We start from the raw sequence: 72,089 nt of genomic DNA on the forward strand, positions 1-72,089 counted from the left end.
TTCATTGATGATATTTTGGTATATTCGAAGAGTCTGACTGAGCATGCAGATCATCTGAGGATTGTATTGCAGACTTTGAGAAAAGAGCAGTTATACGCCAAATTGTCCAAGTGCGAATTCTGGCTGAAGCAGGTTGTCATTTTGGGGCACATTATATTTGGAGATGGTATTGCGGTAGATCCGAGTAAAGTTGAGGCTGTGATCAGTTGGCCGAGACCGACTTCTGTGCCGGAGATACGCAGTTTCATGGGTCTAGCCGGGTACTACCGCCGTTTTATCAAAGATTTCTCCAGTATTGCGAAGCCAATCACCCAGTTGACACAGAAGAACATGCCATTTGTGTGGTCCGAAAATTGTGAAGCCAGTTTTGTAGAGTTGAAGAAGAGGCTGACTAGTGCGCATGTCTTGACAATTCCTTCAGGTATAGGTGAGTTCGTTTTATATTGTGATGCATCTCACAGAGGGCTAGGATGTGTTCTTATGCAGCGAGGGCACGTGATAGCATACGCCTCTAGACAGCTGAAGCCGCACGAGACCCGTTATCCGATTCATGATCTTGAATTGGCGGCGGTTGTCTTTGCACTCAAGATCTGGCGCCATTATCTGTATGGCGAGAAATTTGAGATCTATTCCGATCATAAGAGCCTGAAGTACCTCTTTGCCCAGTCAGAGTTTAACATGAGGCATCGACGATGGCTTGATCTACTGAAAGATTTTGATTGCGAGATCAAGTACTATCCAGGGAAGTCGAATGCAGCGGCAGACGCCTTGAGTCGAAAGGTATGTGCTCTTTCCTTGTCGACAGTAGGTGTATCGAATTTAGTAGAGGATTGTTGCTTGTCTAGGTTGACATTTGATACAGAGAGTAGACCGTTGCGACTTGCTGCCATTCAGATTGAGCCAGATCTGATTTTGAGGGTCAAAGAAGCGCAGAGAACTGATCCGAGCGTTCAGAAATCGATTGATATGGTCAGAGCTGGTCATATATCAGAGTATCAGGTTAGAGATTCTGTTCTGTATGTGAATAACCGTCTAGTAGTACCAGATATTCCCGATTTGAGACGACAGATCATGGCAGAGGCACACGGTAGTCGGTTCAGCATTCATCCTGGTGGCAGGAAGATGTACAATGATTTGAAAACACAATTCTGGTGGAAGCAGATGAAGACAGATATTGCAGAATTTGTGTCTAAATGTTTGAATTGCCAGCAGGTGAAGGCAGAAAGAAAGAAGCCCGGAGGTTTACTTCAGAGTTTGTCTGTTCCTGAATGGAAATGGGATCACATTTCCATGGATTTTGTGACGAAGTTACCTCGATCTTCGCGGGTCTGTGACTCGATTTGGGTCATCATTGACAGACTGACCAAATCTGCCTGTTTCATCCCGTACAGAATGACATATCGACACGATCAGATGGCAGAGTTGTATGTCAGAGAGGTCGTCAGATTGCACGGTGTGCCGAAGTCGATCGTATCAGATCGTGATCCACGATTTACTTCTCACTTTTGGCACAGCTTGCAGCAGGCTTTGGGTACGACTTTACACCTGAGCACTGCTTATCATCCTCAGACAGACGGACAGTCAGAGCGGACTATCCAGACCTTAGAGGACATGTTGAGAGCTGTAGTACTAGACTTTGGTACTAATTGGCAAGATTCATTGCCGTTGTGTGAGTTTTCATACAACAACAGCTATCAGACTAGCATTGAGATGGCACCGTTCGAAGATTTATACGGAAAGAAGTGCAGATCTCCGTTGTACTGGGATGATATCTCTGAGGTACCAGAGTTGGGGCCGGATATGATTCGTGAGATGATCGAGAAAGTGAAGATCATTTAGAAGCGAATGAAGACGGCACAGGATAGGCAAGCAACATACGCCAATGTCAGACGCAGAACGTTGGTATTTGAGCAGGGAGACAGAGTATTTTTGAAGATTTCACCTTTCAGAGGCGTTGTCAGATTGGCAAGAAAGGGAAGTTGTCTCCTAGATACGTCGGTCCGTATGAGATCCTTGAGAAGATGGGCGATCGAGCTTACAGACTTGCTCTTCCTCCTTCATTATCTGGTATTCATGATGTTTTTCATGTATCGATGTTGCGCAGATATATGCCAGATGATTCTCATGTCATTCAGCCTGAAGAAGCCGAGCTAGATCAGACTCTGAGCTATGTTGAAAGACCGATACAGATTCTTGATTGGAAAGAGAAACAGCTTAGAACCAAAACTATTCCGCTTGTGAAGGTTCAATGGAGTCGTCATGGCATCGAGGAAGCGACTTGGGAGACAGAGTCTGATGTGAGACAGAGACACCCCGAGCTATTCATATGATGTGAGTCCCTATTTCAGTTTTAGTTATACTGCTTTTGTATATACTTGCATGATTAATTGTTTACGAGTTCGAGGACGAACTCCTGTCTAAGAGGGGGAGAAATGTAAGGCTCGAGATTATTAATCTTTATTGAAGTACGACTTGGAGAATATGAGAATGCATGTCGTATGATGAAAATATCAAATAGGTCATGAATTATGGAATTTTGATTGAAGCATGGCCGAAGCCACACCGCACCTGCGGTGATAGGAAACACCGCGCCTGCGGTGTATGGACAGTAAGATGGCAGATTTTATTCGTAACATCACCGCACCCGCGGTCTTGTATGGCACCGCACCCGCGGTTGTTAATTTGAGAAAATAATGGAGTTGCCGAAGCATGAGCGCACCCGCAGTGCAAGAGGACCGCACCCGCGGTGCTGCATGCGAGAATGCCACCTTCGATTTTAATGTTGACACATGGCATATATATATATAATTGTTGAGTTGAATCACTTCTTCTTCATTTCTATCAGCAGAACCGAGCGAACCCATTCCAACTCCTAAATTCTTTCAAGCTTATAAGCATGGTTGTATAAGATTTATACCTTCAAACTTAAATCCAAGCATAGATTTGGACTCCTCTCTTTGAAGACTACAAGAAGAGGTAAGTTTTGTTATATTTCAGCATGTTTCAGATATTCATGTTGGGGGAAATTCAGAATGGAGTTAGAATATGTGTTGTTAACATGATGGAGCTTGGTATATTCGTTACCGGATTGATTTTCGGATACCGTATGTGAGTAATTCGAAATTCCAGCATGTATTATGAGAGATTATACAGATTTTCAGAGTTGAAATGATTGTGCTATTGATGTTGAGTTGTTGAGGTTAATCGATTATTGTTATGTTGAGATTGAGTTATCGGTATCGAGAAATCACGCCGTTATGCCGTCAAATTGTATTGAAACCGATTTCAGCCTTGTATATTGAGTTGCTTGAGATGTATATTGATAGAGTGCACATTGATTATGCCATTTCAGATTTGTATTGGCTATTGTGAACTCAAGACTTCGACTACGACACCGACTATTCGACAAGAAAGGTATAATTCATGTGGTCACGGGATTGCACAACTCGATTCAGATTTGATACGAGTTTCCCTAAATCACATACTAGATTGTTATTACATTTGATTATGTAATGTCTTGTTTATTGATTTATATTCAAGTCCTGAGATAGGAGATATTGGCAGATCGGCCAAAACTAGACGTTTCGGTGTATCGACGCATAGTAGTTGATTTTCTCTATGTGTAGACCCTCGATACAGAGTTGACCGAAGTCTAGGAATAAGACGTACCGTCACCCCGAGTGGTTGGGTAGGTGATAGACCGTCTTATTCACACCGGGATCCCTAGATTAGAAATGAATAGAGTCAAGAACTAAATGTTGAATACAGATTTGTATTCCTTTACATGTTTAGATTCTAATTCATGTTACTTGATATATGCTATGCTTTTGTATATGATTATTACATTGCATGCATACATGTTTTATACTGGGATTATTCTCACCGGAGTGATCCGGCTGTTGTCGTGTCTGTATGTGTGCATGGCAACAGGTGGGGCAGGATCTGGGTCTCTAGCTAGATGAGAGATTGATGATAGCGTGGAGATCTCGGGCGTTGAAGATTTTTAGTGTTTTCCTACTATACTTGTACTACATATGTGTGTAGTTGGTATTTGAATACTAGTGAATATTTGTACTAAACAGATTTGTATGTACATTATGTTGGTTAATTATTATAGAGACATATTATGTTTTAATTATACATTTGAATTAATGTTAAAAGCAAAATTTTGACCCACATTTTCGAGCAAAGATCCAATAAATCCAAAAAAAAAATGAGTTAGAGCCCGGGTCCCCACACTTCTGGTCTTTTTATCATTGCGTTTGACACCCTTCTTTCTCTGGTCATCCTTCTTTGGTTTTGGACAATCAGCAATGAAGTGTCCAACTTTTCCACGGTTAAAGCATGCCATATCACTAGGTGATGATTCCTTTTTTAAATTGCGGTTGGGACTTTGAAATGTTCTATGATTCTTTCTCATGAATCTGGAAATCTTTTTAACAAATAATGGCATTACGTCATTGCTTATCTGTTCAGCACTTCTCTCAGAAGTGTTCTCTAAAGCAGTAGCAGAAGATGAGCTTGGAGCAACTGTAGCAGTAGAGTTAGCAATAGCTGCGAGAGCTTTGGTTGGTGGATTTGCTAAGGGCTCTTCTCCACTTCGAACTTCAAGTTCAAACTCATATGCCTTTAAATCCGAGAACTAGTCGTGTAGTTCTAACTTGTTGAGATCCTTGGAAGCTCTCATTGCCATTGTTTTGACGTACCATTCTCTGGGTAGGCCTCTCATTACCTTTAATGCAATTTCTCTATTGCCAAAGTCTTTCCCAAGAGCTGGGAGTTCATTGACGAGGCTGCTGAATCGTTCATCAAATTCATTCATAGTTTCTCCAGCCCTCATCTTCATATTCACAAACTTCTGCATGGCTACAGACAGTTTGTTTTCCTTTGTTTCTTCGTTTCCTTCACAAATCTGAATTAATTTTTCCCAGATTTCCTTGGCAGTATGGCACATCTTGATTTTGCTGAAGGTATTTTTGTCGAGTGTCTTGTATAAAATGCCCTTCGCAACGTTGTCAAGATTGGCTTTCTTCTTGTCCCCACTTGTCCATTCATATCTTGGTTTTTCAAGCATCTGAGGTGCACCTTCGGTGATAGCAATAGCTGGATTTGGCTTTAAGATCTTTAATGGACCATCAGTCATGACATACCACATGTCATCATCTTGATCCGCAAGATGAGCGTGCATTCTGATTTCCAATCATCGAAATCTTCTTTTGAGAACATTGGAACTTTGCTGAAATGAGCCATGTCTGTTAAATATTTTTCAGAACAAGAATAACTCTGCTCTGATACCACTTGTTGAGGATCGTGTTGAGTTTAGAAGGGGGGTTGAATAAACTCAATGGCCAACTTATTAAATTCTTTCGAATGATGTGCTAAAATCATGTTAGAGATTTTAACGATTCTTGTTCAAGTATAAAGACCAGCAGATCACAAGATAATGTGCGGAAAACGATATGTTGGTTAGTGGGTGAAAAATGATAAAGCCGAAAAGCAGTAGATAGCACAAGGTTTGTTTCTGGAAGTTCGAAGATGAATCTTCTACGTCTCCCCTTCTTCTGTTTCCAGAAGGTATCACTAAAATACTTTGGTGAATACAACACAACAATTGTACACACCCACTTCAATTGGACTTGCCCTTCGCCTATTGAAACTCTTAGCTTTACAACTCAACTTTTTGAATGATCTTAAATTCTAGAAAAGACTCTTTTCCAGTTACAAATTCTTCTATCAATGAATTGATGAAATAAATAGCTTAAGAAGATATAACTGAAGTAGCTAGCACAATATGATCTCAATGATCAACAGTATGCAATGAAGCGTGTGCTGCCTTTTTCAGTGTTGAGCTCTTTAGATAACTGAAAGTTCTAACAATGCTCGAATGATGTTTTTCAATTAAGATTTTTGTTCAATGCTGCGTTTCTCTCCACAAAATTCTTCATCTCCATATATAGGATCTATTCAACGTTCAAAAACTGAACGACTCTTTCCTTTTTGGTGTTTCAGCTTTATTGCTTAAAATGAACCCTGCAGAATACATTAAAAGTAATCAGTCGCAGTTCATACCAAAAATGGTATACCGTCTTAAATGTTCTTGTATAGCATTTAATTGCATTTAATGAAGCAATAAATGCTGGTATCACGTTAATAGATCAACGGTAATATTTAGAGACTTTGAGATACGCAAGATTCTGTTAGTGTATATTTCGAATTTTGTATCCTTCTAGTTCTGATTTTAGCTAAGAAATTATTTGAGCAAGTTTTAGCGCGATACCAGTACTTCTGTTTTACAACATCTACTGGTTTTGTATTAATCCAACATCTACTGGTTTTTCCTTCGCATCTCCTCAATAAATTTAATTCTAACAATTTTGCGCGATACAAGTACTTCTGTTTTACAACATCTATTGGTTCTACTGGTTTTGTACTAATCCAACATCTACTGGTTTTTCCTTAGCATCTCCACAATAAATTTAATTCTAACAAAGGATTTATTAAAGATATACCAAATAAATTAAATAACAGAGGATTTACCGAGATCTCATATAATCATAAATTCATAAAATCACCCATAAACGCCTTAAACGCCATTTCTCGGCTAAGAGGCAGAAGGGCTACAAGATGAATTTATTTTCCCTAGTTAAATTTAAACCTTGTGTTTACCATTTCCTGGTTCATCTTTTTACTTTATGTTCTAACCAAAGACTCTTATATTACATTAATTCTAAAAATTTAAATAAATCTTTTATTATCTCAATTTAATTCCAAGTTACAAATAAATATAGATCATGTCATAGTAAGCTAATAATTTACCACGAATTCTTTAGCATGTCATTCAGGCTAATCTATGAAATATAATAATTAAACAGTAAATAAAAACAGAAAATAAAAACAATAATAAACTTACAAAGTTGTAATCAGAAGATTGGAAGCTTTTATTGATTCAGATGAGTTGTTTACATGAAGGGAATAGAGGGGAGCAAACTCGACTGTGCCCTCTAAGAACACAGAAAGAACCTATAAATAGATGGAAGAGCCGGACATAAAATCCTGGATTCCAAACTAAAAATATAACCGAACAGTGCAATGCTTTATTAAAGCAACTAGTAATAAAATTCAAAAAGTCTATAGTGTGATATGCCACCACTTGTTGATGTGATATACCACCAGCTATGAAGAGATTCCACTACAACGATCATAATTAAATATGAATAATTTAATCTTCTTTAATATTGTCCTTTATGGAGTTTTCCAAATTTTCCAAAATATCATTAATTTGAGAAAATTGAGGAATATCCTCCTCTGAATCTTGTACATCTTGCATCTGCATTAGATGGATGAATTTATTTTCACTAGATTCAGATGCCATAGATTTGTCAGATTTTTAATCGGAACGTCCAATATTCTTATAAATATCCTTCTTCATTTCTTCGATATAAACTTCAATCATTTTTTTCTTTTGAATATATCTCAGAATATTTCTGAGCAGAATCTTGAAAGGACTCACAGAGGCTTTCTTCTTCTCTTGTTGATTTTTAAATTCTGTTTGGTATAATGAAATTTTTTCCTCCATTTGATGAATAGTCTCAGAGCCATAAGGCTTTCCAGTTGCTGGATCTTCTCTTAATAATTTATCCTAAATTTTAGTAGAGCTGACTCTTCATAGACAAGGGATACCTTCATCAGTATAACCGAATTCTGGTTGTCATCTCCAGATCCATGGGATTCCAAATTCCATGAAAAATAAACATAGAGTCTTTCCATCTATCCAATGTTTAGAAAATGATTTTTTAATACTTGGGAAAACATTTAACCAAGTATTCATGGGTTTTATGAAAACTTAGGGCAAAATTTTTGCTGATGGACCAAAATTCTTCCACTATATAAAGAACCAATTTGGGACAAGATAATAGAAAACATTTTCACAGATTTTCAGAAAAAAATGTATGTTTCTTTTTCTCATTTTCATAAAATAGAGTTTTATTAAAACTCTCAATATAATCCAAAAAATTAAATTTAAAACTCATTTTAGAGTATCAGAATAGAATTCTTTTTCAACCAATGAAGATATACACCATTCTTCAATAGATATTATCTTTTTGATAATAAATTTGGTGAAGTTATAAATTCCTTTTTGCTTGGTATTACTGAAAAAGTGAGTTATATCAACACTTTTTGTAGATAAAAGAAGATTTTCATAAAATCCTCTTTATTTGTAGGAACCATATACATATGATGTATTGGTTAAGTATCTTTCCATGATAGTCCATGGAGTTTTCTCCCATTGAATGTCTTTTTCTTCTATTGATGCTGCTGGCGATGGACATGTCTTCCCTGTGTATAGGTAATCTTTGCCAAGGCGATGGACATGTCTTCCCCTTCCACAACTTCGGCTTTGGCATAGAAATCCAGAAGAGCAGACTTGTAGATAACGGCAGGCGATTCCAAGAATATTCGAAGCCCAGACTTTTCCAATGATTTGAACATCTTGACAAGATTCTCATCCTTAATAGTGAGAACAGAATCAAAATTCACCTGATAAGCATTCAAAGTATATGCTGCGGCCATTTCTAAATTTGAGAGAGTATAGAAGTATGTTAGCAGTAGATGCGAAAAAGCACTAGAGGCAAGGAAATAATCTGAGTTCGTAAAGCGTAGTGAAAAAAAAAATGAACGGTTAAAGAAAAATATACAGCTGTTAGTGAACATAGGGACACGTGTCGATATGTTAGGAGAGAGAGCGAGAGACAAAAGTGTCAGTTACTCTACTCATTTCAAAATATTTTAAAAATTTGGCGGGCTGTCCGAGGCGGTTGCTAAATAAACAGAAGCTGATTTGTCATTTTATGATAATATTTACTGGAAGTGGATAAGGTGCTGAAACAAATGCATCACTTCAACAACTTCTGGTAGGTATAATGTTTTATCGAAAAGACAAATCAATTTCTAATATAAATGCCATAAAGATGTTCCCCCTCAATTAATGCAGAAGTAATGGATATTAAATGCTAAACGACTCTTGGCAATCTTTCAATTTAAACCGTTGAATTTGAACAGTCGCAAGGATCCTTATCTCCTTTGAATATCACTATAAATACCTGCAAGGGTTAAACAAGGTTAAGTAAACATAAAAATCAAATGAAAGAAGAGGTAACAACTGATCCAGATGCAGAAGCAAGAATGTTCAGAAGACAGCTTGCTGCGATTTCTAAGAAGATGTTGGAAAAAGTCGTTCTGCACATAATGATCCATGAATCATACTCCTGGAGTTGTAATATCAACAATCAAAAAGATTGTTTGCTTTCATTGATATTGATATGTAGCATCGATCCCTTACAGAAGCATGCTAATGCAATAAGAGAGTGTTGGTGGATCGATAATGCTGAAATCATCTATGATGCCCCGTAAAATATCTGATTATACATTAGTGCTGACAAGACCCAAGCTTGCTAGATTCTTTGCAAGATCTAAGCTTGCTGGATTATTTTCGAAAAAGACTCTCCTTCTTCTGCTGAAGTACTTTGCAAAAATACTACAAGCTGCTGATATTACTGAAGACATAAGCTTGATTAGTCTAGAATTTCAGAAGACGTTTCGATTGTCTTGAGATATCTGTAACTTTTGCTTTGTTTAATGTACTGGAAAATTTCTAATAAAATTTCAGTTGAAGTACTTGATGTTCCTTTATTTCTTTCTGCAAACAACTCAATGTTAGAAGAATAAAATGAATAAATGATTAAGTTCAGAAGGAAGTAAGTCGTCTTATGATAGCTTCTACTGGAAACTGAAGAAAGCCTTGTTTTGTTAATGAGACAAAATATCTTTTGCATCTGACACAGAATCACATAAGATCAGAATAAAGTTCTACCTAAATTAGTGCAATTATTAAATGAAAATACTTGGTAACTTAACCGATGATAGCTTGAGATGGGATGTTTCATATATCTACTGTAGTCAAGACTTTCTCGAGCTTTGGTCCCTGGTTTTCATCTATAAATATGAACTTGGGGTAAACCAGATAATCATTCTTAAGAGAAATGGCAAGAGATAATAGTCATGATTTGGCTGATGAGTTCATGAGGGAGGTGACCGCTGCAAGAAAGAAGGCAATAGAAGACAAAGTGCTGAAGAAGACACTTGCTACTTGGACTAAAATCCAGGAGCTTAAGTCCTCCTTCGAGAGTGGGCGAACATCTTCCACCAAGGAGTTGTTAATGATGACGAAATATTATCGACGTCTCCATAGTGCTGATAGTGCAGACGTTGTCTCTGATGATGGCATCTACCTTCTCATGCTCTTAAAGGAGCTAAAGACTCTGAAAAAGATTGCTTTTTCAGAGGAGTTTCTACGTACCTCTACTGGAGAGCTGACCACTTGGTTGGCATCCTGGAGAGTTTACGTTAAAACAGAAGTGAGAAATGTACGCCCCCGCTTCTATTATCTTTAATGAAATTTTAAGTCTACTGATTGTCTCTATCGTTCAGCTTTTACCTTCTGCAAAATAAAAAACTGAATAATCACAGAGGAAAAGTTAAGCCAAAATATCAGATGATGATAAGTAATCAAGTTAAATCTATCAATCCAAGTGTATTTCGAAAGTAAGAAAACTTATTCTCAGGCAGAGGTTTTGTAAAAATGTCTGCTGCTTGCTGATCAGTAGGAATGTATTCCAGACGAATGCTCTTCTTTTGCACATGATCTCTGATAAAATGATGTCTGATATCAATGTGTTTAGTTCTGGAATGGAGTACTGGATTATGTGATATAGCAATTGCACTGGTATTATCACAAAATATAGGTGATTCAGAGGCTTGAACTCCATAGTCTTTGAGTTGTTGCTGTATCCAAAGTATTTGAGAACAACAGCTTCCAGCAGCAAGATATTCAGCTTCTCCAGTAGACGTCGCTATGTAAGTCTGCTTTTTGCTAAACCAGGAGATCAACCTATCACCAAGAAATTGACAAAAACCACTTGTGCTTTTCCTAACCAGTTTACATCCTGCATAATCAGCATCTGTGTATCCAATAAGATTAAACGACGAGTCCTTGGGATACCAGAGGCCTACATTTTGAGTACCCTTAAGATATTTTAAAATTATTTTACCAGCAATGTAATGTGATTGTTTAGGGTTTGATTGAAATCTAGTACAAATGCAAACAGCAAACATGATATCTGGTCTACTGGCAGTAAGGTATAACAATGAACCAATCAAACCACGATACTGAGTTACCTCTACTGAAATTCCCCCTTCATCTTTATCAAGTTTAGTAGATGAGCTCATAGGAGTGGAAGCAGGAGAACATGTTTCCATCCCAAACTTTTTCAGTAGTTCATTTGTATACTTAGTTTGGTTTATAAAGATTCCAGTATCAAGTTGCTTGATTTGAAGTCCTAAGAAAAATGTTAATTCTCCCATCATGCTCATCTCGAACTGGTCCTGCATTAACTTAGCAAATTTTGCACATAATTTGGGGTTAGTTAACCCAAATATGATATCATCAACATAAATCTGAACTAACAATATGTGTTTGTTTTTGGCTAAGGTAAACAAAGTTTTATCTACAGTACCAACGATGAAACCATGATTAATGAGAAATTGTGAAAGTGTGTCGTACCAAGCCCTAGGTGCTTGTTTCAGACCATACAATGCTTTGTATAATTTAAAAACATGATTTGGTAACAAATGATTAGAAAAACCTGGAGGCTGTTCAACATAGACTTCCTCTTGTAGTAGACCATTAAGAAACACACTCTTTACATCCATTTGATATACTTTGAAGTTTTCGAAAGCAGCAAAGGCTAAGAATATTCTGATAGCTTCGAGCCTAGCTACTGGTGCAAAGGTTTCATCATAGTCTATTCCTTCTTCTTGTCTGAATCCTTGTGCAACCAGTCTTGCTTTGTTTCTTACAACTGTTCCTTCCTCATTTAGTTTGTTTCTGAATACCCACCGAGTTCCAATGACAGCTTGGTGAGAAGGTCTAGGTACTAGAAACCAAACTTTATTCCTCTCAAATTGATTCAGCTCTTCTTGCATAGCTTCTATCCAACTGGGATCCAGAAGAGCTTCTTCAATCTTCTTTGGTTCATCTTGAGAAATAAAAGCATCATGCATGTATTCATTTATCATCAGTCTTCTAGTACTTAGTGGAGCTGCTGGATTTCCAATTATCAAAGATGGAGGATGAGATTTTCTCCAAATAAAAGGATTTAGATTGTCTTCATATGAGGCAGTAGATTGTTTTGGAGTATTGACTGCTGGTTCTGGAATGTCAGCTGCTGGTTCTGGAATGTGAATGTCTGGTTCTGGATTTTGAATATCCTTGACACTTGCTTCTGCATCATCTTCACTGTCTAATTCCAGATGAACCATGTCTAATCTTTTACTTAAATTAGATATGTTAGTAATCTCGGGAACACTGCTGTCTTCATCAAAGACAACATGAATAGATTCTTCAACATTAAGAGTTTTATTATTGAAAATTCTAAAAGCCTTACTAACTGCTGAATATCCAAGAAATAAACCAGTGTCAGATTTTGAATCAAAAGCAGCTAAATGAGTTTTGCCATTATTGTGCACAAAGCATCTACAACCGAAAACATGAAAGTAAGATACGTTCGGTTTACTTCCTTTCCATATTTCATAAGGAGTCTTATTGTTTCTCTTGTTGATCATCGTTCTGTTTTGTGTGTAGCAAGCTGTATTAATAGCTTCTGCCAAGATTTCTGCATCTGCTAGCATTGTTCTAGAAGCTTCTTTAAGTGTTTTATTTCTCCTCTCAGCTACTCCATTTTGTTGAGGCGTCCTGGCAGCTGAATATTCATGATTAATGCCTTGTTCATCTAGATATATCTCAAGAATCTTGTTAGTAAATTCAGTACCTCGATCACTTCTGATTCGAATGACAGAAACTAATTTTTCATTTTGAATCTTTTTCAGAAGTTTGATCAGGAGGCTACTGGTTTGATCTTTTCCGGCAAGAAAGATTACTCAAGTAAATCTAGAGAAATCATCAACAACAACAAGGGTGTATCTCATTCCTCCTAAGCTTATGATAGGGATTGGACCAAATAAGTTCATATGTAATAGTTCTAAACATCTTGAGGATGATTTGCTGCCTTTATTTTTGAAGCTATATCTTACTTGCTTACCAAGTTGACATGCAGAACATACATGATTCTTAATAAATTTTATGTCTGGAAATCCATCGACTAAGTTCTGCTTTTTGAGATTGTTGATAGACTTAAAATTTAAATGATTCAATCTGTTTTGCCACAACCAGTGTTTATTACTTAGAGATGCAACTAAACATGTAGGAGCAATGATATGATCTATGTTCCATGAGATTTTATAGGTGTTGCCTTTTCTTACTCCGGTTATAACAATAGAATCATCAGCATTTTTAACTGTGCAAGTGTGCTTCTGGAATGCTACTGAAAATCCATTATCACATAATTGACTAATACTGATCAAGTTATAACAAAGATTTTCAACTAAGAGCACATCCTTAATAGTGATGTTACCATGGATAATCTTACCTTTACCCACGGTTTTACCTTTTGAGTTATCCCCAAAGGTTATCTCTGGTCCAGCACAACTTACTATTCTGATAGTAGACTTTTCTGTCCAGTCATATGTCTTGAACATCCACTGTCCAAATACCATGTTGAGCTACTGATCTTGGTTTTCTTCACCTGTTCCTGCAAGCACAAATTTTAGTATCTGGTACTCAATCTATTTTGGTCCAAGCTTTATTAGTCCCTTTGGAACCCACATTTGTACAATTTTTGTACTTCGGGTATCCATGGAAGTGTGTGCAACAAAGAGTCTGTTGTTTCTAACATTGTGCATCCTAGTATGTTGTTCTTCCCTTCTGTTTCTGTTGTCCAGCCTGTATCTCTTCTGAACAGGTCTAGAATTGTAGTAATGGTAGTTTTTAACCTTCATAGGAGGTTGTCTTCCTGAGTTGAATCCTCTTCTGATTCTAGAACTCTGGTCAAGTTTTTCCTTAGGTTCAACATAACCCAGACCATAATGCATCCTTTTGTTCATCTGATTTACATTCCTTTCTACTGAAGCAGTAGGTACTTCTGGTTTCTGTACCACACTGGATTTCACAAAGTGAATATACTTCCCTGTGCACATATCCAGTTTTGGCTTAGTATTCGTTTCAGAAGTGCCTTCATTATTACAAAATCCGAGACCACTCCTGTCTCCAGATTGTTTTTGTAACTCTTGCATCTTTTCCAATGAAATAGAAGACTTGTTCCAAGCATTTACCAGTAGTGATAACTTCTGGTTTTCAGAAAGCATCTTCTGGTAATCTGCTTTTGCTCTTTCATTCTCCGTTTTTAATTTACTCATCTCAACTTATAAATCATTACAGTTGCCTACTTGCAAGCAAGTTAACTTACTGTTCTGATCCTTTAAGTCCTGATTTTCGATCTTAACTTCCTCGAATGATTGAGAAAGTCTAGAATACTCTTCTACCATGTCGTGTAATGCTTTGACTAACTCAGTGCGTCTAAATTCATCAGAATAAAAGTCAAATACCTCTCCATATGTCGAGGTTGAATCAGTATTTGCCATCAGACATTTGATCTCATCTTCATCACTTTCACTCGAATGGCTTTCAGAACCAGAAGATTCAGAACTTGAGTCTGCCCATTTGAACTTACTTTCTTCTGCAATTATTGCCTTCCTGTCTCTTCTGGTCTTTTTATCATTGCGTTTGACACCCTTCTTTCTCTGGTCATCCTTCTTTGGTTTTGGACAATCAGCAATGAAGTGTCCAACGTTTCCACAGTTAAAGCATGCCATATCACTAGGTGATGATTCCTTTTTGAAATTGCGGTTGGGACTTTGAAATGTTCTATGATTCTTTCTCATGAATCTGGAAAACTTTTTAACAAATAATGACATTGCGTCATTGCTTATCTGTTCAGCACTTCTCTCAGAAGTGTTCTCTAAAGCAGTAGCAGAAGATGAGCTTGGAGCAACTGTAGCAGTAGAGTTAGCAGTAGCTGCGAGAGCTTTGGTTGGTGGATTTGCTAAGGGCTCTTCTCCACTTCGAACTTCAAGTTCAAACTCATATGCCTTTAAATCCGAGAACTAGTCGTGTAGTTCTAACTTGTTGAGATCCTTGGAAGCTCTCATTGCCATTGTTTTGACGTACCATTCTCTGGGTATGCCTCTCATTACCTTTAATGCAATTTCTCTATTGCCAAAGTCTTTCCCAAGAGCTGAGAGTTCATTGACGAGGCTGCTGAATCGTTCATCAAATTCATTCATAGTTTCTCCAGCCCTCATCTTCATATTCTCAAACTTCTGCATGGCTACAGACAGTTTGTTTTCCTTTGTTTCTTCGTTTCCTTCACAAATCTGAATTAATTTTTCCCAGATTTCCTTGGCAGTATGGCACATCTTGATTTTGCTGAAGGTATTTTTGTCGAGTGTCTTGTATAAAACGTCCTTCGCAACGTTGTCAAGATTGGATTTCTTCTTGTCCTCACTTGTCCATTCATATCTTGGTTTTTCAAGCATCTGAGGTGCACCTTCGGCGATAGCAATAGCTGGATTTGGCTTTAAGATCTTTAATGGACCATCAGTCATGACATACCACATGTCATCATCTTGAGCCGCAAGATGAGCGTGCATTCTGATTTTCCAATCATCGAAATCTTCTTTTGAGAACATTGGAACTTTGCTGAAATGAGCCATGTCTGTTAAATATTTTTCAGAACAAGAATAACTCTGCTCTGATACCACTTGTTGAGGATCAGATTGAGTTTAGAAGGGGGGTTGAATAAACTCAATGGCCAACTTATTAAATTCTTTCGAATGATGTGCTAAAATCATGTTAGAGATTTTAACGATTCTTGTTCAAGTATAAAGACCAGCAGATCACAAGATAATGTGCGGAAAACGATATGTTGGTTAGTGGGTGAAAAATGATAAAGCCGAAAAGCAGTAGATAGCACAAGGATTGTTTCTGGAAGTTCGAAGATGAATCTTCTACGTCTCCCCTTCTTCTGTTTCCAGGAGGTATCACTAAAAGACTTTGGTGAATACAGCACAACAATTTTACACACCCACTTCAATAGGACTTGCCCTTCGCCTATTGAAACTCTTAGCTTTACAACTCAACTTTTTGAATGATCTTAAATTCTAGAAAAGACTCTTTTCCAGTTACAAATTCTTCTATCAATGAATTGATGAAATAAATAGCTTAAGAAGATATAACTGAAGTAGCTAGCACAATATGATCTCAATGATCAACAGTATGCAATGAAGCGTGTGCTGCCTTTTTCAGTGTTGAGCTCTTTAGATAACTGAAAGTTCTAACAATGCTCGAATGATGTTTTTCAATTAAGATTTTTGTTCAATGCTGCGTTTCTCTCCACAAAATTCTTCATCTCCATATATAGGATCTATTCAACGTTCAAAAACTGAACGACTCTTTCCTTTTTGGTGTTTCAGCTTTATTGCTTAAAATGAACCCTGCAGAATACATTAAAAGTAATCAGTCGCAGTTCATACCAAAAATGGTATACCGTCTTAAATGTTCTTGTATAGCATTTAATTGCATTTAATGATGCAATAAATGCTGGTATCACGTTAATAGATCAACGATAATATTTAGAGACTTTGAGATACGCAAGATTCTGTTAGTGTATATTTCGAATTTTGTATCCTTCTAGTTCTGATTTTAGCTAAGAAATTATTTGAGCAAGTTTTAGCGCGATACCAGTACTTCTGTTTTACAACATCTACTGGTTTTGTATTAATCCAACATCTACTGGTTTTTCCTTCGCATCTCCTCAATAAATTTAATTCTAACAATTTTGCGCGATACAAGTACTTCTGTTTTACAACATCTATTGGTTCTACTGGTTTTGTACTAATCCAACATCTACTGGTTTTTCCTTAGCATCTCCACAATAAATTTAATTCTAACAAAGGATTTATTAAAGATATACCAAATAAATTAAATAACAGAGGATTTACCGAGATCTCATATAATCATAAATTCATAAAATCACCCATAAACGCCTTAAATGCCATTTCTCGGCTAAGAGGCAGAAGGGCTACAAGATGAATTTATTTTCCCTAGTTAAATTTAAACCTTGTGTTTACCATTTCCTGGTTCTTCTTTTTACTTTATGTTCTAACCAAAGACTCTTATATTACATTAATTCTAAAAATTTAAATAAATCTTTTATTATCTCAATTTAATTCCAAGTTACAAATAAATATAGATCATGTCATAGTAAGCTAATAATTTACCACGAATTCTTTAGCATGTCATTCAGGCTAATCTATGAAATATAATAATTAAACAGTAAATAAAAACAGAAAATAAAAACAATAATAAACTTACAAAGTTGTAATCAGAAGATTGGAAGCTTTTATTGATTCAGATGAGTTGTTTACATGAAGGGAATAGAGGGGAGCAAACTCGACTGTGCCCTCTAAGAACACAGAAAGAACCTATAAATAGATGGAAGAGCCGGACATAAAATCCTGGATTCCAAACTAAAAATATAACCGAACAGTGCAATGCTTTATTAAAGCAACTAGTAATAAAATTCAAAAAGTCTATAGTGTGATATGCCACCACTTGTTGATGTGATATACCACCAGCTATGAAGAGATTCCACTACAACGATCATAATTAAAGATGAATAATTTAATCTTCTTTAATATTGTCCTTTATGGAGTTTTTCAAATTTTCCAAAATATCATTAATTTGAGAAAATTGAGGAATATCCTCCTCTGAATCTTGTGCATCTTGCATCTGCATTAGATGGATGAATTTATTTTCACTAGATTCAAATGCCATAGATTTGTAAGATTTTTAATCAGAACGTCCAATATTCTTATAAATATCCTTCTTCATTTCTTCGATATAAACTTCAATCATTTTTTTCTTTTGAATATATCTCAGAATATTTCTGAGCAGAATCTTGAAAGGACTCACAGAGGCTTTCTTCTTCTTTTGTTGATTATTAAATTCTGTTTGGTATAATGAAATTTTTTCCTCCATTTGATGAATAGTCTCAGAGCCATAAGGCTTTCCAGTTGCTGGATCTTCTCTTAATAATTTATCCTAAATTTTAGTAGAGCTGACTCTCCATAGACAAGGGATACCTTCATCAGTATAACCGAATTCTGGTTGTCATCTCCAGATCCATGGGATTCCAAATTCCATGAAAAATAAACATAGAGTCTTTCCATCTATCCAATGTTTAGAAAATGATTTTTTAATACTTGGGAAAACATTTAACCAAGTATTCATGGGTTTTATGAAAACCTAGGGCAAAATTTTTGCTGATGGACCAAAATTCTTCCACTATATAAAGAATCAATGGACAAGATAATAGAAAACATTTTCACAGATTTTCAGAAAACAATGTATGTTTCTTTTTCTCATTTTCATAAAATAGAGTTTTATTAAAACTCTCAATATAATCCCAAAAATTAAATTTAAAACTCATTTTATGAGTATCAGAATAGAATTCTTTTTCAACCAATGGAGATATACATCATTCTTCAATAGATATTATCTTTTTGATAATAAATTTGGAGAAGTTATAAATTCCTTTTTGCTGGGTATTACTGAAAAAGTGAGTTATATCAACACTTTGTGTAGATAAAAGAAGATTTTCATAAAATCCTCTTTGTTTGTAGGAAACATATACATATGATGTATTGGTTAAGTATCTTTCCATGATAGTCCATGGAGTTTTCTCCCATTGAATGTCTTTTTCTTCTATAAGAAGAATTAATTCACGGTGTTTTGTCTCTGTATATAGAGCAGAATCATTATCATCTTCTTTCATGTTATTAGCATATGATGCTGAAGCTTGATAATCTGTATTATTTCTCTGCTTTTGTTTCAAGAATTCTAGAAATTCATTGTATAACTCATTATTCTGCTCTCTATTACTGGATGAATTGGATAAGTTTTGGGCTATTAGCCCCTGTTTGCCATGATGTGCTATAATATTAGGGGGTTTTCCCCGACCACCTCGTCCTCTATAAGAGGACTTTCCTCTGTCTCGAGAATTCATATATGTGAATAAAAACATTAAGATAAATATTCTCGAGTTTAAAAATCAGGTAAGTGATTATCTTCACTTTTTTTATAAATGATTTCAAAATCAAAAGGAGCTAAATGAACCTGCCATCTTGCAAACATTTGTTTAGAAACATCATGTTTAAAATCTTTCATAAACATAAATTTTGCAGATTTGCAATCAGTTTTTATTATAAACTTTTGATTATATAAATCATCTTGAAATTTTAAAATACATCTCACAATAGCCAAAATTTTTTTTGTTATTGTAAAGTATTTTTTCTAGACATTATTCCATTTTTCAGAATAAAATCGAATAAGATATTCTTGTTTTGTTTTGGGGTCTATTTGTTTTAATATTCCTCCAAAACCTATATCAGAAGCATCTGTTTCTACAATTTTATCCTATTGGGGATTTGCAAACATAAGACAAAGACGATTTTTAACCTTTTGTTTAATATTTTGAACAACTTGTATATGTTTTTCAGACCAAGGTAAATGATTTTTCTTTAATCTACATATCATGGGTTAAGTTTTTTATATAAGGAGAAATATAATTTAAACTTCCTAAAAATCTTTGTAACTGAGTTTTATCAGTTATAATATCAGGAAATTTTAAACCAAATTCTATACTTCTTTGAATAGGAATTATTTTCCCTTTTTCAATCATATGACCAAGAAATCTGATATTAGTTTGAAATAAAATCATTTTAGATTTTGATATAACAAGATCATTTTGAATAACAATGTTTTTGAACATATCTAAATGTTTAAAATGTGTTTCAATATCATTTGAAAAGACTAAAATATCATCAATATAAACAATTATAAAATTGCTATAATTATAAAAAATATCATTCGTTATTTGTTGAAATTCTGAAAGAGCATTTTTTAATCCAAATGGCATTACTGTCCATTCAAAATGTCCTAATGGAACATTAAAAACAGTTTTATATCTATCAGATTCTTTTATTTGAATATGCCAAAATCCTGATTTTAAATCAAAATTTGAGAATATAATTCCATGAACTAGTCTATCTAATAAATCTTTTTTATTAGGAATATGATGTCTAATCCATTTTAAAACCTTATTAAGGGGTTTGTAATTTATTACCAATCTAGGAACTCCTCTTTCCTGCTCATAATGTTTATTAACATAAAAAGCAGTACATGACCAAGAAGATTGAGAAGGTTTTATTAAACCTTTTTCTAATAAAGAATGAATTACATTTTTACATAATTCTAAATATTCAGAATTCATTTGACAACGAGGAGCCTTGGTAGGAATATTATTTTCATCAAAATTTTCTTCATACGGAAGAGAGATAATATGCTTCTTAAGATTCCAAAAAGCATTTGGGAGATCATTACATATTTCTAATGAAAATTTATTATAAATAATTTTTATATTTTCCTTTAATTTAGGATTTAGTAATTTATCATCTATATTTAGAATTTTTACTTCTTCTTTTAAAGAGTTTATTTTAAAAGTTTTTCTTTCAGTCTTTTCTTGTAATTCATTTAAAATTTTATGAACACGTTTAGTTATAAACTGAAAGGAAAAATGATTAACTTAAAAAGTTCCTATAATACTTGTTTCATCAATATAAGTTAAAGGATAAATTTGATAAATAAAAGGGAGACTAAGTATAAGTTGGCTAGAAATATCTTTTGCTAATAAAAAACTGGTTTGGATACAGTTTTTATCTTTGCAAATATATGCTTTTGGTAATTTATAATTTATTTCTAAAGGTTCTCCTCCTGCATGAGAAAGAGAATGAGTAGTTTTATGAAAATACTTCGTATGAATTAATCCTTCCTGTATAACATTTAAATCTGCATCATTATCAATCATATCAATGAAATTTTTCTTATAAGAATTATCAATTAATAAAGTAAAATTAGTATACCATTTTTGAGATATTGTGTGGGGGCCCGTGCTCCTGATTAATATTTAATGACCAAACAACCAGGATTTATTAGTGTAAACAGCGAAAGCGATTAAAATTTTTCATTTTGGGCCTACAGAAATTTCGGCATGACCTATTCATAAATAGGACATCCCAAAAAAAATCAAAACATCACAAATAATATTTATATACTCGAAATAAAGTCATAACATCAACTCACAACCTATAGCCGTACTGGTCAGGACTAAACGCATGTAGAGCCGGCAAGGCTCGTTCACACAACTATCAACTCAAAACATCGTAAAAATAACAGTACAACTACATGGTGCATCTCCCCGATAAATGTATGACTCCATAATATAGTATATATATATATGGGAACTCTCAACCATGACTCAACGACTGGGCACCACTACCTGACGCTCCACCAGACGCGTCAAATCCTCCTGGATAACCTGCTATGGCATCAAAAACAACCATAACATAAAAATAAACGAGGGGTCGGGCCCCAATATGACGAACCAGTAATATTACGATAAATATAACTGACATGAAATAAAATCAAGTAAAATGTGATGCAATGCAATGCGTGAAAGGTAACAACCGATAACGGATATCAAACGGAGTCCAAATGAATCGCATCAACAACAGTAACAGTGGCCACCCGTGCCAGGAACGTAGCAACGCAACATCAAGTCGCCACTCATCCATGCACGTAGCATCGAGGGTATGGGAGCCACCCGCTCAGCCCTCATGCAAGTTATAAGGAGTTATAATCCTACCCACCCGCTCGATCGATGATGCAACAACTCGATAGATCAATATCAATATCAATAGCAATCAAAGGAGTCAAGGCTCGAAATGCTATACACTAACAGTATTAACTCAAATAAATGCATGAATGCAATCACGTATTCACAGAAGCACATAAAGCACACCAAAACTCATTACAAAATACTTAACGTCATTCCACATTGCTATAGACATCATAATAAAATAGTTCCTGCGTACCTCAACTGAACCCTTAATTTACCACTGAAATTTCTTAAATATTTCTCGAAACTCCAATCCTGTGGCAAAATCAATTATTGCACATCAATTCCTATCTTAGTTAAATAATCAAGGAATTTATCGAAAGTAATTCCAAAATTCACACTAAATTTCCAGAACTTATAATTTCAAATCACATCTTAACAGTGTCCGACTAGTACATGTACAGCTCAACAGTCGAAATATCCCAATTTATATAGCTGAAAATTCGAAATTCAGTAAAATAAATTCTGAAAAGGTTGATAAATACCTCGAATCGACTCAATAATTCACCTACAATCAATAATACAACATATATCAATTATTGGAATTCGAATTATTCAAAATACCCAAAATTTCGAAACCCTAAATATCTCAAGGCTTCGAAGTAAAGCTCTAGGAAACTTAAACAGAGAGTTTCCTCACAAATTCCGGTGAAAATGAGCGGCGGTTTCTGATGGGCTCGAAAAGTATCATGAGATTTCTGTGCAAAATGGGTATCAATGTGTAGTTTACGATGAGAGCTATTCGAAAATGTATTTACTTTAATTTTCGGATGATCGAAACGGCCACAATTGATGAAAAGAATTTCAAAATTGAAAAACAAAGAAAACGCAGCTCTCGGTCGGGAAGATGAAGACGAGGAGAGAGAAAAGAAATTTTACGTTTATCTTTTTTTTAAAACTTACTTATACTAAATGGACTGGGCTTGAAACAAATGGGCTCTCACATATTATCATACTTAAAACAGATAAATGTTTTTGATTAGGATCAAGAAATGAAATATCTTGAATATTTTCAAAACTTTCAGAATTATGAATTGAATTGTTATTATTATTTTCAATAACTGAAATACGATAATTTAAATATTATTTTTATGTTGTTTTTTACTTGTTCTTTAAGATTTTCTATCTTTTTAACTAAATCATGTATAGTAACTGGATTTTGTTGACTATATTTTTTCTGTAAAAGATTTTTAACTTCTTTCATAGAATATGCTTGTTCTTGTTTTTATCATTATTATCATATATATATGATTAATACAAGATTTTCCTTGTATACAGTTATTACATTCGTCTAGATTTGAGATATCTGATTTATTATATAGAATATCTTCGGAATTATATGATTCTAAGGAATTCTCAATTTCACTATCAGAATTATTATTCGAATCCATTATTATTTTAAATAATGTTTTTTTTAAATTTTCATCTATATCTAAATTATTAATTTTGTTTTAGCCCAACATTGATTAGCATAATGTCCTTGCTTTTTTGCATTTTCTACAAATTATTAATTTATTTTTGTATTTGTCTGTTTTCCGTAAATCATGACTTTCTTTTCTTTTATTCTTTTTCTCTTTTTGTCTTTCAGATAAATGTCTTTTCTTTTTATAGAATTTCTCGTCTTTATATATTATTTTCTTCTTACCTTTATTAGGTAAGTCCATACCAAATTGATCACAAAATTTACCTAATTGTTTTTTCTCAAGTGAATTTTGTCTTTTAATTTGATTATTTAATTTTAATTCATTACAGAGAGCTAAACCCTCTTGTATACAAATATTTATTAATTTTCCATAAATATAATTTTCATAAGGAATATAAATGTCATCTTTTCTTAAAATCTTTCAGCAAATAGAAAAGGTAAATCATCTATAAATTTGTCTTTCCAAAGACTATTATTACAGTCTGGTATATCATATATTCGAGATAAAAATGTATCTTTATACTATCTAAAATCAGTAAGAGTTTTACATTTTAGATTACTTAATAAAATATGAATTTTTTCATCATTACAGTGAATCTACCAGTAAAATGTTCAATCATTGTCATTATTAATGAATAAACTGAATTTTCTAATTGAGTTTGATTTTCAATTTTAATTGAATTAAGAATTTCTTCTTTATTAGATTGATTTAAATAATTATCTCATCAACCTTTAAATTGGCTAGTATATATATATATATATATATATATATATATATATATATATATATATATATATATATATATATATATATATATATATATATATATATAACAAAAGTGTAAAATTACTTTATAATAATATAAACTTTGCAGAGACTTTAATATGATTCACGTGATATGTTAATATCAGATTAAATGCTTCAATATGTGAAAGCGTATATATTTCTATTTCATTATATTGACATCGTCTTCAACCTCTCGTTCAAAATAAAAAAATTTCAGAAACTTTCGTAATGAAAATTAATGTTCTCAAAAATTTTGAAAAATCAGAAAACTGAATATTGTCATCTTCGAGACTTCAAAGAAGAACTTTAAAATGCAACACAGTTCTCCTACCAGTTATATTCAAAAGAAATTTTCGAGTAAATTTCTTAATATTATTGTGTCCGAACTTCAGACTTTAAGTTTCTTAAATAAAACTTTCATAATTTTTTTTCCTCAAAAATTCATGATATCGGATTTTTCAGAAGAATGAAAAACAAATTTTTCAAATTAGAGGTATCACGGCTTTGATACCAAATGCTAGAGTTTTTCTTAAAAATCATTTTTCTATACATTTATAAACATGATAAACAAAATGTGGAAGCGGATCGAGCATTACCTCCGGTCATCGAATAATTTGTAAGTTTTATGTTTTCCTCGGATTGAAGCTTTCTTCTGATTAAAGCCTTTTAAATCCTCCAACACTCTCTGTAAATGATGTATTTTTTTTTCTTATGAAGTGTGTTTAGAGACCTCAATCACTACTATTTATAGGCATTTTTTCATACCATCGATAAGTTTATTGAGAGCTCGAGAGACAAAAGAAGAGGCGCATGCGTATATCAATTTTCTAAAGTTGAGGTGCGGCGGCGTAAACATATTTTGTCAAAAGATGTAGGCAATGACCATTTCTTGTCAAAAGAAGTAGGCATGCACTTATCAATTTTTCTACAAGTTTATTCTTCTCCTTTTGATTTGATATGTGCCATTTTTCTTATAGCTAATTATAGATATTCGATGTCTTGCTGTTCTAACATAGAAGTAACAATTTTAAAAGGTGATAAACAAAGGGATGGAAGCATGTATTGACAAGAACTATTGTATGTTTTGAAATGAAGAAGCTGACTAACACTCAACAAACTGTGCGAACTTGCACCACACCTGGTTGAAAGCGGTGAGGGTTTTGTAGTTAATGAACTCTAAAATAGAAAAGAAGTGGGTATCATACTGTTTCAAATTGAGTTGTAGCAATAGAATTATCATCATGTTTGATTGACATCTTCTGATTCCGGTATCAGATACCTTTCCTCTGGTATCGACCGCATAAAATGTCAACTTCATCTTAGCAAGGTGGCTGAGAACAGGAGATGGCAAAGATGATGGTTGTTCTGAATAAGGTTGGTTCTGCTATAAACTATACGAAGGGTATAGGGGAAGAATACCAGTTTTAAAAAATATACTTGTATACATGTATATTGTATGGTATCCTTGTATTTGTGTTGATGCCTTACCACAAATATTGATGGGATAAATAACATTTTTAGGATAAACCAATGCACAACCTTTGTGGTCAATAGTCTCAAATTTTTTGTCCAGTTGTATTACGATTTATTTTTTAATTGGTGTAGGTATAGACACTATAAATTCAACTGCCGTCCTATTTGTTTAAAATGACGTTATGGAATATCCCTTTGTTTTTAGAGTGTGTCTCATGGATCATAATCTGTGAGACGGGTCAATTTTACCCATATTCACAATAAAAAGTAATACTCTTATCATAAAAAATAATATTTTTTCATGAATGACCCAAATAAGAGATCCGTCTTACAAATACGACCCATGAGACCGTCTCACATAAGTTTTTGCCTTGTCCTTTATTATTATCACTATTATTATTGGTTTTTCTTAGTAAAGTACATCGATTTTCTCATGTTCCTGAGTTAATTTCATACTTTCGTAAAAATATGCTTCAATTCTCAGCTATATTTTGATTTTTAAACAAAAATATTTATAGAAATTTGATTCTCAAATAATATGGAGGAATATTATCCAACATGATCATGAGTAAATAACCATCGCCAACCAATCAACCTGTGTGTGATGTTAACTTCCATCTCCATGGCAGCAAATATGCATACAATATTGGTTGCCCCTAAATCTACTTTTCCATTTCCAATTTCATTTTCCAATTTCAAGATTCATCATCATATTATATAAAAATGGATTGATCGATTGAATTAATGTAAAATATAAGAAATTTTCAAACAATATAAATACCCTTCAGCCCTGTTGGTGTTTGCTTAGTTTCCATCGCTGCCTCCATTGCAATGGCTTCTTCTGTCTCAGGTTTCTCGTTGAAGTTGAGCCATAAAAAGCCCACATTTTCCTCTTCGAAATCATCGTTTCAGAACCCATCTGTTGTGCGATGTCCGGTTGCTGATAGAACCAGTCGTTTCCGGCCGCAACAGGTGGCGCGTGAGATCCCTCCGACGACTCTCTCCAACTCATTAGGTAACGACGTTGTGTTATCGCCGAAATCAGAGATACAGGAGAAGCCCCGGCTGGAGAAAAAACCCCGGGAGTTGTGGAAAAGGTATGTTGATTGGCTTTACCAGCACAAGGAGCTGGGTCTGTACCTGGACGTCAGTCGAGTCGGATTCACGGATGAATTCTTCCGTGAAATAGAGCCCCGATTGCAAAAGGCGTTCAAAGATATGGAGGAGCTCGAAAAGGGCTCCATTGCCAACCCAGATGAGGGTAGAATGGTGGGTCATTATTGGTTGAGGAATTCGAAGCTAGCACCCAAAGTTTTCTTGGCTCAGCAGATTGAAAAAACTTTAGACAAGATCTATGATTTCGCTGAGAAAGTCATCAGCGGTAAGGTTAGTTTCTGTATATATTTTAATTGTGGGCAAAAACTTGTGTGCTTATGTCCTTTACAGGATCAAATCAGTGTTTTTCTATCTGTTATTTATTGTAGCCAATACTTGATCATCCTTTATATTTTTTATACTATCTTATTGTGCTGGACAATCAGCTGCTCAAGCTTGGGTTTTTAAATTCATTTCTCAGTTTTAGTGATAAGCGTTGAATTTAAATCTTGTTCTAAATGGAAAACTATTGACTGTTTTGAGTGATCCAGTGGGTAGAACAGCGAGCTTCTCATGCGTTGTTTGAAGGTGAATCAAGAATGCACATTAATTTACTTTAGACGACATTTTAAAGATATATCTAGCAAATTTGGATTAGTTTGGCTTATCACTTAACACGCATACCTTTCGCAGTATACCAGTATTACTTGGATGTGACACTTTGATTTTGTAGAAAGAAAAACTTGTTATGTATTTGCTCAGCTAACATAGAGCAGCAAGAACGCTGAATAAACTTCACCTGCTCTTCAGATTTAATTTATTTATAAAGTGTGTATAGATCGATTTTTTGTTATACCCTATATTCTTACTAGACTATTCTTTTTTCCTCACCTTGTTGTTTAATCTGATATCATGTCATTCTGCTGCAGATTAGGCCTCCTCAGAAAGGTAATTTTACTCAAATTCTTTCCATTGGGATTGGTGGTTCAGCTCTTGGACCCCAATTTGTTGCAGAGGCATTGGCTCCTGACAATCCTCCTCTTAAGGTGCTTAAAAGCGTATATTTATTTGTGCATCGTATATCAAACATTGATTAAATTCATCATCCACAGTTATCATATTTTCTCGGTCTAGTGCGAGAGTGTATCTAAAATGCATTTCCCTTCCATAAGTCATAATTAGAACATGTGAAGTAAATATCCATGCTTTTTGATGAATATCACGTTGTAAAGAGTTTGAGTAAATATACTTTATGCTACACCTAAGAGTCTTATTAACTTATCTTAAGTACTTATTTCTATCCATTTTTCAGTTAAAGATGTCTTATGCATTGTTGAGCAAAGACTATCACATCAATTTGAACCAAACATTGTTTATAAACACGAGCAAGTTTGCTAAATTTATTTTGAACATCTCATAGGTATTTAAAACTTATAAGATGTTTAACTAACTTATAAGCTCTTACATCACATCTTAAAATTAAGCTGTAATGATGTTTGAATAAAAATAAGTGATTGAATAAAATGAAAAATCGAGAGGCAAGATGAAGAAATCAAATATGCTGGAGAGGGAGAGAGGGCAATAGAGGATGCCTTGGGTATTAAGATAGACATTGAGGCTTGCTTGTATTGAATAAAACTTATATGATCTTAAAAATAAGCTGATAGCATATACTATATTCAAAGTATTTTACTTCCTTATTTTAGAAAATTATAGGAACTTTTTAAAAAAATTTATATAAATATCTTATTACTTCTTTAAACTGCTAGTAAGATTTTAAATAATTTATAACTGAGCCAAATAGGCTCTTCGTCTCTTTTTTTGAGAGACCTGTAAGATTTGAGAAGTGTTAGCGTAAGAACCTACTACAATTTGAGTAGTGTTAAAGGTGCATGGGATTTTGGGAACTTAATGGTTCACTAGTGTCACAGCGGTTTCTCTCAAATATCAAATTGCAATTTTTTCTCACTCTTCTCTCCTTAGTATCAACATGATCTGATTTTTTTCTTTGTCTTTTGATCATGTGATCTCCTTATAACCTTTTGGAATGTGTTACATGTTTTCAAATATCATCAGTTTAGACATATTATATAAGGAAAAGAAGAAAATTAAATATTTTTATTTTGAGTTTTGGAATCTCTCGAGTGTGAAAATTTCTAGTCATGACTTAAGCCACTGTCATTCTATGAGATTTATCAGAATTTTCTGGATGCAAAAGTCGCTCTTATGTCGAAACCTAAATACTAATATCACTTGCAAATGGCAAATACAATTTTATGCGCTAAGCTATTCAAAACATATTTGTTTGATGTCAAAATGATTGAAAAAAGTAAAATTGTCATTGATAATTTGGACAGCAAAAAATTTGCCAAACTGGTGTTAAGATAGTGTAGGAAAAATAACAAACTGTCAAGGATTCATCAGTTGACCTTATATACGCGTAAGAGACAAGTGTTATTGGGTCCTTTCTCTGGATAAAATTCACCGTGTTTATCGCATTCAGTTGAGAGATGATTTAGTGGGAGTTCTCCAATTACCAGTATCTCTAAGAAACTTGAGGTTTGATTGTTTTCTTAGACCCATTGAAATCCCTTCATGGTAAATTTTGATTGTTTCTGTTTTATGTTATGATGTCCTAATGTCGACTAATCATAACATTTGCAGATAAGATTCATTGACAACACAGATCCAGCTGGAATTGATCATCAAATCGCGCAACTAGGGTCAGAGCTAGTATCAACACTTGTCATCGTGGTTTCAAAGGTATCATCTATCTTTCCACTTGTCAACTTGCTTTCCTGGTGGACACTGCCTGTATGCTGCTAATCTGCTGCTTTCCATTCACCTCTTAGAGTGGAGGCACGCCCGAAACAAGAAACGGTCTACTTGAGGTTCAGAAAGCCTTCCGTGAATCTGGCCTGGATTTTGCAAAACAGGTTTTGGTCTCAGGTTTTTCTTTTACCATTATTTTTTTCGTGCACTTCTCAGAGTTCCAAATATCAGTAACCTATCATCCTACTAAAGTTACAGAATTTGTTCCTTTGTTCGTTTACTCATCTTTATTTTTTAATTTTTTTTTACATTGATCACCTCTATTTTTGTGAGTTCAAATTACTGAGTTTTTTTACAATGAAAATGTTCTGATTTTCGAGAATGTTGTGACAGGGAGTTGCAATTACTCAGGAGAATTCATTGCTCGATAACACAGCTCGGATTGAGGGTTGGTTAGCAAGATTTCCAATGTTTGACTGGGTGGGAGGTAGAACATCAGAAATGTCTGCTGTTGGTTTACTTGCAGCTGCACTTCAGGTTTGTCAATATTCAATTGAGAAGCTTGTACTCCTTTTGTCTTATAAGTTTTTGTCTAATGGAAGGTTTCTTCAAACTAACTAGCTTCATCTGCATTTTCATCATTATCACTCTCAGGGAATTGATATCAAAGAAATGCTTGCCGGTGCAGCATTGATGGATGAAGCAAATAGGACCTCACTGGTAAGACTTTCATTTTTCCTTTCTTGGAAAATTTGGTGCCTAACTATTCTTAATGATTATGATCTTCTGACATCTTTTACATGTTGTACTTAGGCATGTCCTAGATATGTAGTATTCTTCCTGTAAACTTCAATTGCATGGAAAACTTGCTCAATGACTGTCTTTCTTCTCTATTACAGCTTACTTGTTTTTTTCAATCATTGGTCTTTTACAATTTTGTGATGCATAAGTGTTGTCAAATATAATTGCATATTTTTTCCCCGTATGTTACCTCTTGAAACAAATTTACAACAAGAACGAGTAGCACATGACTTGACCCGTTTCATCTTATATTGTTCAGGTTAGAAATAATCCTGCAGCACTTCTAGCGTTATGTTGGTACTGGGCTACTGATGGAGTAGGATCTAAGGTTTGTGTTTTTTATATTGGACTACTTATAAATATTGGTTGGAGTTATATGTTCCTGTGCCAACAGCAAATAATGAACTGAACTTTATTGCTGCTTCAGGATATGGTTGTCCTTCCTTACAAGGACAGTCTGTTGTTGTTCAGTCGTTATTTGCAGCAGCTAGTCATGGAATCTCTTGGAAAAGAGTTTGACCTCGATGGTAACAGGGTATGCTATTAAACTTTACATGAGAACATTTCTTTTGTAAGTATATATAATATGATTATTTAAACTGGATAGTGACGAGAGATTGAAGCAACCTGTGTGGTTTTACTAACTTATTATCATATATTCCCCTGTTTATGTCTTGTTAATAAATTTGACTTTGAAATATTTCACCTTTCTGGTACAAACTTATCGCATTGTTCATTCTCCATATCTCTATCAATGACCTTGAGGCCAGTGCAAAATTTGATTGGTTGTAATTAATGATGATTTTTTACAAACTTTCCTTTTATCATTTCATGCATTTCTTTTACTATAAATTTATATGACTAGTACGTATTCATCATCTGTTCTTCAAATGCATGTGCAAATTGGATAAGTAGATTATGTCAAACACTTGGAGATTGTAAATCTCCACGTCATTGGCATCTCTTAAGACAGACAGGCTATGAGGAGTTTCAACATGAGTTGAGCTTGAAAAATCCAACTGCAATCATCCAATGCACATGTATGTGAGTTAAATGCAAAAGCCTTATTCAACAATTAGTTGATTTCTGGAAAAAAAAGTCTATGACTATATTCTAAAACTTACAGGTGCAATACTAGTCCAAGAAGTCCATTAGTATTCAAAGCTCAATGTGATAATTAGTAATGTGTTGTGCAAACTTATATATGTAATGAAGTACAAATATAAAACAGCCTGCATTTCTTAATGCATAGTTTGCGTCGTTCTTGGTTTATTTGAAGGTAAATCAAGGGATAACTGTCTATGGAAACAAAGGGAGCACTGATCAACATGCGTATGTGTTCATTCAGATTTACTGGATTATTATGGACATGAACAGAGTTTAACTGTAGTCGATGCTCGAAAATCTCATTATTCCTTCCTCTCTCTTCTCCAGTTACATTCAACAGCTCAGAGATGGTGTCCACAACTTTTTTGTAACATTCATCGAAGTTCTACGAGACAGGCCGCCAGGTCATGATTGGGAGCTTGAGCCGGGCGTCACCTGCGGTGACTACCTGTTTGGATTTTTACAGGTAAGCGTCCTTCACCTATGATTTCTTCAGTTGAACTTTCAAAAATGGGAAGGATGATACTTTGTGCTTTTCAGTCAATCGGCAGCTTTTCGGATCAAATTTTTTTGTTCAATTGTTTGCAATAATTGCTATGATAGCCATATATTTCCACTGATTTTTCTTATATTTACTATCAAAACTGAAATACAAGCTTTTGAATTATGACGGAGAGAATATTTCCTTAGAGGAATCCTGTTATTGTTCTTTAGCATGTGTTGCAAAGTCTCTAGCATCTTCTTTACATTCCAGATTTGGTATATAGGGAACAAGATCTGCTTTATATTCCAATGATCGGGAGTCTATCACGGTAACAGTGCAAGAAGTGACACCTAGATCTGTTGGAGCTCTAGTAGCACTCTACGAACGAGCAGTTGGGATTTATGCCTCACTGGTCAATATTAATGCATATCATCAACCAGGTAAAATTTCCGTAATCACTCAATGAACGATTAAAATTTGATGAAGCTAATTCTTGCCTTTGACACTAAGTTGGCTTAAAATTTTGAAGTATCCTTTATTATGAATGGATATCACGATTTGTTGATTATTGATTTTTTATACCTATACTAACTATTTTGTTGGTTCATAAATTGTCTGATTGCTTGTGACATGTCTGCAGGGGTGGAAGCTGGCAAGAAGGCAGCTGGAGAAATTTTAGCTCTTCAAAAGCGGGTTCTTGTGGTACTGAATAAAGCTAGGTATGCTTACAATGTTTTTGCTGGAGATCATATGGGTATATGTTGGATCCAAAGGACAAACAGCAGCAAAATCTTAGATAAACAAATATTGAGCCATAAGCACCTCAGGAAAGTCCAAACCTTAAAGACTAATCAGTTAGGGTGGAAAACCTCTCAAATGTATCAGCCACTTCATGAATATTTGTGGAAGTGTTGTAAGATCACAACAAAATGCTAATGAAATCTACATGGGTGGAAAAACTTGCTTTGTTTAAATTAAAACAAAGTTCGGATTGGCTCCTTAACGAGTCACATCCATTTTGTTCTTCTGAACCTAGGTGTCCAGAAAGATTCTGTTTTCTTATTCTATATTATCCTTCTAAACCCTGATATTTTCTCAAATTCTGTTCATTCTCTCAGCTGTAAAGAACCGGTTGAACCATTAACTCTCGAAGAAATAGCTGAACTTTGTCATGCCTCTGATGATGTATGTATTCTACTTGCTGTTTGATTTGAGCGCTTCCCTCATTCTACGAATGTGTGTATAATTTAGTTTGATGATGATTCTTTTGTACTTCTTGGTGACAGATTGAAATGATTTATAAGATTATCACGCACATGGCTGCAAATGACAGAGCTCTCATTGTTGAAGGTAGTTGTGGTTCACCGAGAAGCATCAAGGTTTTCTTGGGGGAGTGCAATGTTGATGAGATGTACTAGTAAGAGTAGTTCAAAAACGTGTTTCCTCATCAATAAGGTGAATTTATACTGTTTTTTCCATCAATGATCATGGCCTTTGGTGACATTAGCTGGATCCTTATTCGATCAACGAATAAGAATCGTCTTCGAAACTATCTCGTGCGTTAAATTTGTGTTGTATTTATATACCTCGTTATCTATTTTCTGAGGCGTCTTTTGGTAGTCTTCTCAAACCGTCCTAAGTTTTTGTCTCAAAAAACATAATAAGAGAATAATTCTTATCTTCTTTGAAAGAGAATCTTCTCCTTCACACTTCCAGTTTTCTTGATTCCATTTTCTTTTCTTTTTTCTAATCCCATTTCCACTAGTTTGAAATTAATTTTGTGCTGTGTTAAAAATTGAAATGAACATTGCACGGGAGCCCAAATAAAAGCATCAAGAAAAATGGTGTTCCTGGGCTTCTACTTGTAGGAATATGTTCTGATTATTGTTCCATTTGAATGTGAATTTTTTTATTTTTTTTAGGACTCGTAACTGTTATCTTTTGAGTACGTATTGAGGAAAATTTTGGTTTTAATGTAGTAGTATGTAAATCAAGCTATCCGAGTAAACTGTATTAAGCAAGTCATATGCGACATGGTTGATAGGGAAAATGTTGGTAGGAAAAATCATATTCGTGATTATTTGGTGTCATGTGTGCTTATTTCACTAACTCCGATACTAAGGACATTCAACTGTGAATTCTAATTGGAATTGTCTTTTTATATAATAAAAAAAAACCGAATGGAAATTGGCTTTTTTGGTTTCAGTTTTAAATTTCGAAAAAAATTTATGTAGGTTGATTACGTATCTTTCATATCAATAAATAAACCAAAAAAATATTCAAAGAAAATTTTCGATCGTTGCAGTTATATCTTCCATTGGAACCGTCGGAGTAACACTAAAAATTGGCTTCTGATTTTTTTAAATTTGGTCTTTTTTCTTTCAAAACAAATAAATTATAAAATGTTTTCTGAACCATGGATATTTTAGGAATAATTATTTATTTTTTTATTATAAAATAATGAAAGAAGTGTTATTTGCGTTCTAAAAACTATCAATAACGTTATATCTTAACTTTTTAATTTAATTAACAAATGTTATGTTGTTATATCCCATAGATTTGATGATAACAAATAATGATTTATCGTATTAGATCAAATTATCTTTACATGTGTTATAGTTACTCGGTTATTCTATTGAAGATTCAAAAGAAGTCATTCAACTAATCTCAAGAAGCAAATGTATCCAACTATTATAGTCTTAGCAGTAAGGGTGCTCATCGGTAGGTTCGATTCAGTTTTCGATTTTTTATTTCGGTTTTGAAAATGTATAATCCGACTTGTTTTCCTTCGATTTGATTTTCTAACAAAATGGTTCAGTTTTTTTAATTCAATTTGTTAGGTTTTGATATATTTAAATTACTAATTAAAATATAATATATTGTTTTTTAGTTAATTTGTAAGTAAAACTTTAAAATATAAAGTCTAATTAACTAAATAAATAATAATCAACTAAAAATTAACAAAAATATTCTTAATTCACTAGATCTCATCGCATAAAATATATAATCTAAATAAAATTATTAATTTAATTAAATTTTGGTTTTTTATATCGGTTCGATTTTGCAAATAAAATCTGAAACTGAATCATATAAACTTCGGTTTTAATATTTATATCCGAATTTAAAAATTCGATTTTCGATGGAGTTCGGTTTTCGATTTCTTCAGTTTGGATTTACGATTCGGTTTTAATCGAAGTTGGAACACCCCTACTTAGTAGCATATTTGATCTACTCAACCGATCATGTTCACAAGTCTGTAGCAAAAGACCATTAAATCGTTTACTCTATCGAAACATATTTGAAAACGGTTGAGCAAGATATCTTCATATTCAAGTCACACGTCTTACAAAGATATTATCTACTTTACAAACAAGACATAGCTCACGGCCAATTACTTTTTGCTATAAGCGATCATTTCCTTCGCATTTGAAAAATGCCAAATTTCTCATTTATTGAAATGTACTATGAATCAAGAAAGGACGACGACAGCAGTGCTTTTACATGAATGAGCTAAAGTCGAACGTTGAACGAACCAATGTAAATAGCACTATAAATAGAAGATGCTAAGAAAAGCTATACAAAAATTTGATATTTCTGGTTTCAAGAACTTATATCAGATCATCTAGGGCTTCTATCAACTGCTCAACTCTTTCTGACAATACCGTTCCAGAGTTGCTCGACATATTGAATCTGATGATTCAATCTTTTTGTATATTTGAGTTGTATTGATTGTGAGACTTGTTATCTCAACCTTTGGTGAAAGTTGACAAATAGTTTCAACTTAGGTAATTGATAAGTCATAATGTTGAAGCGGGTTGTTACAAAAAATTGTGAAACCAAAGTCTTCTAGTAATTTTTTTCCTAAGTAGAAGAAAAATAGATGTAGAAGGATATTGACTTCGAACTTCCATATATCTTGTGTCATTTATTTACTGCACTTAGTTATCTTGTTTTGTTGTTATATTTGACTACAAAAGCTTCATAAGAACCCTCAGACTGCTTTCCGCATTTTTTTGGTTCCACCGTTTTTAAGTGTTGATAAAAATATGCCCTGCATAGCTAACCCTATCAAGACCGATCACATTATTTGTCAGTGTTTTAGGAAAAAATTTAAAGTATTTATTCAACCTCCCCCTCTAAACACATCCCCTATACTAAAATGTTGTATTAGAGCATGTTTTTCTCGACTTCTGATGTATATGCTCAAATGACTTCTTTCAACAAAATTTCAATGTTCTAAAAAGAAGACAATGATGATTAGAAAATTTGCATGCAAGCACATTTATATGCACAAGACGATGACATGTGGTAAGTCATCATTGATAGTTCCATGAAGATCCTCAAAGATAATACAACTATGACTATCACAAAAGAGGATCTCACATGGTAGAAAAGCATAGATCGGAATGGACCAGTAAGCATAAGAAGAAGGTCATCTTTACAATGTGGCCAAAAACATTTTGTATAAGACACTGGTCAAGAACATATTTAGTGAGACTGCACAAACGCCAAAGAGAAATGGTGTGAGAGAAATAGCCAAACCAAAAAAACAAACTCACTGTTGCCATCCAAAAGTTTGACAAAATTAGTTTGATAAATAGTTCAACGGTATTGTTATTGAACTTATTGATTTAGGTAAAACTTGCTCTAACCGTGAACTTTCTTTGAAGGTAATGAAAACACTACCCATATAATGTGATGTAAAGATGGTGGCCGTGAGAGAATCCAAGGACATACTAGAGTTGAATGACTTGTTTGTGGACTTTAAATTCTATGAGCTCGGACTTGTTATTCGAATTGAAGAATATCCATCTACATCCCAACTAACAAAATCCCTGAGTGTGACCATTGTTGTCCTCTAGTCCAAGAGGCTTCAAGCAAGAAGTATGCTAAGAAACTGAGTAATGAGATCATGTCTCTATTTGTAAAGAATTTTGATAAATTTATGAGCAAAAATCAAAATAAATTTCTTAAACCTTATAATTAAAAGTACAAGACAGAGGATGGTGAAGCATGTTTTAAATGTAGCAAGATATGTCACTTTATTGCATATTATAACAGGCCCAAGAATGATGAAAAAAAATTGTTTGAGAGGAGACGGTCAAAGGATGAGAAAAGATCTTTAAAGAAGAAGAAGATCAGAAAGTATTTGTTGTTGAGGGGAACAAGAGCAAGTGGACAGATTTAGAGAGTGAATTTTCTGGAACAGACACCATCTCAAGGTAAAGTGATGATGAGCTGGTCCTATTCCTGATGGCAGATTCAGAACCAGAAGAACATGGTGACAATTTTTTATTTTTTATTTTTTGGATCTAGTGAATTCACACGTGAAGACCTTATCACTGCACTTCATGATATGGCTAAAGAGAACAAGAAGTTGTATCAGACATTTGACAAAGTGTAGATAGAAAAAATAAGCCTAAGAGATAAGTAGATTGAATCTAACTGCTTGCAATGAAAGGAACTCGGCGGTCTCAATGTGAAACTAAATCTGTTGGCCACTGAAAAAGATAATTTGCAGAGACTGTTCTATGCCACTTTAAATGAAAATTAAAAGTTGATAAAGTTCATCAACACTTAGAACCAATGAAATGTCAACTACTTTTATCTTTAAAATCCTACTAAATTTTTTTTTCTCTATAAAAGTCAAAACGTGCCATGTAAAATAACTCAAAATTTCCAAAATCCAAAAATTAATTTAACATTTAAAAATCTTAAGTACATAAAACCCTTAAGTCGTCAATTAATAAAAATCCTACGTCAACCTTTAACATGATCAAAACTAAATTTCAAAATAAAGAATAAAAATCTAATAAATTATTCTCAAAATATTTATTTCAAAACTTTAACTATCAAGCTAATGCAGAAATAAGTGTCCGTCGGGAGTGTACTGCTGGACTCGATCCACTCAAGCGTCAGCGCCTCCCTCAATAACATCTTCACCTGAAATCATCCAAACCTAGTGACTCTATTGACTCAGAACGTTCTAACCATGAATAAAAAATAATACATATACATACACGTGCATAAAATCATACTTTTATTGAAAATAAGCTAGTAATCATAAACCATTTAATCATAAAGCTTTTTCATCATCATATATCATTTTTGGGTGAAGTTTGATCATTGAAAGTGACTAGCTGTAATCATTTCATGCGGTCGACTTATCAGTCTTAGCTAACTATGGCGCATGGGGACATGCTCTAGGCACCGCTGTAAATGGAAATATGATCGTTGGGCTCCCTCTGGAGCCTTCTCCCGTAAACAGGCTCCCTCTGGGGCCTTCTTCCTCACGATATTTCTGATCATATCATATTTGTCACAGTCAATTCACATCCTTCAAAATATTTTTCTTTACTTTTATTCATAAAATATTGTATCCTTTCCAAATTCGTAAAATAGAATTTTCACAGGAAAAATCGTACAGATTTAGCATAAATCATAAAATTCCATATTTTCATCATAAAGATTTTAAAATATCATTTAGCATGTATTATAAATCTTCGGGACACTGCCAAGCCTTTCGTACTACCCGGGACGTAAAATGACCATTTGGCCATTGGGCTCTAAAATTCTCGATTTTGATGTTTTATTACTTTTATCCACTTGAGCATATCTCAAACCATCATATAAGCTTAAAATTGATTTCTGATATTTTTCTTAGACGTAAACTCGAGCCTTTCGATTTATTAACTTAATTACTAAACCGTGAAGCGCTTTAATCCCGATTAAATTCCAAACTTAATATTTTCTTCCCAAATTTTAAAATTAAGCTTTTCATACCTAAACTACCATCATGAGCCATGAATCGACCCCCGTGGACCACGGTTTGAAACCTTACCGCTATTCCTTGCAAATTTCGAACCCTAAACCCTAAATCAAGCCACAGATCCCCCTAAACCCGAGCCACCCTCAAGTCGCCATTCCCAGACCCTCTTGGGCCCTAACTGACCTAGCCTGGACCAGCACCGAACCAGCCCAAGCCCCTGCCATTCCGCGCAAACCTATGCGTGGATAACCCTCGATCGCGGCCCCTCCCTTGTGTATCCAAGAGTCCAGCCATGCTAAAACTTCTCCTAGACTCTAGACACAGCCTACATGGGATCGTGACCCAGCCTAGACGAGCCCCAAAGCAACCTCCCTCATGACCGAGACATAGCACCCATGTGAACCAACCAAAACCCTAGCTTCTACCCTTCCACCTTGCACGGTTCCTCCCATGTTCGTCCAGCCCTCGTGTTGTCCCTTACACAACAATTTTCCTAGCCTTTAATCATCCTATATTGGCAGCGTGCCCCGTAGATTTTGTAACGTGTTCATATACGCATAAAAATCATCAAAACTTTGAAAATAATAATCAAAACGTTAAACGATTTGCACTCAAATATTTTTCATGCCAAAATACATAAAACATCCATAATATGATTTGAATGGTGCGTCAAAAGAGTTTAGAAGCGTGTCTTTGCGTTTAAAACGCTCGAATATATAATCGTTGGTGAGGGTTGTGAAGGGAGACAAAAGGGCGACGAACGACCTTGAAATTTCTCTTCAAATTCTCGAAAATTTTGTGTGTGTGGTGTGTGAAGTGGACAGCTGCTTTGGAGTTCAATGACCCTAGGATTCTTTTTATTTTTAAATTAGGCCTAATGGTACATTTTTAATTGTAAAATAAAAGTTTACAAAATTTGTTTTCAAAATTAATAATTTTTGGTCCTTTAAAAGTCCTTCGTTTGACAAAAACCGGCTTCCCAGATAAAATTGAGCTCGTCTCGTAAAATAATTTGGGTTCTAGCATTTTTAGAAAATTTTAATCATATTATTAAGCCTAACAAATATTTATCGAAAAAATATTTTATCTTAGTCGTTCCTGATATCCTTTCCCCAGCCTATTATCGAATATTCGGATAAAATATTCAGTTTTCATGAAATAATGCAATTAGAACTTTAATCATATACTATATATCATTTGAACTTTTAAAATCAATTAAATAAAGCAATTAAGCAATTCAAATAATTTGCATGCATGCGGTTTACGTGGGTTGACTTTTGGATATTACAACCAATCTTCAATTTCCTTGAGTAAGATTCATGAATATCAAAATCAAGCTGATGATATCCTACTGAAATAAATACTTAATCGTATCCGGACAAATCAAGACTATGATAAAATTTGTCTGTTCTACTACGATATATGAACACGATAAGCCTGAAATACAAACAGACCGGAAGTTCTTTATGAGAACAAGGCTAAGCATAGAGGATTGGGATAGATCATCTCAGTCGAGACAAAATGTTCTGAAGGTGAAACCGAGATGGTACTTTAATAGCATACCAGTTCAAAAGAGGTAGAGACTACATAGAAAAGACAAATAACATATGGTTAAATCTAGAGCACAACAAACAACTTTACTCCACCGCTTGAGTTTCTGGACACAAACATGGGTAGGCTCATAAGGGTAATTCAAGTTGGATCCAGAAAGGGTTATTCCGATCTGGACCCAACTAGATGTGGGCACCAAAAGAGTTTTGTGTTGTAGAGAGATACAGAACCAAAAACAGTTGAAGAGTCAACGTGGTACCTTGACAGTGGATGCTTAAGGTATATGACCGGAAACAAAAAGTTTATGTCTCTAAGTGATTGAATACATATGACCAAGAATCACATTTGGTGATTTCATGATATAGTCATTATTAAAGATGTACCGTTAGTTGAAAAATTTTGTTATAACTTGATTGGTATTATCCAGTTGTGTGATAATGATTATTCAGTTGAATTTCACCATCACACTTGCACTGTGAAATCTAAAAATGATGATATTATGCTAATCAGACTAATAGAACAAAACAACTACAGAATAAGTTGGAAAGATTTTCAACTTCCCTTCTCTACCTGTTTTGTTGCTCAGAAAAATGATGAGCATTGATTGTGTTACAAGTGGATGAATCGTTTAAATTTCAAATCTATTAACAATCTGAGTAAACAAGGTTTGTTGACAAATCTTCCCAAAATTTTTTTTTATCAAAAATAAAATCTGCACTGCATTCCAGTTGGGCAAGTAAGTAAGATATATCTTAAAAAATAAAAGGTATAACTCTTCCACCAAATGCTTAGATTTACTGTATATAGATCTATTTGATCCTATACCAGTAAAGAGCATATGAGAAATAAGGTATACTCTAATGATAGTGGATGATTACTCCCAATACACTTGGATAATCTTCTACATTTCACATATCAAACCGCTTTAAATTTGATCAGAGTTTTAAAAAAGTTGCAACATTAGATTTAAAAAAGTTGCAAAATGAAAAATCTAATGTGATAGATAGGATATGGAGTGACATGGGTACTAAGCTTACAAACAAAACAATTTGATCCTATCTACATTATCAGAGAATCAAACATGAGTTCTCAACTGTCAAGTCTCCTAAAAAAATGGCGATGCTGAGAGAAGGTGTTGGAAACTAAATTCTGGAGTTTGACAAAACATAAAATCAACTAATACATGAAAGCATATTCGGCAGCTGAACATTCAACTAAAATCAGTTGACACAAACTGATCAGTTGAGAACTGATCAGTTAAAACATTCAGCCGAAAACATTAAAGCTTCTCAACTGATGATACCTCGGGAAAGATCATTCAACAGACAAAAAGACATATCAGACAGCAACTGAATGTGGAAAGCCGCACTGCATAGAAAAACGTATTTCGGCTATTGAGATTAATACGCCGTCTTACAATAAAGGATGAAGCGGCAATCAAGAACTATGTCCAAGAAATGATAAGGAGGCAATCAACGGATACGAGAATTCAAAATTACCGTTGAAAGATAAGTCTATAAATATGACTAAAGAGCAGTTGACAAGACAGATGATTGACCAATCTCAAAACTTGCCATTACTCTGTTAAAAAATCTCTGCTCACACCTATCAGATCTATTCGTAGCAATCAAGGCTACATATTGAGCAATCTAGCACTGTGAAATATTGATAACTCGATAAGTGCTAAGTTCAGTTACTTACAGAGATCATTGTATTATATTAAGAGTTTCAGTTCAGGCAATAGATAAGTCCTAACTGAAGTGGGTCTGTACAAGCGTTGTACTCGATCAAAGTCTTTTAGTGAATATCCTATCCTTGTGATAGAAGGGGTGACGTAGGAGTTATTCAATTCTCCGAACATCCAGAAACATATTGTGTTGTCTTTACTTCAGCTTTTTATTTCCAGTTAGATATTCTATCTTTCAATCAGTTTATTTTCCGCAACTGCTTATTCAGTTTAACTGATTGATAATTGACAGACGGGATACTCAGTTCAGTTTGTAACAAAACTGAACTACCTTTTTCGAAAAACATTTAAATTCCTAGAAGTGTTTATTCAACCCCCCCTTCTAAACACTCCTTAGTCAATAACCGATCCTAACAAGTGGTATCAGAGCGAGGCATATCCTGTCAAAGAATTATCTATCTTCAATCTAATCACTATGTCTTCATCCAATAAGATTCCAATGTTCTCCAGGGAAGATTTTGATGATTGGAAAATCCGAATGCAGGCTCATCTAGCTGCACAAGACGATGACATGTGGTACGTCATAACTGACGGACCCATGAAAATTTTGAAAGCAAACACAGCTGTTGCTATTACTGAAGGGGCACCTCACCGAATTGAAAAGCCTCGAGATGAGTGGACTACAGAGGACAAAAGAAAGGCAAATCTAGACAACGTTGCAAAAGACATATTGTATAAGACACTTGAAAAAGTAACGTTCAGTAAGATCAAAATGTGCAAAACCGCCAAAGAAATTTGGGAGAAGTTAATTCAACTTTGCGAAGGAAATGATCAAACAAAAGAAAACAAACTTTCAGTTGCTATGCAGAAGTTCGACAACATCAGAATGAAGATGGGAGAAACAATGGATGAGTATGATGAAAGAACAAGCTGTATCATCAACGAACTAAATGCACTTGGAAAAGTGTATACAAATAAAGAAGTAGCGTTGAAAGTAATTAGAGGACTTCCCAAAGAATGGGATGTCAAAACTATGGCAATGAGGGAATCCAAAGATCTTAACAAAGTTGAACTTCATGATTTATTTGCAGATCTAAAAGCATATGAGTTTGAACTTCAAACTCGAGAAGGAGAACCATCTACTCCAGCAGCAACTACTGCCTTGACTGCTGTTAGAAATGAATCAACTGGTTCAGTTGAGAAAACTGCTGATCAGCTGAGCAATGATGCCATGTCTCTATTCATTAAGAAATTTGGAAGATTCATGAGGAAAAATCAAGGAAATTTTCAGAAAAACTACCAAAGAAACAACTCCAGAGAAGAGACTAATGTATGTTTCAACTGTGGCAAATCCGGTCACTTTATTGCCAACTGTCCAAAGCCTAAAAAGGATAATCAAATCTCAACTGGAAGAAAGAAAAAGATGTATGAACACAAAAGAAGGTCTAAAGACGAAAAGAAGCCTTACAAGAAGAGACATGAAGTACTTCTAGCTGAAGACAGCAAAGCCAAATGGGCAGAAACTGACAGCGAAGAGTCAGATCCAGAAAGCTCTTGCAGTTCAAGTGAGGATGAGGAAGAAGTAACATGTCTAATGGCAGACAACCTAGAAGATCAATCAAGCTGCGAGCAGGTATTTGATTTTAGCTCTATTGATTTTTCACGAGAAGAACTCATCTCAACTCTTCATGACATGGTCAATGAGTATCAAAAGTTTGCTTTATCATTTGAAAAACTCAGAGCAAAGCAAAATGATCCCAAAGACAATAAAACAAAAACTGATGAATCAGTTGAAATGTTGAGTCTGAAAAGGGAGATTGCTGAACTCACTGATGAAAGAAGCAGGAATCAATCAATGATTCAAAAATTGTCGCTTGAAAATACAAAGCTCAATGAGCTCATTCAAGTTTGGAACAAATCATCTAAAACTTTAACTAATATACAGAACTCTCAGAAATCAGTTGATGATAAAACTGGTTTAGGATTCTGTGGTAAAGATGATTTGTCTTCCCAAGATACTCAACCAAAACTGAATATGAACAAAGGGAAATATATTCACTTTGTAAAATCAGTTATGGTACAAAATCAAGAAGAGTCGAGCAAACTGACTGAACAGCCATCTCAGAATATGAATAAAGGCATGAGATGTGGAATTGGATATACTCCAAAGGGTAAGACTGACTCATGGAATCAGCAACCGAAAACTCTCAGCAGGAAATATTCATATGGCTACTCAAACTACTACAATAGTAAGCCAGTTCAGAAAAGATATCGGCTGAACAATCAGTTGAAAAAGAACAAAACACATGTCACATCATCCACACACTATACACCAAGCACACACAGACAGGGAAGGACTATATGGAATACAGCAACAGGACAGTCAGTTAAACTGATTCAAGTCTGGATTCCAAAAGGACTAATCAACTATGGACCCAAATAGAAAAGGGTACCAGAATCTTATTCTGTGTTTAATTGCAGACAACAGGAACAAGTATTGGATCAATATGGTATCTGGACAGTGGATGTTCACGACACATGACAGGAGATTCAAACTTATTGTCACAACTGGTCAAATACAATGGTCCAAACATCAGTTTTGGGGATAATTCCAAAGGTAAAACTGTGGGTAAGGGTAAGCTTATCCATGGTAACTTCACCATTAATGATATTTTATTAGTCGAGAATCTTAAGTATAATCTGATAAGCATTAGTCAGTTATGCGATAATGGATTCTCAGTTCAGTTTGACAAACACTCTTGTTCAGTCAAAAACTCAGCTGAAGAGATTATTCTAACTGGCAAAAGGTGTGGAAACACTTACAAAGTTAGTTGGAATGATCAACCTTATACACCAGTATGCTTTATTGCGTCTAAATCATCTCAAAACTGGTTGTGGCATAAACGGTTAAATCATTTAAATTTTAAATCTACCGCCTATCTGAGTAAGCATGAACTTGTAACTGGTTTGCCCAAAAATTTTTCAAAAGAAAAACTTTGTTCAGCATGTCAGTATGGAAAACAAGTTCGATCCTCTTTCAAAAACAAAGGCTGTAAATCTTCATCCCGATGCTTAGAATTATTGCACATGGATCTCTTTGGTCCAATACCAATCATGAGCTTAGGGGGAATGAAATACACCTTAGTGGTCGTAGATGACTTTTCAAGATTTACTTGGGTTATATTTCTCAAATCCAAAGACCATACTGCTGCACAACTGATTAAACTTTTCAAAAGAATTTTAAATGAAAAATCAGTTGGGATTGATCGAATCAGATCTGATCGAGGAACTGAATTCATCAATCAAACACTTTCAAACTTTTTAGAAAATACTGGAATCAAGCATGAGTTCTCAGCAGCAAGGACACCTCAGCAAAACGGTGTAGCTGAGAGAAGGAATCGGACTCTTAAGGAAGCTGCTAGAACGATGCTTGCTGATTCAGGTATTTCTCAAAGATTTTGGGCAGAAGCAGTAAACACTGCATGCTACACTCAGAACAGATCAATGATTAATAAAAATCACAAGAAAACACCATATGAGATCTGGCATGGAAGAAAAAGCATAATCACTTACTTCAAAATATTTGGCTGTAGATGCTTTATTCATAACAATGGTAAAAATTATCTAAAAGCATTCGATGTCAAATCTGCAGAAGGAATATTCCTTGGATATTCATCAGTTAGCATAGCTTACAGAGTATTTAATAAGAAAACTTTGAATGTTGAAGAATCTGCACACGTTGATTTTGATGAAACTGCACTAATCGATAAGCCAACTGATCAAGTTGAGCTAGCTGATCGTTTTACAGATATCAGTCTGGAAGATGATGACTCAGACGAAGATCGTAATAATCAGAATATCTTTCATACACCTGAACCTGAGATATTGGATCAACCAGCTGAATTGGAAGCAAATCTTGACAATCAGTTGATGGAGCAAACTAATGGAAATCAATTATCAACTGAATCAGTTCCAACTGAAACTGAAAACATTCAGTTACCCAACGAAGAATTTGCTGGCTGTGAAGCAACAAATGCTGAATTTAGATGGAAGAAATCACACCCTCCAGAACTGGTAATAGGTAACCCATCTGATCCAGTAAGAAACAGAAATCAGGTGCTCAATCTATTTATTCATTCAGCTTTTGTATCTCAATTAGAACCAAAGAAAACTGACGAAGCTCTTGCTGACCCTAATTGGATTAATGCAATGCAAGAAGAGCTAAATCGGTTTGTTCATAACAATGTCTGGAACTTAGTTCCAAGACCAGTTTCTAAAACTGTTATAGGTACAAAGTGGGTATACAGGAACAAACTGAACGAAGACGGTTCAGTTGTGCGCAACAAAGCAAGGCTCGTAGCACAAGGCTATAGACAAGAAGAAGGGATAGATTATGATGAGACATTTGCACCAGTTGCAAGACTGGAGGCAATCAGAATATTTCTTGCTTATGCATCTTTCAAGAACTTTAAAGTCTATCAAATGGATGTGAAAAGTGCATTCCTAAATGGCCAATTGCAGGAAGAAGTCTACGTTGAACAACCTCCAGGTTTTATCAATCATAATTTCCCTGATAATGTTTATTATTTGAAAAAGGCATTGTATGGTCTCAAACAAGCTCCACGAGCTTGGTATGAAACCCTATCAAAATTCCTAACTGATCATGATTTTACTGTTGGATCAGTTGATAAGACTTTGTTTAAATTCTCGAAAAATGATCATATCTTACTTGTTCAAATCTACGTTGATGATATTATATTTGGGTCAACTAACCCCAAATTATGCAAGAAATTTGCTAAGTTGATGCAGGAAAAGTTCGAGATGAGCATGATGGGTGAGCTGACATTCTTTCTTGGTTTACAAGTGAAGCAACTGGATTCAGGAACATTTATTAGTCAAACAAAATATACCAAGGAATTGCTGAAGAAATTTGGCATGGAATCTTGTTCAACAGCAAGTACTCCAATGAGCTCATCAGTTAAATTAGATACTGATCAAGGGGGAATATCAGTTGAGACGACACTTTACAGAGGTTTAATAGGTTCTTTATTGTACCTAACTGCTAGTCGTCCTGATATTATGTTTGATGTTTGTATATGTGCAAGATTTCAAGCTAACCCTAAGCAATCAAATTTTTCTGCGGCCAAACGTATCTTGAGATATCTTAAGGGCACGAAAAATGTTGGTCTATGGTACTCTAAAGACTCATCTTTCAATTTAGTTGGCTATTCAGATGCAGATTATGCAGGATGCAAGCTTGATCGAAAAAGCACAAGTGGATCATGTCAGTTTCTAGGAGACAGACTGATCTCTTGGTTCAGTAAAAAGCAAACATCCATAGCAACTTCCACAACTGAAGCAGAATATCTTGCTGCTGGAAGCTGCTGTGCACAACTGCTTTGGATTCAGCAACAATTGAAAGATTATGGTGTCGATGCAAAGGAGTCACCGATATTCTGTGACAACACAAGTACAATCGCTATAACATATAACCCAGTTCTTCACTCCAGAACCAAGCACATAGATGTCAGACATCACTTCATCAGGGATCATGCACTGAAGAAGAACATCAGATTGGAGTATGTCTCAACGGAACAACAAGCAGCAGACATCTTCACAAAACCACTACCAGAGGCTAAGTTTTCTTATTTTCGAAACATTCTTGGTTTAATTGATTTATCTTAAATATTATTAGAAATATAACTTCTTCAACAGAATTAAAAACAGAAAATAAGAACACAATAAATTAAGAATAATATTTCATTAAGAATACCAACGTTCCCAATTTACAGAAGAAATCATAGATCCAACTGTATCTAGCCATGCTCTAACCCAATCATTCAACTCATAGATCCGAACTCTGGCAAATGCCCTAGACTTCGAAATTTTATCAACAACATGCCATTCCTTCCACAGCAGTGCCTCTAAAAGACATTTATCCTCCACCAACTCTCTAACATGGCTAACCTCAAAACGAGCAAGATATTTCAGTGCTCTCCTTTCTTGAGCACGAGTAGGAATGACACCACTGTCACTCACATTCTTCAACTCTTGAATTTTTTCCCAGGTTGTCAGTACCTTTTGAAAGACATATTTCTCCATTTTTCTTTTAATTTCAGCTAAACGAGGGGCTGACTGATCAGTCACATGAACATGAGTGCTACTGCCTGTATCAGAATCAGACATATTGAAAGTTTTACTGATAATATATCCCATTGTGATCAATATTTATAGGAAAATGAAGAAGCCGAAGAGTTTTAAGTCATTAAATATGTCTTTCCTATTTACCAAGGATTTTTAATTATGAGTTAATTATTAATAACTCATATTAGTTTGAATATTATAACCAACTTATTAAAATTAATCCTTTATCAGTTTATTTGTATATCACAACTGATATCAGTTAGCGTTTAAGTGTTTATATCTCATCGCAGATCATTGTGCACAAAAACAAAATAAAATGACACATTAATCAAAATAAATATTTCATTCATCCATAAATATTTGATAGGATTACATGATCATAAGTTTCCTTCACACTAGCTATCCACATGTTCATCCAAGCAGCTAGTGCTGGGGAAGAAGTTTTGCAGAAACTATGTGAAGATGCGATGCTGTTAAGAGTCTCCAACTCCTTACGCAACATCAATTCATAAAGGTGGCCCTCCTTGAAGGCATCCACCTCTGCAGAAAATTTTAAATGCTCACGCACTTCTCTCAACTGGGCCATCCGCCTAAAGGTGGTGACCCTTCCTGAGTTGTACAGGAGCTCCAGCTCCTGTAATTCTTCCCAGTAGGGAAGACTAGCATAGAAGACCTTGTCTTCTATCGCAGCTTTTTGTGCCTCAAGTGAAACTGGAACGACGCTTGAACTACTTACTCCTGCCATTTCTTCTTAAAACTTTTCTGCTGATACTTGTGACTAACTTTTCAGTCTTATTTATAGGCAAGGACAAGGAAAACGAAAGGACGCTTCTCTCTGTGACGATTGATATGCCAAGCACTATACTCGTCTTTAATCATTACTGTCTATTGCCGTCATTTTTCTTTAATGCATTTATTTAGGGGGAATGATGGTCTAAGAGATTAACTGAGAAGACAGTTGTTAGTGAATTCCTAACTGAAAGGACTCAGTTTTTCCTAACTGATCGTTCAGTTGAAAATTCTACTAATCTTCTCATCAAAGTTAATAAATTAAACCTATTATATTCCAAATCAAATGACGTGACTATCTGCTAAATCATGATGAATTTAAGTTTACAACGTGTACACGTTTTTAACCGCTCAAAATTGCACACACATGGCACGCGTACATTATTTTTTGAAAAACACAAATTATTTACGGACTGACACGTGTCCAAAAATTTGAATAGTCATGAACATATGTACAATTGCCCGCTTCATTTCAGTTCTACTTTTTGATTATTCACAAACTGCCGAAAGTAAGAACAAATATCTTCTCTAAATTTCTCTTTCAGCAAATCACCCAGTACGAAATGACGACTCAGATTCCCGCTTACATGCTTAATGCTATGACAATCAATTTTGGATCCGTTTTATCTTTCGGAGATGATGAGGTCAAAAAGGTGTTTCAAAAACTCGAAAATGCTGGTCTGAGAACATTTCTGGGACAATCATCGCAGGATATATATCCAAAAGAACTTCAAGATTTCTATTCCTCTGGCAAAGTTGACTCAGAAGGTATCATAAACTCTACTGTTAATGATCAGTTGCTGACTATATCTGAAGATTCTTTTGGGGAATTATTTTCTTTACCTTGTGACGGATTAGCACAACTTTCGGATGTCAAAGCATCTGATATTGATGAAATGCAAATCCTTTTATCTGCTGATGGACGGAAAATTAAAGTTTCCGATCCTAAGAAGGAACTGAAACATGAAATTCAGTTGCTTGCTGATATAATTGCTAAAGGACTCTTAGCAAAAGCAGGATCATTTGCTGCACTTACATTGGAAAAGTTTCAAGCGATTACTACTATTATGACTGATCAAAAATTCAACTGGAAACAACTCATCTTCAAAATACTGAAGAATATGTTTTTGTCGTCAAAACAATCCAAGGGTTTTGCCGTACAAATCAGTTATCTTTTGAAAGTAAAAGGTTTAGTGGATGCTGATTCTGAAAGATTATCGAAATTCACAGTGTTCAATGCAAAGAACACTATGCCACCAAAAATCAACCTGGACATTTCTCCTGCCAAATTCGTCAAGATTAAGAAGGAGATTGGAATTGATCAGGCGACTACCAAATCAGTCAAGAAAACCAAAACGTTAGCTCAACTGAAGGCTGCCAAAAGGAAGTTGATTTTGAGTCCATCAGAGTCAGAAAAGACATCATCACCTCAAATTGCGAAAAAGCCAAGAACTCAAAGGGTTAAAACTACTTCTGAGGTATCCATTTCTACTGACAAAATGATTTTCTTTACTGATCGGCAGCCTATAGAAGCAGTTCCTCTACAGATTATCCCACAAGCTGATTCAGTAAGTACCATAAAGAAATCAGTTAGGACCCAGGTTCCTGTTACTCAAATACCTCGACCAATTGGTGTAGCACTTGCCAGACCCAAAGGAATAAAATTTGTAGAACAAATTGAATCAACTCGAATTGGACTGGAAATTCCTCATATCATGAGTACTGATAAAGGGAAAGAGAAATTGATTGAAGAACCCAGACCCTCCAACCCGATTCAGACTCATATTGATCTTGTATGGGGAAAGGTGAATAGTTTTGCTGCTGCAAAAACTAAGTCCTATGATGCTTGGGTAGGCTATCGAACTGAGGTTTTTGCCAAGCAACTGAAGGAAAAGTCCGAGCTCCGAAAATTCATCAAGCTGGAGGCCTTTGTTCTTCGAACTGTCAAAGCTGCCTCTATTGCTCAAGCCTTAGAGAGGAAAAGTTATTTCTTTGATCAGATGAGAGCGAAGAAGTTGGCTCAATTTGTCGCTAAGCTTAAAAACAATTACTTGCCAACTGGTCCTACTGCATATGCTGATCAATCTGTAATTACTCAGCTTGACACTGACCTTATAGGGCTACTTTCTCAGATCAAATTTTGGGAATTGGATCAAGAGCTAGTAGTCTACCAAGAAGATTCAGATGATGATGTGGAACTAGTTGAAGAAGCACCCTCTAACACTACAGAACCATCATCAGCTTTAGTTCTTGTTCCAACTGAAGAGCCAATTTCTGATAAGCTTTCTTCACCACCTATTGAACAACAACTATATACTGAAGCTGAGCTGACATTCGCTCATATTGATGAAGTAATTCAAGCCGTGGTAGAAGAATCCAACCTTAGTGAACCAGTTAATGATAAAGTAGATCATTCTGTTGATCAAACCCATCCAGAGGTCACTATTCCTTCAGAGGAAATTGTTCCACCAGATCAATCTGTTGATCAGGTTATACCAACAGAAATGCCAGATGACTCAATCGATCATTCCCTAGAGACATCAGTTCAGGTTGTGCCACCATCAACTGAACAAAATCCTTCCTCAAAATCTCAGGATCAAGCAGAAATCCCTGCTGATGATATTTCAGTTCGAAATGTTACTGAAATAGTTTCAACTGATCAAGCCTTGATCGTTTCTGAACTTGATAAGGGTAATGCAAGCACTTCTCGCCAATCCAATCCTCCATCTTCAGCAGATTTTGATATCATTTTTGAAGAAGTCCAACATATGCAGGACAGCATGAATCAAATCATTACTGCTATTTCCAAAATTCAAAATACACAACTTTCGCACAGTCTGAAATTGGAAGAAAATCAGGAATCCTTGAAAGACTGAAGGATATTCAATCTACTGTTACTGCTCTCTCTTTTGCAATTGGTGATATTCAGAAAAATAGAGGTATCATGTCCAGTCTGACTGCCACTCAAGAATTGATTAACCAACGCGTCAACAATGTGGAATCGCTTGTGTCTCGGAAAATTGAACTACTGCAAGTCACAATGACTACTGCTATTGAAAATATGTCATCATCTGTCACGGTCCTCTCTTCTCACGTTCGCAAGCTATCTGACAAGATGGATGTATTTGACAAAAAGGGGGAAAGCAGCTGAAGAAACTGATATCATTTGACCAGTTATTTTATTATTCAGTTATGATAAAGAATTAGAAGAAGAATTAATCAAGCTATTATTTTCAACTGATACCAGTTTCTCAGACTTCTACAAGAAATCCAAATATTCTATGATTCAGTTGCGTAATCTATTATCAACAAAGAGCTGAGTTAAATCTCTTGGTTTTGTCAAACACCATAAAGGGGGAAATTGTTGGAAACTAAATTCTGGAGTTTGACAAAACATAAAATCAACTAATACATGAAAGCATATTCGGCAGCTGAACATTCAACTAAAATCAGTTGACACAAACTGATCAGTTGAGAACTGATCAGTTAAAACATTCAGCCGAAAACATTAAAGCTTCTCAACTGATGATACCTCGGGAAAGATCATTCAACAGACAAAAAGACATATCAGACAGCAACTGAATGTGGAAAGCCGCACTGCATAGAAAAACGTATTTCGGCTATTGAGATTAATACGCCGTCTTACAATAAATGATGAAGCGGCAATCAAGAACTCTGTCCAAGAAATGATAAGGAGGCAATCAACGGATACGAGAATTCAAAATTACCGTTGAAAGATAAGTCTATAAATATGACTAAAGAGCAGTTGACAAGACAGATGATTGACCAATCTCAAAACTTGCCATTACTCTGTTAAAAAATCTCTGCTCACACCTATCAGATCTATTCGTAGCAATCAAGGCTACATATTGAGCAATCTAGCACTGTGAAATATTGATAACTCGATAAGTGCTAAGTTCAGTTACTTACAGAGATCATTGTATTATACTAAGAGTTTCAGTTCAGGCAATAGATAAGTCCTAACTGAAGTGGGTCTGTACAAGCGTTGTACTCGATCAAAGTCTTTTAGTGAATATCCTATCCTTGTGATAGAAGGGGTGACGTAGGAGTTATTCAATTCTCCGAACATCCAGAAACATATTGTGTTGTCTTTACTTCATCTTTTTATTTCCAGTTAGATATTCTATCTTTCAATCAGTTTATTTTCCGCAACTGCTTATTCAGTTTAACTGATTGATAATTGACAGACGGGATACTCAGTTCAGTTTGTAACAAAACTGAACTACCTTTTTCGAAAAACATTTAAATTCCTAGAAGTGTTTATTCAACCCCCCCTTCTAAACACTCCTTAGTCAATAACCGATCCTAACAGAAGGAACCTCTCAAAGGCTTTGTGCAGAAGCAGTCAATACAGCTTGTTACATTCAAAATATATCTTTTATTAACAAAAGACATAGCAAATCTCCTTATGAGATCTGAAATGACATGAAATTAGATATTTCTTATTCAAAATTTTTAGCTCAAGTGTTTCATCACAACAATTTCAAAATTCATTTATCTACCTTCGATGCTAAAGCTGATGAAAGATTATTTATTGGTTATTCATCGGTCAATAGAGCTTACAACGTCTTCAATGATATGTCTCGGACTGTTGAAGAAAACGTTTATGTTATCTTTGAGGAATATAATATATGAGCATCTCAAGAACATGTGAATGTAAATGGGTTAAGTCAAATATTAGAAAACACAAATCTCATCTATGAAATAGATAGTGAGACTGAGCTAAGGAGACACAATGAATAAACTTCTGAAATCAGTCCAATGATTAGAGAAAACAATCCTACTGGACCAGATCAAAAGCTCATGGAACCGGTCGTAGATAATGATCCAAGAAGAAGAGGTTATCATTGAAGAAAAATTTCAAACTCAAAAAAATCAACAAGATCCACCTCATCTTGGACACACTACCGATGGAATAAAGATAATCCATCCAGTTTGGTCATTGGTAGCCCTTATGCGCCTCTTAGTACAAGGAAGTAAATGGTTGATGAATTTTGCATGCAGTTTTTATCTCTCAACTTGAGCCAAAGAAAGTTGATGAAGCATTAGCAGATGTAAGCTGGATAGAAGTCATGCAAGAAGAACTCAACTAGTTTGAGCGCAACATAGTTTGGCATTTAGTCCCTCGACCGAACATGCAAAATGTCATTGAGACTATATGGGTTTTCAGAAATAAACTGGATGAGAATGAAACTGTTGTAAGAAACAAGGCTCTCCTTGTAGCCCAAGGATACAAATGAAAAGTAGGCATTTACTTTGATGAGACATGTGCACCGATTGCAAGACTTGAGGCCATTCAAATCTTCCTTGTATATGATATTTTCAAGGACTTCAAAGTTTATCAAATGAATGTAAAGTCGACAATTTTAAATGGTCTCTTTCAAGAATAAGTTTACGTGAACAACCTCCACGTCTTATCAATATTGCATGTCCTAATTATGTTTTTAAATTAGATAAAACTTTATATGGATTAGATACCTAGAGCTTGGTATGATACACTTCTTAAATTCTTACTTGATCATTTTGTGTTGGAAACGGTCGATAAGACCTTTTTTATGTTTACCAAAGGAGATCATATTTTGTTAGTTCAAATTATGTTGATGACATCATATTTGGTTCTACTAACCCCAAATTGCATAATATATTTTCTAAGCTTATGCAGCAAAAGTTTAAGAGCATGATGGGTGAGCTTCTATTCTTCCTTGGATTGCAAGTCAAACAGCTTGACATAAGCATCTCCATCAATCAATCTAAGTACACCAAAGAGCTCGTCATGAAGTTTGGAATGTACAACTACTCTACTGCTTCAAATCTTGTGAGTTCATCAATCAAGTTAGATAAATATAAAGGGGGGGTTCCGATCAAAGTAACAATGTATTGCCGTCTCATTAGATCACTTTTATATCATCTAGTCGACTGGATATCATGTTTGTAGTGTGTCTTTGTGCTAGATTTCAAGCTGATCCTAAGAAATCCCACTACACCGCAGCTAAAAAAATCCTTAAATATCTTTAAAAAACTATCAATGTGAGTTTTTGGAATCCTAGAGACTCAAGTTTTAACCTTATTAGATATTTTGATGTAGATTATGCAAGTTGCAAGATTGACAGGAAAAGCACAAGTGGATAATGTCAATTATTCAAGAGAGTATTGAAGACTTATGTACTGGATGGACAATTGTTTTATCAAGCTCGACACATTTTTATTTCATTATAATGCAATGAAACATCATAGATTATTCCCCATAAACATATGTACTTAGATAAATCAACCAAACAAAGAATATTTATAAAGCAAGAAAACTTAGTGTACGGTAGTGGTTTGGTAAGAGTATATGTTGTCTGTTGATTAGTTGAGATGTATTCTAGTCGAATCTACTTAGTGATGTCTAATATCAATGTGTTTTGTCCTGGAATGCATCACGGGATTGAATGTTCTGGCAATAGTATTGGTGTTGTCACAGAAGATAGGAGCTTCACTCGACCGAATCTCACAGTCTATGAGCTGTTGTTGAATGCATAGTATTTGCGCACAACAACTTGCGATATATTCTGCTTTAACGGTTGGAAAGAGAGAGAGAGCATCAAAACTTGGTATCAAAAAACTTTTTCTCTTGGGGGACTTGTCTCCTTTTTATAGATATCTTCAAGGACATTTTCGGAATTTTGAATAGTATTTGTCGTTGTCATATTTGCATCATTTCGATATCATTTTCATTTTTTTAATACACGAATATTACAATCAATATACAAAAATTAAAATTTACAATCATTTGTCTAAATTGTGCATTCCTTCTTCATCTAGTACATCTTCAAAGATAATATCTTCCTCTGAGGAGTAGAAGATTTCTTCTATCTTCTGGTTTTCTAATTTATCCAAGAATCTATTGTACATTCTAGTATAAAAATAAAAAACTTTGGGAACATCTGTATAAAAATCTGGAAAATGATCAACGCATGGAGATGAGCTCATTATGTAGATTTTGTAAATCTGGTTCATAAAATATAATATATAGTCTTCATTTCACTTTTCGATGAATTTATGCTTGAAGGCTAATGTCTGTAAACTCTGATGTTTTATTTGTTTTTGAATTGTAGCTCTGCAAATGGTTGGATGATGGACTTCGGGTTCTGCTTTTTGTTTTTGCCATTTATAAAAGGGCTTGACCCAAATTCTGTGAACTGCTGGTTTTAAATCTGTTCTAATCCATTCTGGACATGTTGATCTTATTTCTAATTTAACTTCATTATTGTCAGTATCAAAGAGATATTGGATTGCACTTTTAAGGGCAATACTGTAGAGACTGTATATGTCATCTTTATCTGTAATGATGATTTGTGAAACTAATCCTAAATATAATAAGGAATTTATACTTATTCTTTCTTACTTATTATTAAACTGAAAGAAAAAATGTAAAGGCCCGAAAATCCTTACTTTGAAAATTTGCAGAAAATTAAAAATTTTCTTTTTTAAAAGAACTTAAACGGCCTCATTCATAAAATCACTGGTGAATCAAGTTCGAAGTTTCAAATTATTGCAGCGGAAGAAAATAAAGTTTGTCAACAAGTACAATTTAAAAATATCCAACGACTGATAAAATTTTGTTTGCGGAAAAATAATAGCTGTTGCGCTGAGGTCCTCGGGTGCCACTACTGCCGACCCAAGCTGGCTCACTGGTCCCCGTCCTCGGCCCTGGCCTCATCAGTACCTACAACAATCAAGTCTAGTGAGCCTAAAGACTCAGCATGCATATATCGCAGGTAACGAGTAAAATCAGAAGTAAAATATGCATGAGATAAAATATTATGTCATGAGGTATACTGAAAATAATCTGTACTCATGCTGAAAATAATCTGTACTGAACAATTATAATACGTGCATAACTGAACTGATAATCACAGTGAAAATGTTTGCTCCTTGGAGCCTGTACTGAAATAACTGGTAAAATTTTCTGTTGAGATTATGTTTTACGCCTGTGGCCACTGCACTAAGCTGAAACTGATCGGTAACTGGCTACCGGGGAGGCTGAAACTGAACTGAGATGGCCGCTCACTGGCGACCGGGTGGTACCATACTGAACTGATCGGTCACTGGCGACCGTATAAAATAACACTCCCACATAGTGAATGAACCACAAGCCATATAGCATAAATCTAAAAAATAATCATTTTCTGTTTTTTTTTAATGCACGTAATATAATTAACTGACATAATGAAAAATCCTGTAATTTTTCCGACTGGATTGGATTGGATCGTCCCCCAGGCTCGCTGCAACCTAACTGGGCCATGAAAATATGCAATAGCTTAAACTTGACCAACTATGCAATTTAGTTCAAAAGATGCGACTATGACGCCTAATGACTTCGTATTTAATCATGACTCCGAGCCAACCTGAACCGACGTATAGTCATGATTAAAATACGCTGAAAAATCATAAAATAATGCTCCTAAAATGATAGGGTCGAAATCAAGGTGGAATGGAGGCCAAAACAAGAAACGTTCTTTCGAGAGTCAATTTGGCACATCGCACCGTAAATTCTCGTACGACTTCAAAAATGATCCGAATGACAAACGGTCAAAAACATGACCTTTCCAACTCAAAGGGGCACTGTCCAGTCCAAGGCCATAGGCTAAAAGCCAACCAAGAACTCGAACGAGCCTCTGAACCGACACAGCAACTTGCTGTAAATTTTCCAGCAGCTGCGCAACTTGGCGCATTGCACCGTAAATTCTCGTACGACTTCAAAAATGATCCGAATGACGAACGGTCAAAAACATGACCTTACTAACTCAATGAGGCATTGAGGTTTAGAAAAAGTATATACATGCCTTGGATTCGTTTCGAAAGAAATCGAAAAGAACGAATATACGGCGCGGAGGAGACGGAGTGGCTTCCTTTTCTACCTTTCCTTGCTCTTGATCTTTCTCCCTTTCTCCCTAGCTATGACTCACGTTTTTGACACTCAAAATGGTCTGAATTTTGGTGGGGAGGGGTGTGATGGAGTGGTTATGGAGGTGAGGGGCAAGATCCACAAATATAGGATCTCAACTCAATGACCAAGCCCACCTCATTAAATTGGAATAAGATGTTTGTTTGACAAGTCTTCTTGGGGGGGGAATGACCGATTTTTTTCCTTTCCCATCTAGATTAGGATAATGTTTATTAGTTAATTAATTAAGGTTGCTCAATAATTAAAAGGTTTACATGCTAGCTTAACAAAGAATGGGTCAAAAGGTTGATGAGTTGACAAATGATAGGCTATCATCTTAAGGGGCCGAAATTTTGCTTCTAAAAATGAATGGGGAGTGTTGTTTATTTACTAAATTAATAACTCTTAAAAGCCTCACTAATCCTTTAATTAATTTAGTGAGCTAACCCCTTAATTATGCAACTTAAATGGGCTTATTTCTTAATCACCTCAAGCAACTTAAATAATTCCTTAAACTTCTTTTTAACTTAAATGAACTTACTTGTTAGCTAAATAAACTCCTGGAAATATTTCTCGAATCTTAAATCCTATCTCAAAATTCCAACTCCGGTCCGGCCTCACTGAAATAACTGAAATGCTAAAAATCAACTACTGAACTGAAATAATAAAATAATTAACTTCAAAGAAATGCATTTAAAATAATCATGCAATGAAGTCAATTAAATTTAAAAATCTAGAATTATGCTTGACTTATACGTAGACTGATTTACGGGTTCTACAAAAAATTTCTGAAGGACAAAAAGTATATTTGGGTAGAAAGGATGTAGAATTGAAGTTGACAAGAACAATTATCTATGTCTAAAGTTTCTTTTTGACAATCAATTTTATGTTTGACATATTCATTTATTCCTATTAAAGAAATAATTTTTATGCCATCAGGTTTTAAGAAAAGAATTTCTTGGATCATTTGAAATTTTTGGTAAAAATTTTATTTGGATTTTAAGAAAATAATGTCATTTATTTAGGTAGGTAATATGCTTAATTCTGTAAGTGGTCTAAAGAAAATTCTTGTTGGGCTCAGTTTTTGGCTAGAATTAAATAGACTAGGTTTGTCTAATAGATTGGATTTGTCTATTTCAAAATCTTGAATCTTTTTAAGAAGGTCCAAGTTTATAATGTTTGTCTGAAGGACTGCTTCTGTTTTTTGGTAATTTCTCCGTCAATTCCTTTATTTTATCATACATTAATGATTTCGAATCATTTAGTCTTTTAAATTTTTTTTACCATCGTCTCGCAATGGTTACAAAATTGAAAATTAGTTTTAAATCTTTTTTAGGAATTTCATAAAAACTCTTTTTTGGAAAACTATTTTTATTGGCTATTTGTTTACCATAACTCTTTTGGGTATTTACATATTTTCTGACTGGATAATCAATAAAGTAATTTGGACCAATAAAACTGTTGGCTGATTCTAGAGCTTCAAGAAGGGTTTTAAAACTTTTATAAAAAGAATTTTGTTCATTTTTAATAACTTCAACCACTCGAGTCCAATGGTTGTAGATTCATGTCACCTTCCCTTGGTAAAAAAACATAATATAATACGGTTTCTGAATCGGCTTCATGTGCTGACTGGGAAGAAAGATTTATTTGATTGAAATAATAGGCCAAGGCGTTTAAGACTGTGACTTTTTGATTGGAATCGTTTGGTTGGACGTTCCATATTGAATTTAATAAAGTTTTTTGGGATTTTTCTAGATGAAAAGGTCTTGAAGTCCTGAACATTTTTGCAAGTTTTGAGGATAAATAGGGAGATTGATATCTCCAAAAAAATTAATTATGTGGGCGATTTCTGTTAGGAATAATTAACTTTGCTTGACGATGTCATTTTCTTGTATGGATCAAATAAATTTTTTAGAATTCTTTCATAATCCCCATAAGTTTCTATTCTTTTTAGAGAAATATCATTTTCAAAATTTTTTTCTTGAATTAGTGCATTAATACTATTTTCATATATAGAATATATTTTTATTAAATTGAGATTTTTTGTATGAGGTTTTTCTAAGAATTCAAAATTTAATTTTTTTAGTTAAAGTTAAAAGAGATAGAATTATTATTTACTTTATATGGAGTACTTAATCCTATAAAAGATGTTCCTAGAATTACAGCATGATGTATATCGTTAACTAGAATAAATGTAGTTTTAATAAAAACTCCATTGTTTAATATTGATTATTCTGTTTTTGAATTAACATTTAATTTAGAATTGTTAGCAGCCGAAAGATTTTAATTAGTTTTTTCTTGAAATTTTTTAGGTATTATCCATGATTTTATACAATTTAAACCAACACCAGTATCAAAAAGAGCCATTTTATTAATTTTAAAATTTTCTGAAAATACTAGATTTATTTTTAGTATGTATTTTCTAGAAATTATTTCTCTTAATACAAAAAGAAAGTCTTCTGGAATTTTTTCAAGGTTTTGAATGTTTTTAATTTCATTATCTTCAGATTCTTCGAAATTTTCAATATTAATATTATCTAATATTCTTTTGATTATTTCAAAATCTTCTTTTTGTTTTTCTTTTAATTCTTTTAGTTCTAGTTTTATTTCTTTTATATTTTTTTAAGTCTGAGATTGTTATCTCTTTATTTTTTATTTTCTTTTTTTTTCTAAAATATTGGTTATGTCCTAAGTATTTTTAGAAGTATTTGGCAAAGTAGTATATTTTATTTATGTTTTTTCTTCTTTATTTTCTTTGAAAGATTTTAAAATTTTATCAAGATCTTTTTTTTTGAATAATGGGGTCATTTATGTTTTTAGAATATCAAGAAGGAATTGTTGATCTTTTGAAAGCATGTTAATATATTTTTCAGATTCGTTACTAGATGTAATTAATTCATCTATTTGTAAAGATTCATTTTCATCTTGAGAAGAATTTTTTTTTTTAATTCTGACTCAGAAGAATCAATTAAAAGATTAGAAATTTTATTTAATATTTCTTCATTTAATTCTAATTCATTTAATTTTTTTATTCAATCTACAATAATTACCAGTATATTTTTTTTTATGAAATTTATAACATTCAATATCTTTAAATGATTTTTTAGGATATTGTTTGAAATTTTTAATTTTCTTATAAGGTTTCTTATAAAATTCTTTTTTTGATTTATAATTTTTCTTGTTGTATTTAAAAAAATTTCTATATGGTTTTTCGTAAGATTCACTACAGTTTCTTAAGCATTTAGAAGCAGATTTTTTATTAGGATTTATATCGAATTGTTGACAAAAAGTTCCTAATTCTTGTTTTGTTATTTTCATTTCCTATTTTAAATCTTTTTGTAATTTTAGATCTTGGCATATTTTTAAACCTTCTTGTTGAGTTAAACTAATTAATTGACCATAAGTATATTCATTATAAGAAATTATTTGTTTTCCACATGATTATATAATTTTATTTTTAACCTTTTCTCCTAAAACAGTTGGTAATCCTGTTAGGAATTTTTCTTTCCAAAATGGTTGATTAGAGTATTCCCTAAGCATGAATCTGGTTAGAAAAGTATTTTTATACCATTGAAAATCACTTAATTTTTTACATTTAATATTTGATAATAATTCAGCATTTTTATCTTTTAAATGTGAAGGATCACCTATAAAGTGTAAAGAGATTGTTAGGATTAAAGTAGCTACAACATCTTGTTGGGAATTAACATCTTGATCTAAAATTGGTATCCCGTCTTCATCAGTCTTTATAGAATTTAGAATATCTTCTTGTTGTTAATTTGTAAGATAATAGTCCCACCAACCTTATTTTTTCCAGAAAAACCAGCTATAAGGAGTTCAGCTATGGTTCTATCTTGTGTATTAGTTTTGAGTTTTATAGACATTTGCTGTCATAGTCATTTGTTGTAAAATACTAAGAATATTGTATTCAGGCATTCCATCTATGTTCCAATCATAAACGGAAGAAGCATTAAAACGAGATTGTGTTATCCTAAATCTATAGCAGGAATAATTTGTAGCTTTTGTGAAGATTGATTCCAATCTATTTTATTGATTTTATTTGTAGGATTTCGGAATTGTTCTAAAGCTTCACTATTATCTGAATCATGATTTAAGGTATTTATTCTAAGATTAGAGGTTGGTGTTTCAGGAGCAGTTTGATCTATGTGTTGATTTGAACTACTGGCTGTTGTTGCCATTTTACTTAATTTATCTTGTATTATTTTTATAAATTCAAAATTATTCTCTTTGATATTTTTAACACTATTTTCAGTTATTTGATATGGTTTAAAAATTGGGTTTTTGAGTTTACTATATGTATTCGGGATTTCTATTTTATTTGTGGGTTTTTTTGTATCTGCTTTTCTATCCTATATAATTGTTTTCCTATGGTATTTAAATTTGTATTTGTGAAATTATTTTGTGTTATGATGTTTTTTATATTAATCTTATCATTATCTCCTGAATTTTTTATAAGGATTGTTTCAATTTGTTGATTTTGTACCAGTATTTTAATTCCTTGTAAAGGATGATGATTAGTTTGAATTTTTCTAGAATCAGTAATGATTTCCCTTCTGGTGATTTATTTCTCATTGTAATAGGAATTACATAGTTTGAAAATGGGTATTCTAAAGAATTTTTAGAGGAGTATATTTTAAACAAATTCGAAGAATAAAATGTGAATTTTATGTTTATTTATAAATTCATAGATTTTTTCTTGAATATCTTTTCTGGTATTCATAAAATTTTCAAAAAACCCTAATCTTTTTGCTTTATTATGTATATCATAAAAATCTTTATGTAGAAAGTTTTTATCTATTTGGAATTCTTTTTCTATAACATTTAGTTCATTAATTATATTTTCTGTTATTGAGGAAAAAGTTGGACTAGTTGGATCTTGTTCTGATTCAAATTGTTGTTCTGGAATATTCAGTTGTCTTCCTATCCTATTTTTGGTATATATAGGTCTAGGTATTTCTGAGGTATAATCTACATTTCTTATTATAGAATTGGGTATATCTGAAGTAGAATATCTAGGTTGGGTTTTATATGAAGAGTTTATTTGTGATATTTTTCCTAGATAAATTGTATCTGAAGTTGAAGAATCATCAGATCTATTGTTATGACTACTTGTTCTATCAAAAAAAAAGTTTAACTCTTCCATCTAAATATTGAGTTATTTCTTTTAATTGGGTATTGGGTTCTTCTTGATCTATAAATTCTTTTTTGACAATACCTTCTAAAAATCCATTCTTCTGGAAGTGTTATACTGTATTAGATTTTCTTAAATATGTTTGTAACAAAAGAGTTTCTCCTTTTTTTACTATGAAATTTTACTTTTGTCGCAAAAGCAGAAATCATAGCTTTATAATGTACTTTAAAGATTAAGGCTACAGGAATTGAACCTGAAGCATATTATAATTATGAGTTTTTACTTGTAGAACTAAAGATTTTAAAATATTTTTATCATTTAAGGAGACTGAAAAATTTGAATAGCAATCAAAAGAAATTGGTCCCGTACACAGACTATATTCAACAGAACTTAACAAGGAGTCTTCAAAGTTTGTGAATCTAGCATCTCTTAAAATAGCAATAATAGAGGTATTTAATCATTCTTTTGTTAAAGGTTCTATTCCAACTTGGACTAATCTAATATGAAGGTATTTATAATTCTTATCTCTATGTTTTTGTAAAGAATTTTGGGAAAATAAATTTATTGTTTCAAAAGGTTTTATAAGTTGAATATCTCTTTCTTCTGTTTTGATTGTAAAATTAGTTTTGAAAAATTGATATCTTGAAGTTTTATAGATTTGATCTTTATTAACTTTAAGAATTTCCCAGTTATCAATTGATTTCTCAAAATCTTCTATGACTAATTCTTCAGTATTTATTATCCTTCTATTTTCATACTAAGTTGAAGTAGCAGAGCTAAGAGAAGTAGATCTACAGAAAATTGAATTCATTTTATTAAAATTTGTGTTTTGATTTTTAATTTCTCCCTACAATCCCAAGCAATTCTATGATTTTACAGCCTATACTCAGGACTTACTACCCCGACCTTCTTAGGCAAAAACACTCAAGAGAAACTAAAATTCTTAAACTCAAATTAAATATCGTAAAAACAATTCTCGAGTTGTCCCATGAGAATATCGTAAAGATGGTCTAAAATGACACCGTTTATGAGGAACACCATGAGAATGTTCCATTTAATAAAGTCTTTGCTAAGAATCCGACTGCTTTATCCCAATGGTCGGATGCTAAGAACGCAAAGAAGTTGGAAGGTGATAAGCAGCCGAAGAAAAAGAAGACCAAACTCATAAAGAATCTGAGTGAAGTATCCCAGCTATACCAAGTCCCAGAGGTCAAGCTCATTCGGCTGGTGACTGGCATTTGCATCTCTGAAGGTTCTGATCCTTCAATCGCCTCTTTTGTCCCATTAGTGGACCCCAAGGACACGGGCAAGGGGAAGATAAAGCAGCCAACAATGCTACCTACAGCCGTCCAAACGGATGTCATTCTGGCATTATTTCAAGTGATGAAGATCGTGGCTCAAAAGATGAAGAAATATGATAGGTGGTATGAATACCGCACCTCTGTCTACTTCAGGACTATCCTTGCAGAGGTTTCGCCACTATTGAAAGCCACATGCTGGACTGGGCTGATACCAATGATATAGAGGTAGCTCTTGGCCGAGGTCCTTTATTGAATTCCAGATGCGGGAAAGTCTGCTGCGATTGACCATCACTCATAAGCAGACGAATTTTATCATCAAAACCGGAGCACTCCTGATGAATCTTGTAAGGAACTCGCATCGCATTATCGTCAATCATATTTTGATTCTCGAAAATTCATGAACTTGTCATGTTATTAAGTGTATGAAATATATAATTGACAATGAAAGTGAGAAAATATGTTGTGATAATGAAATATTGTAGTAGTAATTGATTTTTATTTGAATGGTGTGCTAAACCTCAATAGAGAATTGACATATGTTACGGTTTTCAGCATAATTATCTGAGTATTAATTCAAATGAAATAAAACCAATTACATTAGAAAGCTAATACATAATACTAAAACTTCCATGTTTTGAGTTTGTCCAAATCCATTTTGAAATAGGGGCAAAATCATCCCGAAGTGTATCGTGTACATTGAAGTTCCTGCACCGACACATTTTGGGAGAATTAGCATAACTCTCACGTCTGATATCCAAATTGAGTGAGGTTGGTGGCAAATGAAAATCAAGATAAAGATTTACTTTCATGTTGACCAATTTTGCTAATTCGAAACCTAAAATAGAGTTTCAGACAGAATGCCACGTGCATCTGTGCAGGATCTCGCGCACCCACACACGAAGCTATGTAAAACACCTTCCGGACAGAATTGGGTGGGCGGATGCGCTAGTTATGTTCTATAGTCCAAATCTATATCGAAATGTTGTCGAAACTCGAAACAAATTATATACTCGAAATCCTCGTGTTGAGAGCGTTCTTTTGAGGTAAAGTTCTTTTAGTTTCAGCAATTTTATTTATTGAATTGCTAGAATAACATGTATTTGAATTCGAGATCAATATATGTGATAGAATAGCCGACAAGAAACTAATTTTAAAAGTTGAAATTGAATTATGTCATGATTTCAATTTTATATAAATTTTCGAAATTTAAAAATGATTTTTGAAACTTGAATTTTTATTGTTAATGAATGGATGTATAATAATGATTGTGTAATAACAAGTTATTAGGATTTATAATGCGATATAATTATCCTAATAATGAAAAGGTTAAACTAAATAGCATAGAACGAATTGATACATTCAAATATGCTATTACTGTTGCATTTGAAGGAATTTATTAATTAAAATAAATATTTTGATTATATAGACAAATTTTTTGTACTGAAATCCTAAAGCTACATTGATTTGGAAACGAAAAATTGAGGTATGTTGCGACCGAGTTACATACGACAGGTATCTGTGTTATATGATATATGCTTGATTGATTTGACTGAAAATATGTGTTTATATGCCTTATTTATTAGGTTGATATGGCATACACGACATTCATGATTGGTAGATCGATGTATAAAATAAATATTTTGTTAGCGCATATCATTTTATACTATGGGGACCCGGACGCTAATCATATTCTTAATCATCATTGGGACTAATTTAATCAATTAAAATAAACAGGGTCTAAATTTTTTTTTAAATGCGGAAGGTAATGGAATCAAACTCCTATACATATCAGTATAAAAGTATAAATCTGATACAACATACAATCTTTTACATCTCAGGTTCAACAACTAACTATCAAGTGTTCAACCCTATCTCTAGTCCAAGTCCGTAGTCTCCACTCTAATCTCAAACTTTCTTCATCTCTGTGACCCTGAACCTGTCCCACCTGTTGCCATGCACACATACAGACAAGACAACAGCCGAATAACTCCGGTGAGATATAAATATCCCAGTATAAACAATGTATACATGCAATCATATAAAACATATATAAAAGCATAACCAAACATCAAAACATGTATCTAATCTGACTACTCATATCTTATTTTTAATCTAGGGATCCCGATCTAAGTTAGACTTTGGTATGCTGTATCGAGTGTCTACAATAGACGTCGATCTACATCTAAGCTCATCGATACACCGTAAGTCTAGGGTCTTAGCAGTTCTGACAAAGACTTAGACTTGGGCATGCTATATCGAGTGTCTACAATAGACGTCGATCTACATCTAAGCTCATCGATATACCACAAGTGTGGGGTCTTAGCAGTTATGTCCAAGACTTGGCGGTTCTGCCCTAGCTAGGTTGATCTGTCCTAGACTCAAACTTTGGCTCTGCTATCATTCAATAGACTAAACATATCAATCTGATAATCTGTAAATATCAATGCAATAAAATATAGTATGTGATTTTGGGAAACTCAAGTCAAACCTAACTCGAGTTGTGCAATCCCGAATCAACATTTATTTATACCTTTCTCTTCGCGATCTGACGAAGATAAAGTCTCACCTTCAACTCTGTCCATACCCAATCTGGAAATGACAATATAAAATAGGCACAATATCAATATCAGTTCTGAACTCAAAAATGTCTCTGTAAATCTGAAACGATATATCGAGAATCATAATATCAATATTCCATTCTCAATTCAACTCTGAATCTGATTAATCTGAATTAACTCAAATCAGCGGTATAACGGCACAATCTCAGTATTCCCGTCAATACCATATCACCAGATATTTATTACAAATCATAACCCATATTCGATACAATTTGTAATCAGTCTATAATCCAAATCTATTCAATTTCAATTAATATAATCTGAAAAATCATAACAATTCCAGAATCAATCTGTTTCCTGATCTGACTTCGGTTCTACGATGTCTAATATGTCAAGAACATCATATATGAATTATATCAAATTCATACAACATCATCTTTTCAACTGATAACAGAACTCAATAAAACTTACGTCCAGTTGTAGCTGTTGACAAGAGAATCACAGAACCGTGTTCGGATCAAAATTCTGATAATCGGATCTTGCACAATAAATTTCTAGGCTTTGAGGAAATTTGAGAGAATAGCTATGGAGTTCGTTCGTTCTTGCTGGAGTCTTTGAATGAGAAATGAGATTATTATATATTCAATGCATGACAAGTGTCCCACTCAAGTGCTAATTGCACTTTAGTCCCTCAACTTTTCATTATTTGCAAATCGGCCCCCGCTTAATCTTTTAATTCAATTTCAATCCTAAATAAATCCATTTCAATCCTAAATAATTGCAAACATCTTGGAATATAATTCAACACTCCAAAAGTTTCCAATTGCATACTCTCGGATTAAAATAATATCATCTTTATTATCTCGGACCTTACATCTCTCCCCCTCTAAGATACGATTTCGTCCTCGAAATCACATGTAATCAAGTCAGATATCAACATGAAACGTATACAAGAGGTAAATCAGAAAACTTATCTCAATGAATCAATTCTGAAATTTCAATCTCATATCATATTCTGTCTTTCAGATAGTCTCATTGGCCTACTGACAACCTTACTGTGTTATCAACAACAGAATAATCTTCGTTTTGAAATAATTTTCTTTTACGGATCTCTGATTCCAATCTGGAATAAGAATTCAAGAAGTATAACATCGTAATACCCCTTAAAATAACTCTAACAGAATCAATCTGACAATACTGGTTATACAACATCCGTATATACTAATCCACAGCTCATAACAAATCAATACCATTAGCGGTTATCAAATCTGTTTATCCCGGTCAAGGATATACTCGATCTTTGGCTTCAATTATCAACAATCATCATCTGATGTTGACATATTTCATTTGTCTATTCTGAGCTATTTTCATTCTTTTCTGAATCAGCTTCATTTTCTTGTCATATCAATTAGTGCTAGCATCCAGCACTGTAGCTCCCTGGATATCTTCCAATATCTGGATAGCATCCTCTGGCTATCTATCAGTCGGTGGATAATATAAGAATGAGTGCATGGTATGTTCTGCCACGAATACAAACTCAAGCAAAATCACAATCTGATATACTCTACTTCTGCATTCTAATTATTCTGACCACTTTTCTGACATCAGTCTATGTCATTTGGTCATGTTTGTACGTTATCTGGTACAAACTAATAGATATAGATTGAACAATCTGTCAATAACAATCATATCATATCATCATCTGGAAATTATTGCAGTGATCTCATTACGAAATTCATCGAATTATACTCCCCATGTCTAGTCAGAAATATACAAATTCTGTAATAAATCTTCTGATCTCTATCTTTCTATCTTCATTTATTGGCGACTCAGACATTTCAGTACAAATTCTGCCAACATTGCAGCATAAATTCTACCATAACTGATTTAATCTGTCTATATCAAAACTATCTGTTTTATTTATTATACACTTTCCGTTACCTGAACGAATACTGAATCCATTTCGGTGCACTTCTGACACTATCTGTCATTTCAGATTCGAACTATTGGGTATAAACAAATCAGTTAATAATATAAATTAAAGAAAAATACCTACCTGGTATTCGGCTCTGACTATCGATATCAAATTTTGTTGTACAATTCTGAAACATTTGACATCACAAGATAATCGTTCTCATACAGTAAAAATCACATATCTGTCACTCGGATCGATGCTCTGATCTGATTATCGAAATTAAGTTCTGAACATTCTGGTTAAATCTCTGAACTGCCGTAATTCTCGAATTCAGATCTGATTCGGTTTAAATATTTTGTATCAAACACTGACTCAGAATAACAATACTATCAAATCAGATTCATAGTATCAATAATCTATACTGATCTAGCGAGTTCAGTAAACTCATAAAATTGCAATTTCTGGCAATATTGTCAATTCTGACTAATCAATCACGTCTTCATGTTGTTCTGATTAACTGCTATATCTCATTTGCAAATATAATATGCCCCCAACAATACAAGCTGTTTCAAATACTGTTTTAAAACAATAACAATACTCAAGCAGATACAAAACAGCAATTGTATAAGATAATCTGTCAGCTCAGACCAAAATAAATTTCTGACATTTCTGACATCTCTGAAATTTCTGATCTTTCGGATATCGATATCGTTATCAGCCACTGATCACAATCTCAACTGTGTCAAAATCAATCGGTATACTAACTTCAGATATCGCATACTCTGAATACAATCTATTTTAAGCAGAATTCATATCTGAATAATTTCTGTATACAATAACCACAGTTCTCGGAGTATTCAATACAATCTTCAGATATTCGATTCAATCAATCAGATGCTACAAATATATCAAAATCTCATAGATACAACGAGCATGAAATCATCAAAAGATCTCTGAACATACTGAAACATGCCAAAGAGAAACACTAAACCAGATGTAACTTCTGGTCGGTACTCTTCTACTAATTTTTCAATTCTTTCAATTCATTCTGTACATTCAATGTCATTCTGTGCTAAATTCTAAAGCACAAACAGTACCTGATCTCAATTCAATTCTGGAATCTATCTTTCTGATATAAAGCAAATCTGAAATCTTATCTAGGCAAATATCAGCCAACTCGTACATCACTGGCAAATCTGCCAATGCTAGGCTCGATTTCAGTAAGTCTACTGAATACATAAGGATACCATCTGTTCCTTTCTGTAACAATCGAGTCATAGACAACACATATATCAAAGGAATTCTAAATCTAGAATCTTTACCGTGAAATCTCTACTCATCAGCCATATCTGGTGTGAATCTTATACTCTCTTGAAAGGAATCTATAATAGTTCTGTACTTGTTCAGCAAACTAATATCAGTAATGCGATCAAATCAGAAAGCACAAGTACATCATAATCTAACTCGATCTCGTTCTCATTTTACTGTAGTATACAATATGTCACAGAAATCTCTGATATCAATCTTTCTTTCCCAAAAGGTACAAAGATTAATACTACAGCAATACAGACCCAACATGTACCATATATATCAATGCAACTCAGTCAAAAATAATCATAAGAAATGCATTAGTATATATCAATACATATGAAATATAATCATAAAAGAATAGTACCTACCACTATATCCTCAAGTGCCTCTTGGATCTGTTCCTCGGTCACTGCCACCAGATGATTCTGCTCCCTGAAATCTTCGGGAACCTCTCTGGGGACAAACTCTAGCAAAATGTCCCGGTTGTCGGCAGATACGACAACTAACAGTAACTCCCTGGCATTGCTCCATGGAATGTCTTCCTTTGCAAGTTCTGCAATACACTCCAGTATAACTCGGGCTAGAACCACTGGAGCTAGATGAACCGCTAGGTCCACTCCCTAACTTCTTAAACTGTTTCTTTCGTACTTTCAGCAAATCTTTCTTTCCACTCGTGCTGCCGCGATCAAATCGGAGAGGGGATTGCTGTGTCTGGGGTTGTATCGCACACACCCTTTTCAGTTGTCTAATCAGACCCGCCTCCGCTATCTTCGCTCTACTCAAGGCATCAGCAAAATGGTGAGGTCGCTGTATATTCATCAATGCAACTATCTCCGAATTCAATCCTCTGATGAACTGATCCGCTACAGCTTCATCATTCCCCATTACATGAGGAGCAAAATGCAGTAGAGTAGAGAATTTAGCAACATATCCTTCAATATTCAGTTGACCTTGTCTCAAATTCTCAAACTCTGCTTTCTTGTCCTCTTGGTACGAAACTGAGAAAAATCTTCGATAAAATTCAGTTCTGAATATTTCCCATGAAATCACTGTACCTCTCTGTTCTAACATTCTTTTACTTGTAATCCACCAACTTCTGGCAATCTCTCGTAACTGGTGAAATATCAGTGTAATTCTCTGTTCATCTGAATAATCAAGTAAATCGAACAGTATTTCTATGTCATCAAACCAGTTCTCACAATCTTCAGACGTCTCGATACCACTCAGAATCGACGGCTGCAATAACTGAAACTCTTTCAACTTTGTTTCCATCTGAGTCTCTGATACATCTATCTGTTCAGTCGAAGTACTACCTCTTTCTGGAATTCTCCGTGGAGGTATATCTGCTTATCAAAACATTAGTACCCAAATACTACAAATCTGTTCCAATCTTTCTTTGATCATCTTACTGCTGATCGAGAATCAAATCTGATTCATACTCAATAATACATATTACCAATTCAAATCAGATAATTAGATAACATGTATTTCAAAGCAGTAAAGCATAATGTCATGCTAGCACACACAATGTAAGTCAACATTACAAATAAATCTCATGCTAGCAATCACATGCAAGGAAAGAAAACTCGATCTACCCCGCTCATTCTCTTCTATCTCAGTCTAAAGGATCTATCACTCTGAAACCACCTGTTGTGGGGACCCGGACGCTAATCATATTCTTAATCATCATTGGACTAATTTAATCAATTAAAATAAACAGGGTCTAATTTTTTTTTAAATACGGAAGGTAATGGAATCAAACTCCTATACATATCAGTATAAAAGTATAAATTTGATACAACATACAATCATTTACATCTCAGGTTCAACAACTAACTATCAAGTGTTCAACCCTATCTCTAGTCCAAGTCCGTAGTCTCCACTCTAATCTCAAACTTTCTTCATCTCTATGACCCTGAACTTGTCCCACCTGTTGCCATGCACACATACAGACAAGACAACAGCCGGATAACTCCGGTGAGATATAAATATCCCAGTATAAACAATGTATACATGCAATCATATAAAACATATATAAAAGCATAACCAAACATCAAAACATGTATCTAATCTGACTACATGAATCAATGACACGTTACCTGATCTTATCTTATTTCTAATCTAGGGATCCCGATCTAAGTTAGACTTTGGTATGCTGTATCGAGTGTCTACAATAGACGTCGATCTACATCTAAGCTCATCGATACACCG

At 34.1% G+C, this 72,089-nt stretch overlaps 3 protein-coding genes and 1 long non-coding RNA gene across 4 annotated transcripts; 1 reads left to right on the forward strand and 3 right to left on the reverse strand.

Moving 5' to 3' along the window:
* Nucleotides 1–4,642: 4,642 nt before the first annotated feature.
* LOC140827367 (uncharacterized) lies at nt 4,643–5,188 on the reverse strand. Its single transcript, XM_073190031.1, has one exon. It carries the CDS (start codon nt 5,186–5,188, stop codon nt 4,643–4,645), a length of 546 nt encoding a protein of 181 aa, XP_073046132.1.
* Nucleotides 5,189–15,117: 9,929 nt separating this feature from the next.
* LOC140827369 (uncharacterized) lies at nt 15,118–15,726 on the reverse strand. The gene is made up of 2 exons (XM_073190032.1): nt 15,350–15,726; nt 15,118–15,268 (listed from the first exon to the last, which is right to left on the reverse strand). Exons 1-2 carry the CDS (start codon nt 15,724–15,726, stop codon nt 15,118–15,120), a joined length of 528 nt encoding a protein of 175 aa, XP_073046133.1.
* A 5,345-nt stretch (nt 15,727–21,071) lies between these two features.
* Nucleotides 21,072–22,659, reverse strand: LOC140828499 (uncharacterized). Its single transcript, XR_012117242.1, has 3 exons — nt 22,389–22,659; nt 22,006–22,056; nt 21,072–21,449 (listed from the first exon to the last, which is right to left on the reverse strand). It is a non-coding gene; the product is annotated as an uncharacterized lncRNA (long non-coding RNA).
* Nucleotides 22,660–26,095: 3,436 nt separating this feature from the next.
* Nucleotides 26,096–33,466, forward strand: LOC140827606 (glucose-6-phosphate isomerase 1, chloroplastic). The gene is made up of 14 exons (XM_073190346.1): nt 26,096–26,878; nt 27,517–27,633; nt 29,252–29,350; nt 29,440–29,523; nt 29,753–29,896; nt 30,014–30,079; nt 30,420–30,488; nt 30,588–30,695; nt 31,440–31,492; nt 31,595–31,733; nt 32,035–32,191; nt 32,392–32,470; nt 32,870–32,936; nt 33,038–33,466. Exons 1-14 carry the CDS (start codon nt 26,324–26,326, stop codon nt 33,167–33,169), a joined length of 1,869 nt encoding a protein of 622 aa, XP_073046447.1. The 5' UTR covers nt 26,096–26,323; the 3' UTR covers nt 33,170–33,466.
* The last annotated feature ends 38,623 nt before the right edge of the window (nt 33,467–72,089 follow it).

This window comes from Primulina eburnea, chromosome 3 (genome assembly GCF_022965805.1).
Source record: "Primulina eburnea isolate SZY01 chromosome 3, ASM2296580v1, whole genome shotgun sequence".
NCBI classification, from domain to species: domain Eukaryota; kingdom Viridiplantae; phylum Streptophyta; class Magnoliopsida; order Lamiales; family Gesneriaceae; genus Primulina; species Primulina eburnea.

Coding starts and splice junctions, on each gene's coding strand:
- LOC140827367 (XM_073190031.1), bottom strand. CDS start 5,188: ATGCACGCTCATCTTGCGGATCAAGATGATGACATGTGGTATGTCATG.
- LOC140827369 (XM_073190032.1), bottom strand. CDS start 15,726: ATGGCTCATTTCAGCAAAGTTCCAATGTTCTCAAAAGAAGATTTCGAT. Junction 15,269..15,349: donor GAAACAAAGGAAAACAAACT/GTCTGTAGCCAT, acceptor ACGATTCAGCAG/CCTCGTCAATGAACTCTCAG.
- LOC140827606 (XM_073190346.1), top strand. CDS start 26,324: ATGGCTTCTTCTGTCTCAGGTTTCTCGTTGAAGTTGAGCCATAAAAAG. Junction 31,493..31,594: donor GGGAGCACTGATCAACATGC/GTATGTGTTCAT, acceptor TCTCTTCTCCAG/TTACATTCAACAGCTCAGAG. Junction 32,471..32,869: donor GTGGTACTGAATAAAGCTAG/GTATGCTTACAA, acceptor TCATTCTCTCAG/CTGTAAAGAACCGGTTGAAC.